This window comes from Dermacentor silvarum, chromosome 10 (assembly GCF_013339745.2).
Source record: "Dermacentor silvarum isolate Dsil-2018 chromosome 10, BIME_Dsil_1.4, whole genome shotgun sequence".
In the NCBI taxonomy this organism is placed as follows: Eukaryota; Metazoa; Arthropoda; class Arachnida; order Ixodida; family Ixodidae; genus Dermacentor; species Dermacentor silvarum.
Window position 1 is genome coordinate 58,780,927 of NC_051163.1, and position 72,089 is coordinate 58,853,015.

Here is a 72,089-nt window from a genome sequence, read left to right on the forward strand (position 1 = left end):
ACAAATATTGGTTAGTACATAATTAGTCTGTTTTATTATTTCGACGATTTAAATATCGCGTTCACTTGGCCTTTTTTTTACCTTTTACCTCTCGAACCACTCGCGCCGGCCTTCTGGCCCCTCCTCGGTACACCGTCAATCACACAAAATCGGCTGCCGCATTCATCGACGGCTCCACTGCAATGTGTTTATTCACACGACCCAGCAATTTCAGTCACACAACCTAATAATTGTGCCGTTTAAATCCAAATTTGTGGCACTCCTCTTCCACTTAAATGCGAGAGAGAGATAAATAAAAGGCAATGCAAGCTGGTTAAGCAGGTTGCAGCTGGTTTGCTACACTGGGGTAGGCGGAAGCGCAGAGTAAAGGAAAAAGAGAGAAGGAAAGGAAGAACGAGCGATACTGGCGTACCCAAATAACAGCATTCATCGCGCAATCAAAGGCAGTCGCAGTGATCAATCGTCCTTAAAAAATGACATCGAGCTTCGAACGACATTAACCCCACCTCAACGCCTCACACACACCCATAAAAATTATCTCCGGCGTGTGTCTGCTCCCTCCCCCGTCACCTAACTATGGTGGAACAAGTTGTGCTTGGAAGGCTTCGGACTTGGGTGGCCTTAAACCGGCTGCCACAGCTGTATGGAACGGACCGCACATTTCATTGAGTACAACATGTCAATACTGTCGGTTTCCAGTGACGGAAGCAGATGCCTACCACCTGGAATGGACTTCTCCCGATTTGCAAACGGCACTCTCATTGCTGCTGATAAAGCAGTCAATTGCTGATTTATCAATGATATTCGAGGGGTGAGCTAGGTACGTGAGAACTCATTTTGTAGAAAGGGTAATTTTCAGATGTGCTGTGTTTAGAGCATATAACAGTGATGTAACTCTGCAGTCACTCTTACAAAGCCGTTACAGCCTGTGGGCGCGCGAGACATAGCTATCTCTGATGTTCGGATTTATCGCAGTAATAATTTCCTCATCGCAAACTCTCTCCTCAAGTAACGAAGACAATTTGATGAACGTGATGCCGCATTTTCAATTTCTACGTGATCGCATAATCTTTATAAAACACATTGTGGCAGCTTATGTTTTTCCGTAAAGTTTGTTTATATTTATTGGAATGAAAACTAAACGAAAAGATAAAGCTACTTTATAATAATGGTGGCTTTTCTTTTCACTATTAGTAAAAATACACAATATAATGAGATTTGAACCAACGTCATAGATTCCGTGACCTTTACATTTACCGAGGTATTGACGTGACGGTGAACGTACATATAATTGACGTGAAGGTGAACGTACATAGAATTGACATGGCGGTGAACGCCGGTGAAAACAATCTTCACAGAGGAATTTTTCAGACCTTTGAATTGAGACCTTAGGCACAGCATTTTGCTCTCGTACCGTTCTATTGTCAAGTCTCATTGGAAATATGCGTGCACAGAAAGACCTCCGCCAAGACGCATCCAGTGATGAATATAATCACCTTCAGAGGATGGCAGCGTGCTCTCTGTTTCACCTCAGGTTCTCTTGGAGGCGGCGCTGATGTCATTTAGTGAAAATGCTGCAGTAGATCTACTGCATTCTTAGAGAAAAACTTATCTACGATATCCGATGAACTTTCACATGTCAGAACTCATAAAAGATGATGATGACTTCAGCAAATGTGGCAGGTCATCACTGAATAATTTTACGAGAATCCGGCGTGTCGAGATGCGTAAAAAAAAGGAAATAGGATCATCACGTAGGGCCGCAAGGGCAGACTTTTGTAATAAAAAATGATAATAAATGTTTTGAATTAGGTGTTGCGCACCTAAGTGCTGTATCGATGGAACGGGATTGTTTGTTGTCAGAGTAGCTCACTCCTTTGATTATGCACTAAGCAATTTACTGTTGAAGGCTCTGACATTTGATTAGGCGTCTGAAAATACGCACAAAAACGGTAGGTGAACCTCATCTAAGGTGTCTCTTAGTTTCAGTCGTACCTCGGCGTTGGTGTTCTTTAGTTTAATGTTGTGTGTGTATGTTTTGAAAGTACGACACAGAAAACCATCGTCTGTAGGTCTTCTTATGTGGGTAGGCTTCACTTGGCCCGGCTGCTCGCTCGTCGACCACCTCTATGACGAACGCAACGTACGAACGGAACTCGGAGGGGCAAGCGAGCGAACGTCTTTCCCCTGGCATGATATGCGGGCGAGGAGCAACGCAGGGCGAGGAGGAAGCGCAGCACGCGCCACCTGGGGGGCGGGGGCAAGCGGACGGCGCACGAAGCTCACCTTACGCGCCCTCTGCGGTGCTGACGTGGGACCATGTAACGAGCTGTTGCGCAGCTGCTGCGAGTAAGCGAGCGAGAGAGCGAGCAGGAGCGCGCCGGGAGAAGAGAAGCGAGAGAGGAGGGAGTGACGTCCCATTCACTCTGCTATGCCGATGTTCAGTGTATGCCAGGCAACTGTTCTCAAATAATAAGCCGGCTTAATATCATGCCACCTTCCTGTGCGTGACGTCATTATAGACGTCCTTACTGACCTCATTAAGGAAGGCAGACAAGGCACCATTCACATATTTAAGCCACTTAATGGACAGCGCAGTTTATGGCATGACAATGGCACGACACTGACTATAAATTGTACTTCAGTCGCGCGGTGATAATGGCACCACAACGACAATCACATGAGTACGACAATGTGTATATGATACTATGTTTACTGACACTTTCCTTACAAACTGAGAATTACTTCCTTCTTAGAAAGATCACTGCATACAACCGAGCCTCAATTGCAGTTGATTTAGCCGATGTTTGTCAATCAGATAGTGCCAATTCATGAACCTCAATTTTGCATGTCTCATCAGGAGTTCATTGAATCTTTCTACAGGAAGCACTCATGCCCGCATCGCTGAAGCCCGTCCCGTACAATCATTTAAAATGTGTACTGGGAGCGTAACTCTACAATATCGTGTTACACACAATTAATTTTAGCAATATTAGTGTGATGGTAACTACACGGACACTATATAAGCCTTAGCGGTGTGTGCGTCACGTTCTGAATGTATATATGCGGCCGTCACGGCCATGTGCAGCCCGCCTGGTGCGGCGAAGGAGAACGCAGAACTGGCGTTCCACGTTTGCCTACCGCAGCGTTCGTCTGTCGAACACAATGCACTGTGCTTGAGCATTGTCACGTGAACGTATGATAAAAAAAAAACTTTGCAGTTCAGGCAACGCTTAGCAAGGGACTCGCCGGAGCATACGCAGTGAAAATGAATACAAGAGTGCACTGAGTGCACTCTTGCACAGAGTGCACAGAGTGCTCTGATCTCGCCGCCTGGTAAGTCGAAAGGCTACATTCCGAGTGCACTCGGAAATATGCATTCGCGACAGAACCTACAGTGCTCATAGCATGAACCAGTGAAGAAAACCAATAAATGTCTCAGCAGCACATCACTGCACTTTGACGATCATGCTCCAATCGTTTCTGCTGAATTTTACGACAGCTCCATTCCTACACATTGAATTTTTTTTTAAATCCCATGTTCACTTTCTGACCATATTTTATGTCACCTCTTACGTGCGCACTTCTTTAATATGTTTGAGGCTCGCATTGAACTTTACACTAGAGCATGAAGCTACGGATATGCTATGTTCTCGAGGACGTTACTCCTCGCAGCCATACGCAGTTTTCTATGGAACATGAGCCAAAATCCAGAACTTTTTGCTGTGTCGTTGTCAACGTGTAATATACAATCTGGCGACTTTTTCCTACGCGAAGCGGAGGAACAAGTACGATTGTTTTGACTGCAGCTCAGTTTCAGACATACTCGTCTGTTTATCTAGACAAAGAGGCCTAAACAATTTAAGAGCAAAGCAAGTAGACATTTCAAGTTATTTCACAGTCGTCTCCTATCAAACACTCTTAATAAATGTCGCGTAAGTTGTTGATGTCCTTCACCACTGCCGTACGTCAACTCGTCAGACATCAGCCATCACAAGGAAAAAAGAAAACATACAGAGACGTCTCTTCATGCGTCACCTGCTTCAAATATTTTTGCCTTAAACACTTTCAAGGTTACACGTGGAGCCGATGTGTTTTTCTGCTAGGGCACTCCTCCTCACAAGCCGGGTAATGCGTAGGGCGTGCGATTTTTCAAAGGTCTCAAGTATTTTTAACTTTGTGAGCAACATGTGTGGCATGTCTTGTTTCTACCTGGGCCTTCCGAGGCTTTTGCCTCAGACTTGTGCAGGAAAGCTGTGGCAGGTTTATTTTCTCTCTTTTTCTTCTTGTAAAGGGTCGAAACGGAGCAGAAATTCAAATAGCAAGCTCACAATGACTAATGTGGTGATCGCGAAAATATTTGTATATTATCACGCTTTTCTCCATGCTTTGAACATGAGAGGAATCTTCCAGGTGCTGTGCGTTTTTATTTCTGATGAAGACGACCCATCGTTGTGCTAGCGGTTAAACCATTCTCTAGCAGGAATTAAATTCGTAATTAAAGAAGAACTATAGAGCTGCATAGCAAGAAAGTCACAGTTCGCACGAAAGGCAAAGCATCGATTACGATAACAAATTAGTGGGCACCTATACGAAGTAAGGATAGCAGTTTTCTCGGTCGTATAAAAGTTGTAAACATAGGCATACTGAATAAATGACAAGCATGGTGTCACGCGTGTACAAGCAAACATGAACACATCTTCCTCGATGACCGCGGAAAGTCGCTGTCAAAGCGCTGGAGTGAGGAAGCGTGGTAGGCAGCAGCGAGCGAATTGACCTTCGTGCTGTTTCTCGCATCAACGTGAACTAAGCCGCGAAAACGCAGCCCATGGAGGACTGTGTCCCCCTCGAAGATGGCCTTTCAAGCGGGCCGGGCGGGCGGGCGCAGCTGCTCAGGCCACCCGGAGTAGAACGCCCTCCCCCCAGCCTCCCTACCGAACCCACGAAGCATTGTGCGCGACGGAAGACGGCGCGCTTCCTTCCCGCTTTCCTCCCTTGCGGCGGCTAGACTGAGCCGCGATCGCCGGCTTACCCTCGCACGCTTTCCCTCACACATACAGCATACGGCACGTGGTGACGATCTTATCGCCGCTGGATTTTGTACGCAACCTCATGGTGGCGCCGACAGAAGAAATGCGCCTTGAGTGTCCATACAATTACTATGGCTACAAAATGTTACAGGTAAAACTGGCGCTGGTGCCTCGCCAGGAGCCAGTAGAGTGCTTCACACAGCATAAAAATGGCTGATATTATATGAAATTATTTGATTAAGCGTTGTCTTATTGTATTGTAAAAGGTCTTCTGATTTTTTTCTGACGGAACATTGTAAGCTAAACCTTGCTGCGTGGTAATGAGTAGCCTCCTTTACTCCAATATCTTCCACAGTGCTCTTTTGAGAATATTGCAACGCTGTTTTAAATTTTATATTATATTCACCCACGGTAAGCGTCATTACTCAAAAGCCATCGACATTTATTCGCAGGCATAATCAGAACTGGCAATACTTATCCATGTATGGTATATGGCACAACGGAATGAAGCAGTTGTCAATGCAAAACACTCCAATGGCTCTGAGAACTACGCAACTGGCAGGAAACGCAACTGAACCACTAAGAACCGTCAAATAAGCTGCAAGTTTGCGTCCCAACGAAGCCATTCAAAGTACTGAAGAGCCCATGTACTGGCCATCATTCCCTGGCGATTGTTATACTGGAAAGCCAGATTTGCCACCAAGACTTCATGCAGGAAACTCTGAGAAGAGGAGATTTGCTTCCTTATTGTGATACATATAATACTGAACGCTGTCATGAAAGCTTGCGCAAACAATATTCTACATATCCACTCTTTAATCTTGGCGAAAGATGTTGCAAAGATGCTCGCAAAAGCATGATTTGGCTCTGTGAAAGTGTATATCGGGTATCGAAGTACATCGTGGCACTGGCAGAATTTTAGCATCGAGTGTAAATCACATTACGCTGCAAGATTGTGAATTTCAACGTATTTGAGATGCTTCCTATGCGTTTCGGAATATTTTGTGCCGTATTTGTTTGAATATAACTGCGAATTAGATGGCCGCGCGACCGCAAAAGAACATTGCGGCAGAACCCATCTCACGGCAGCTCTCGACGGTAATGCGTTAGCATTGAGTCAATAAAGCAACGCAACCTATTTCCACTGCCGAAACGAGGTATCTAATGAGGCGTGTACTGTAGCGGGTTCTGCTCTTTCGTGCTTCCATAATGAAGCCCCTGATTCCATAAGAGCACTCGGCGCCGTCTATCGGCACCGCCACGAAGCCTGCGCGTGGCATCCGAAATGTATCGCACGCAGGTGCGTGGGAATGCTGAGACACGCGCCATGCAGCCACCGGGATTCTCTCTCGTGCTTCTTTCTCGACATGTTGCGCCGTCTAGTGGCACTGTCATGAAGTCCGCGCATGGCATTTCCCGAGGAGAAGCGTGGCGTGCCTGTGCCTGCGAACGCAGTGAATTGTTGCCTCGTTTGCCGCCCACTCAGTGGCGCATAAGTTGGCGAGAGGTTCATTGACAGCGGCACATACCTAATGCATTCATGGCGCAGCTCGCTAAACCGTTGGCGTGAGAGCCGTTCTTTGAAAAATCTGGCACATACCCAGTGCATTTGTGGCACAGCCTGCAAATGCGCCGGGTTTCTGTCCATGACGATCTGTTGTGACGTGGGTTCTATTCCGCTCAGCATCGGTGCAATTTAAGACATTCTTTTCGTTATTCTAGAACGGCACATTCCCAGTGTGACTTAACTAGTTACTTAAGTTGGCGTCAAATACGTTCGTTGAGAAGAGGCACGCCTACTGGCATATACCAAGTAACCCAAGCTTGCATAAAAGAGCGTCATTGTACACTAGCACAGACAGAGTGGCACCTACCCAGTACTCCATGTCGGCGTCTAAGAGTTTTTTCGAAAAGCGGTACCTACCCACTCCCTCGTCTACAGTGACACATGTCGGCGTGAAAGAGGAGGAGGAGGAGGAATAAACATTTTATTAAAATAGCAGACTGAGGTTCTTGTGGGTGAAGCCCCTACTCCAGGGCCCCACTGGCTCTAGCGGCTCGTTCGGCTTGGTCCAAGGTTGCCTGCTGGCTTCCCAGGTCCTGCCGGGTGAGTCGCGCCTCCCACGACCTTTCAAGTTCGTTGCGTGTAACGAGGGGCGAGTTTGCTGGTCTTTGTTTGCAATGCCAAGTGATATGTATGAGGGTTGGTGCATCGCTGCACCAAGGACAGCAGTCATCGTATTGGGACGGGTGTATTTTGCTGAGTGTGTGTATATTGGGATATGTATTCGTTTGTAGGCGTCGCCAGTCCTGGGATTGCCAGCGTGTGAGTTTAGGGTGGGGTGGCGCCATTGTCTGCCTTGCGCGTCTTTGGCTGTCGAGGATATCTCGCGGCTGCGTAGGTGTGAGGTATTCCTCCCGGGTCGATGTGTCCGCGGCTCGGAAAATTAGTCCTCGAGCCAGGCGGTCCGCGCGTTCGTTTCCTTGTACACCTTCGTGAGCGGGGCACCATGTGATGATGTGATATTCTCGAAGGTTGTTTCCCAGAATGCCTAGGACACTCCGAGGGAGGACGCCCCTGAGAAACAGTCGGCAAGCTTCTTGCGAATCCGTGAGAACGTGTGCAGATTGCCTTTTGCCCTCTACCGCTCGTATGGCTAGTGCTATGGCCGCCGCTTCGGCCACGGCCGTGCTCTTGGTACGGATCGTAGCCGACGTGATTGCTTCGTTACCTCTAGTGACGACCGCAGCAAATGCTCTCAGCCTCGAGGGGTAGGGAGTTGCGTCTGTGTAGTGAGTGTTTGGGTCGTTGCGTAACCGTTCGAGTGCCACCGCTCTCGCTCGTCTGCGGCCGGCGTTAAACATGGGGTGCATGTTCTTGGGTATTGGGTGCACGTGTATGCGTTCCCTGTCTTGTCTGGGTATTTGGTGCGTCTCCTCCCCGCAGAATTGGGGTGCCAAGGGGTAGTGAAGTCTCTGTAGTAAAGCTCTACCTTGGGTTGTCGAGTTGAGTCTCTCTCTCTCTGCGCGATCAAGACTGCCGCGGCGTGTTCATCGTACGTATTGTAAATACCCAGACTCTCCAGACGTTCTGTGCCAGTGCAGTCAGGGAGGCCCAGTGCAGCTTTGTAGGCAGTGCGTATGAGTACGTTGGCCTGCTCTGCTTCACATCTGCGTGAAAGCTGGTATGGCAGAGCGTACGTAATGCGGCTGATGACGAAGGCTTCTACCAGTCTCCTGGTGTCGTCCTCCCCCATGCCGTCCTTACTGCTGGCGATTCTTCTTATGAGTCTCGATACGCTCCTGGATGTGTGTTTGAGTTTGTTTAGCGTTGAGGATACGCTGCCTGTCTCCTGAATTAGCATGCCTAGCACCCGGAGCTCCTGCACTTGTTTGACCTGCCTTCCGTTGATCTCCAGATTGAGGATGGGGGAGCGTGTCTGCTGGGTGTTTTTAGGTCTTATTTGTATAAATTCTGATTTTTCTGGTGCACATCTCATGCCTGCCCTTCTCGCGTGTTCGTCAATTGTGTTGATTGCTCTTTGTAGAGTGTCTTGTCTGTGCCGGTAGGACCCCTTAGTTGCCCAAAGGGTGACGTCATCCGCGTAGATAGCTACTCCAAGTTCCTGCTTGCCTTGGACCTGCAGAAGGCCTTTGACAACATATCACATGACGCGATACTCACCGGCCTACAAGAAGTAGGCTGTGGGGAGAGGATCTACAGTTACGTGCACGGTTTTCTCAAAGACAGAACGGCGACCATAGGGCTGGGCCACCTACGATCCGACACGATTAACCTGGCCAACAAGGGCACTCCACAAGGCTCTATACTCTCCCCACTACTTTTCAACATAGGGATGAGGAAATTGGCTCTAGCGTTGGAGGAAGACTCGGCGTGAAAGAGGTTCGTTGGAAAGAAGCACGTGTGTACAGATTGCCACATACTCAATGACCCAAGTTGGCTCGATGGTTTATTTCGAACCTTGTTACGCATATTATGGAATATATATGCATTATATATATATATATATATATATATTCTGTCGTCTCAGAATAGCACATACATATGGTACTCCCAACTTTCTATTGAGTGGTAATGATCCTCCAACCTGTGGTAGATGTGGCGAGAGGCTCACCGACCTCCACGTCCTCTTGGAGTGTCGGGAAGCCGAAAGAGAAAGAAAGATTTTCCGCTCGCATATCGCTATTGTATCCCTCTCCATCCTGCTATGTTTCTCGGTAAACAACCGCTTTTTAACACCAACGCAGTCCTCGCATTCTTGAAAGATGTTGTGCTACATGTTATTAGCCCAATAAGTTCATAGCGCATCCTCTCTCGAGAGGATGTTGCTGTGATAGTTTTTATAGCACATGCCTCCAGGCCCTTGTGTTTCAAGAGCTCTGTTTAGGCACTTGTGCTTCTGGCTAATTTTCGCATCTTTAATATTTTGTAAGTCGTATCATTCCTTCGCAATGCATTCTTCATGTCCATAGTACACATAATTAGTCATTGCCATAATCTTATTACGCATAGATTTTACGCACTTTACAGCGACTGTTTTAGGCCCATTTACAGCCATGTCACATCTAATGTTCATATAGTCCACTATTCATGTACCACTAACAAGTCATTACCATCGTCTTGGCGCTCTTTGGCCACATCTGGCCCTTGCGCCAATAAACCACAATAATCATCATCATCAAGTTTCTGACTCTGACTACTCTGACAATCAAACGACTATATAAAGGAAAGAGATAGTGCAGACAGTTACAGACGCGTATCTATACTAACGATCATATCACATAGCCTAGAAAAAAATTATATTTGAACGTATGACCTCATTTCAATAAAACTCTTCAATAATTTACTGCTGTCACCAGTTTGGCTTTGTTTCTGGTCGGGACACCATTGCCCTCCTTGAAGCGTTCTCAGGCGAGCTATGTGATGCGTGGGAGCATGATATCTTCGCATGTGCTCTGTTGCTTGATATAGCCAAAACGTAAGACACAGTTAACCACAACACCCGTCTTCAGAAGTTATATCGACTCTGCTTCAGATGTGCTTTTTATGAAATTTCAAGGGACTATACCTAGATGGCTGCTCGAAAGTGATATCCTCAGACAAAGAGTTGCCTTTAAGACACAAGGTATGCTGAAAAGCTCCGCAAGGTTATTTTCTGAACACTTTACTAGTCAACCTATTCGTAAATGATTCCTCTTCACGTTCACCACATGGCCTTGCTTATCAATATGCATATGATACTATAATCTTAACTAAACACCTTTGTTAACATCAAGCTGTAGCTACAATTAAGATAATGTGGACGTTTCAATGAATAGGTTGAACAATGGATTGGAAGTTATCAAACATAAAACCGACATCATCTGCTTTAGAAATTCGCTAAAAACAACTCTTCTAGAAGCACCCCTGCACTTGAATTCTCGTGACTGTCGCTCGTGTCAGAGCGCCGCCCGTGAAGCATGCAAACTCTATAACATATCTTGGTGCGGTTTTTGATAGTGATATTGCCTGGAACAATCATTTAACTTACGTTTGCGGTGAGCTTACCGTAGTTGCGTGGTTGCTCTTTAATATTAAAGCTTTTGCTAATCTACCATTAAAAAAACAATCTTGCAAGCGTCCATCGTTTTAAGATAAAGCATTATGGTATTTGCGTTTTGTTCCGCTCATTCGCAGAGCCGCGCTAATTATCCCAAAGATTATGTTGAGTGTTGCTAACCATACCACTGCATCCAGGAGTATGGACGTGTTTCTGTATTTAGGCCTTCCGAATTTTAATGCTTTGGTTTTAGAAACTGTTGGTACATGTCATTTATGGAACAGTGTTGTCAAACATAATTATGTAGCTCCGCGGTCAATGCGCAAGGTAGACCCCGCTTCGTAGCACCTCTTACGATTAGATTCGGCATCGCTACAAGATGCAGCCTTGCCGTTGAAAACCTCCAAAAGAGGCTTTTAATGCAACGTGCAAGGGCAGCTTGAAACACAATATGAAGTTACTGTAAATACAGGTATTGTCACTCTATTGCTTATACTCTACGTCATATTTATTACAGCGTAAACTGTTATGGGCTCATCCCAATAGCCGTTTCGGGTCGCTATCATGCCGCCGCCGCCGCCGACCTCGCCGCGTCACCACTATCGCCGGAAATCAGAAAAAAGTTGTCGCAGTTTCACCTGAAAAGCGAAGCATCAATTGCGATAGCAAATTTGTAGAGAGCTATACGGAGTAATGATATTAGCTTTATCAGCTGTATAAACTTGGACATGCAGCAGCACCGGCAACACGCAGAACTGTTGTCGACGCCGTCGGCGTTTTGCCCGCGTTCGCTCAAAATGCGTGCGGCGTTGGTGACTGTTGCCGGAGCCTCTGATATAAATAGGCACTTGGTGCCGCAGCTAAACGTCGCCTCCCCCCCCCCCCCCCCCCCCACGGCCTTTCGTGCGTCAGAAGAAGGCGCGTGTGCTGTACATATATGGTGATTGTAAAGGAGAAAAGAGACGCCTACTTCTGCAGCCCTTAAGGGAGCACGGCACAGAACGCGCGTTTGTTCTCCGCCGTGCGTTCACTCCCCGTGAAAGCGCGCGTCCCTCGCGCCCTTTCACTCGCACATACAGCGTTCGGCGGCGCGCGGCGACGATTTCATCTCCATTGACGTCATACGGAACCTCACGGCGACGGCGACGGCGACGGCGACGGCAACGGCGACGGCGACGCCGACGGCAGAAATCTGCTTTGGAGTGTCCATATAATTGCTATCGCAATAAAAGAAACCTATAAACGCAGACGCAGACGATCCGAGCCTCCGCCAGTATGGTGGCGTCATCTAGTTAAGGTGCAGACGACGAGATGCCATTCAAACGAGGCGCGCAAAAAAAAGAACGCGATCCCCAGTCTCCGCAAGTATGGTCGCGCAATCTAGTTAACGTGCCTACAAACGCATCTTGCGCAGCTCGCCATCGACGCCCGGCGGACCGTTCAGATCATTCTCGTCAAAACGAGGCGAAGAGACTTTTATGCGAAGACCCTGGTGTGCGTGGTGCCGAAATTGCAGCTATACTCTTGAGCCGCTCCACCAGCTTGCGCTGTGACTGTGCTGCGTGTGCCACGCATTCCTGTGACCTTTTGTACAGTGCAATCTTCTTTAACACAATGTTGTACTGATTACAAACAATATTTCCCTTTGTATTCCTGACATTTTTTTTTTATTTCCTCGCCGCTGCTGCCAGGCCGTGTCACGCAAGCCTCCTAATTAGCTTTGACCGGCCACCTGAATTGATATGTATTGCCGTTAAAGATGGCAATAAATATTATTATTATTATTATTATTATTATTATTATTATTATTATTATTATTATTATTATTATAACTGTTATTAAAGCGATAGCCGTAAGTGGCTCGTTGCAATGGCTCATGTCCGAAAAAGGTGGCGTGGTTTTCAGTGATTCAAGAAAAGACGCCGAGTGATTGAACAAATATGATGATCAGGAATGGCTCATATCCGCCTTATCAAGCGAAGATGCAATGGCTGAATGCGAATGAAGAAACGAAAGTAAGAACGAAGGGAAGAACGAAAGGAGGAACGAAAGAACGAACAAAATGGCAAATAAAAATGGAATAACAAAAGAAATAAACCGAAGAGTTGCAGAATACGGCTCCTCAAGTTGTCTTCTATAGAATTTTATTTAAACAAAGTTGCTCTTATGAGTGTGTAATTGTTACTCAATTCTATGCAAATGTAAACGCACCTGTTGTACTTCTATTGATACACCTCTTCATAATGTGTTCCTGGTGAATGGTAGAGGACACGCGTTAGCTAACTTCGTTTAGAATTTATGGAAGCACAGAAAAATTGAACACAATACATCTGAGATTGTGTACTCAGGAAGGACAGCAGCAACATTTTATTGAAGCACACAAATTACTTATGCTGTTTGATGTCCAGAAACTATTACAGCGCTCTGTCCTTTGATTACTTTGATGTGCCCTCCATCACGCCGTTTGAAGCTGGCGCTGGAGCAGTCGGACCTTTCGTTGAATTAGCAATAAATTCAGTTATCAGGTAGTATGCCTCGTCAGGTTTCTCGGCGGCCCCATAGTGACTCATCCCTAATATCACAGCTTCCGTGAATTCATGCGCTGTCTTGATATAGCCAGCAAAACCGTAGTAATAGTCGTGCGGCTTCCAAGGGCAACGTGTGGCATTTCTGTAGTCATCTGCGTAAGTCCAGTTCAAGCTTCGAAAATAATTTCTCTGGTTTACAGATGGGAAAAGTGCGTCCATTTGTCCAGTGTAGAAAAGGACTCTAGATTCATTCAGCACACGTTCGTTGAACGCGCTAATATCTCTCAACCAATCGGTAGCAAAGCTGAGTAGCAGAAAGGGATTGTTGATCTGAAAATTGGTGTTCATTCCAGCATGTAGGGCTACCTTGGTGGTGCTGTCATTTAAAAATCCAAAGCAGTATAACATTTGAAGTGGCCTCCGAGTGAACATGGGGCTTGCGTGATCATTGTAAAGCGTGAGATTCTGAAATAGTGTAGGCGTTTCATCGTTCGTAAATATTGTCTCGAAGAGCAGCTTCAGCGCGTACATCTTTAATGTAGTATTTTGAGACGCTTGCAGCTGTCTCATCATTTCAAACTGTCCTCCAAATCTTGTGCGCCCACTTGCATTGAGCATCGACATGGAGTAGAGGAATTCGGTGGAGTCGGCTACATCAAGTACCGGGCCGAGAAATCCATTGCCTCCGATCACACCCTTGAGGTTTAGCTTCAAGTTCTGCATACCGGTGAGATTCCAGTAGTAGGCGATAGCAACAGAATACCTTGCTGTAAAAATAAAAAAATACAATATACTTGCATATGCATTTTGAATATACATCCACTCACTCTTATCGTTTACTAATATAATTGCGCAGGAATGCCTCCATCGTCCACTCGTCTTTAAGACTGAAACTTTAAAACAACGCTTGTTCGCTCAAATGTATAATAGTATTCCGCTATGTGGGATACCGCTTCTTCACTCACTCCCCATCGAAGCCATTCAAGTTCGCACAGCCAGAGTTATTTTATGTTATCATTCTCACCACGTCAGTGCTACATTTATGAAGTATACATTTAATAGATCTTTGATCAGGTCGCAAGCGGAATGGTCTCTGCCTATTTGACAATATCTATCACTACAACCATGTACTAAAATGACACTTCCTCGCGCCTCATTCCTACATTTCAAGACAGACAAGTCACACACACAAATAGTATTACACAAATTGTATTATAGGGAACATGACGAATGGTGGTCAATCATTATCACCAGCGCACGCACGTAATTTCCTCTCGTGATCGGGTTAAATGTTATGTTTCTGATCATCGCGTTAACTGTTTAGAATTTTCAGTAAATAATCCTCTTTAGAACTGGTAGAGGTGCGTGGTACCGAAAACCTCCAAACTGGAAATGCGAGCCCACATGCAAACGTCAACTGCGCCCAGCGTTGCAACCCCGGAGGTCTTTCTTCTTCTGTCCGTCGTCTGCTCTAGTGTGCTCCGCTTCAAGCCAACATTGTTGTTTTCAGCGACATGGATGAAAATAGCGTAGAGGACTGGCTCCCGCTGTACCAGAGGCTAAGCGTGCACAACCGAGGGGACAATGCCACTAAACTAAAACAACGTGATTTGATATATCGCGCGTGTGGCAAGCCTCTGGTGCAATATTACAACACGGATTTCCCAACATGGTCGGCGTTCAAGACCTCTTTCGCATACGTGTATGACCACCGCTTTGCGTGCAGCTAGCTTTAGCAAGCTGCAGGCACAGCTCGTGGGAGGCGCGACTCGCCCGGCAGGACCTGGGAAGCCAGCTGGCAACGTTCGACCAAGCCGAACGAGCCACTAGAGCCAGTGGGGCCTTGGAATAGGGGCTTCACCCGCAAGAACCTCAGTCTGCTATTTCAATAAAATGTTTATTCCTCCTCCAGATATAGCTGCGTTTACGACAACGAGTACAGCAATCATTCACGACCTACTCCACAGACATTCTCGACCTAAACAACAGAGTTAACGCGCCCATGTCGGACAAAACCAGAACGTTGTGAAGGGAATAGAAGACGTGGTTCACATACTGCTCGTCAAGAGCCCGCGCACAGTGACAGAAATTACCCTGCGTCACAGTTACTAAGAGTTGTGGAAGCAGTGGTCTTTAACGCGCCGCCCCCCTTCACATGAACACCTTGCTGGATTCGCTGTCGTTTGCGATCAGTCAACGCTGCTAGCGAAAGTAGTGTTTATGCGTGAGGAAATTGCGCGCTAGTTCTCCTTAGTGCGCCATTCGCTCAGTCGCAGCATATAGCGTACAATAGCATTCTCCGAATATTTTGCTCACGCAACGTCACGCAACTGAGCATGAAATCACTGAGGTCCTGCCTTAGCACCGCCAACAGCTCTTTGCAGCGCCTCTCCGTTATGCTGACGTCATCATCAACACTCGACTGCTTCCGGCGACTGCAGTTTCGTCTGTATTTGTGGGGTCACCAATTTGCTGTCGTTACTAACAACACCATGTTTGCTCTCATCATTGAAACATCCCTCAGGCCACCTTGCCAGGTGGCCACTTCGCCTACAGAATTGCGACATCTACATCGTGTGCCGAAACCTATGTCACCAACCTGACAGCGACGCCCTGTCATGCTGCCCCTTGCCCGGTCAAACTGCCGGCTCCTCCTTCCATCGATATTGATCCAATCGCTTCCCAGCAACGCGAAGACTGCTGGATCTGTTCCCTTATGTACTTTCGCTACGATTCGCCAACACAACTTACAGCTCGTACTTTGTGTCGTCAAGCCTCTCATTTCGCGATTTGGCGTGAGCTTCTGCACCAACGCAATTATTCATCAGACGGCTATCAGTGGTTACTCGCAATACATAGCAGTCTTCGTTCTAAAATATGCGCGTTCTTTCACGCTGATAGACACTGTGGCAACTCAGGAATGTTCAAAACTTCCCAACGTCTTCGACAGTGGTACTAATGGCGAGGGACCCGCTATATTCAAGAATTTCTTCGTTACTGCCCGAACTGCCAACGCCAAAAAATCTTCTCCTCCCTAGTAGCCGGGAGGTCAGCAGCCTTTACGTTGCCTTGCGTGGCCAGTTGGGCATGTGGGCATTGGTTTGTAGAGGCAAAATCCGTTGACATCTGCTGGTGACTGCTGGGGCCTAGTCCTAGTTGACCATCTCACGCATACGCCGAAACCGCCGCCCTCCCGGCAGCTAAAGCGCACCACGTGGCGTCCTTCATATACTTTGCCGTTTTATCCTCTGTAACAGTCCACCTCGGGAACTGCTGAGTGACCACGGTCATCGACGCCATCCTCGATCAGTGCCCAATTGTTCACTAGAAAAGCACTGTTTACCATCCTTACGCCAACGAACCAACGACCACACAAATTAGGACTTCATTCTCCCTTTGGTTACCTGCGCATATAACAGTGCTACTAAAATTCCCACTGGTTTTGTGGGGATTACATATAATGACCGCACTCGTCCGAGACTCCTCACAAAATTCTCCTTTATCCCCCGACTGCATGCGAGTTTATGTGCACCCCTTTCTGTCACCGCAAGCCTGCCGAGGAGTGCCGCCAGCTCACACGAGCTGACCAGGACACTTCAACTGACCAGGAGGGCCAGAAAAGCAACCGTCCCAACACCTGCGTGCCCACTTTCATTCCTGGCGCGCTTGTGTGGCTATCAGAATACGCCTGGTCTTTCAAAACTGCCCCCAAGTATGAAGTCCCCTACCGCATCGTCGAGCGCACATCTGCCGTGAGCTACGTCATTGAACCCGTTGCGCTGTATTGGGAACTGCGTCGTCGGGGACGAGCATTGTCCATATGCAGCACCTTATGACCTACTATGATGTGCTCATTGTGGCCAGCTTTTAGGTCGCCAGGACGGCTTCATTTTTGTTCCCGGGGCTTAATTGGAGCCACGACGCTGAACGCTGGCCAATCATCACCAGCGTTGGGCACGGGATATGCCTCTGATGTTCGGACTCGGGGTTCGTTTCCTGACCATCCCGTTAGTCATTCCGAACGCCCAGTAAATAAACCTATTTAGCCATGAATTTTTCTTGCACCGCACGTGTATTGACTGGAACTACATTCCTGCAACCCCCGGCCATTCATGACCCACGAAGTTTGAAGACCACTATTCACCACGCCAACATTTAATCTAATGTGTCATTGTTCCGCGTAAATTTTGGTGTCTGGTTCAGCCATTCTTTTCTGTAGTACCTACAAACCTTGAAGATATTAGCAATAAATCAACAAAATAAATACATGGCACCATTCAACTATACACACTGCCAATTCTGGCTCACCCTACTCCCCGCCAAGAGAAAACAAACAAAAAACACGACACATAAATAGAACGCCTAATATATGCAAACGAAATATTTTGGAACAAGCATACTAGTCAGAACTCGTAAACTGAGATAAACGAAATCTCTTGATGCGCTTAAATTTATTTTACCTTGCGTTTATTTGCAATTATTTGCAGTTATTTGCAATGAATTAAACGAAGATGCAACTCTTTACTGATGCCGACACCGTCCGAAAACCCAACAAGCAACGACATGTCTGTTACACCGGTGACCGATTAGTGTTGCCCATACAGCTTAACAAACACGGCTATAACAGCTTTCCTATAGTAAGCCCCTTGCAGGGGTGAACTTCCGCTTCTATTACATCGTGATACTCAAGCTTTCTTTGCCTAGCTCACCATCGTTCCGTGTCCATCGGTCCCTTATCTCGAAGAATGCGGAACAGATATATATATATATATATATATATATATATATATATATATATATATATATAATGTGTGTGTGTGTGTGTGTGTGTTTTGCGATTACCTTTGCGGAGAAATACATTGATTGGCATTCCAGTTGTTTTTGTGCTTAAATAAATAAAACGACGTTTTCTTCAGACACTAACTGGAACGCATATGCATTTCTTCGCAAAGTTCCCGAATTAATATATCGAAACTGGTGTCATCCTGAGAATTCATTCCAACTTGATCCACCTTGTGAACTCCATGGTTACAATTTGTAAATTGCAAAATGAGCCATACGGTAATTAGTTAAAAGCTTAATTAGGGATTTTTTAAATTAGTCTTTTATGCATCTCATGTTTTTGTGCAAGTAATGTCCGCGTTTTCTGGTAGACCAGCTCATGAAATAGAATTCTGCTATCTGCCTCAGACAACCTTTAAAATTTTTTAAAGTTCTCTGAAACACCCTGTATACATGTTTGCCAGTAATACAGCTTCGAGTTATATTTAACGCTTTCTGTAGCACAGCCGTAGCACTCAAAAACGACGAGCCGATTTAGCTACTAGAATGTGCGATGCTGGCAGATATATTCATTATTCCACCTTGACCATTCTTCGAAGCAAGTTCACAAGATTACGGTTGTCAGACTTGATTTTTGATCAAACGTACAGATTCCGAATTTGCTGCAACATGTTTGAATGCAGGGCTTCTGCAGCGTGCAAGTGGGTGGCCAGACCGCTTTCACTATTTTTTCACATGAAACGAGCTGTCTCTTAGATGTGTTCCAAAAAAGACTGTCTATACTTAATTGACAGCAGGTATAGCAGGAATTTAGGAAGTTAGGAAATTTGCAGGCGCAAGTTGGAATACGCTAGCGCAAGACAGGGGTAATTGGAGATCGCAGGGAGAGGCCTTCGTCCTGCAGTGGACATAAAATATAGGCTGATGATGATGATGATGATGATGATGATGATGATGATAGCTGTAAAAATGGACCGTACATACAAATTACTTCATTTCAGGGAGACAAAAATTGCGCTATCGATGCTTTCGACGTTGTTTTCCGCCAAACAGGTTATTCTCGATGCATCCTCTGCTGTTGAAATGTGTCATGCTTCCGGCTTATCATAATTGTCATGTATGGCCCTTTTGTGCTGCCGACGCCTTTTTCACGAGTATGAAAAGGCAGAATTAGACGCAAAGACACCGCAAACTTCAATCGCAATTTCAATGTGATGCAATTTGTCTAATCCTTGTCTACTACTGTATTTGTCGTTTTTGAAGTTGTCTTCAAATTATTACAATTTATTGCGATAGTAAATATATGGACACTCCAAGCACATTTCTGCCGTTGCCTTCGCCGTGAGATTCCGTATAAAGTCCAAATACGGTAACACCGTCGCCGCGTGCCGTACGCTGCATGTGCGAGTGAAAGCTTGCGAGGGTCAGCCGACGATCAGGGCTCAGTCTTGCGCGCGCGATGGAAGAAGGCGGGGCGGGAGGAAGGGCGGGGGGAGGGGGCATTCTACTCCGACGGCTGCTGCTTACGGCGCAGCCGCGCGGGCGTCGTATCTTGAACGTGGTCTGAGATATTCACAAAGTACGCACCCGCGTGGGTATCATCTTCAGAGTGATCTGCGATGCGAACAAAATGCAACTAGTGCCGGTAGCTTCGTAAGCGCTGTGCTTTCGATGTTTAGTTGGCGTTGAAGCCAGAGACAACACGAAGGTCAATTCGCTCGCTGCTGGTGCCGGGCCTCCTCACTCGAACGTTTTGACAGCGAGTTTCCGTGGTCATCGAGCGAGATGTGTTCATGTTTAGCTGCGCGCGCATAACACCGAGCAGTATAAAAGCGTGCGCTGTCGGCGCAGAGCATTCCGACGTTCGGCGATCAGTATGGCGAGGACGAAGAAGCAACTGTCTCCGGAAGAAGAAGCAGCGCGGCAAGAAAGACGACGGGAAGCTCCTCGAGCATGGGCCCAACACCCACGTTCCGACCCAGAGTTCCGAGCAGAGGAAGCCGACGCTAAGTGACGGTGAAGATCCGAGGGTCTTGAGCTACGAGTGAGGGAGGCGGCGTCGCGGCAACGGTCAGAAGAGACTCATCGGGAAGTGAATAAGTTGAAGCCACCAGCTCCGCTGTTTCATCAGTCTTCGCGCGCCATTAAGTCAGTGAAGCTGCGCTGATTATTTTTTTTTGTGTGTGTCTCAACGTAACGCAGTAAATGCTCGTTCTACATTACTAACAGTATATCCATGCAATAACAAAAATAAGTGTAGCGATAGCTGAGTGGTTAAGACGCTCGGCTCGCAAATGCACACTGCTTCACTGACATGCGCTCAACTGCCGGTGGAGGCTGCTTTGTAAAACCTTTTTTTTTTTGCTTCGTGGTTGGGCAATGGCGCAACTAGGAACGACGAGGTGGCCTGATAACAAAAATAAATCATTGTTATGTGTTATCGACAGTGAGAAAGGTCGTCGTCAGTGTAACGGGTTAGACGGATGGATGGTCAGTTAAACCAAACCCAATTTCGAGCACTTATCGGCTGTCACCGTAAAAAAAAAAAATGTCACAGTTTCGCCCTGAGGGCGAAGCAATGAATGCGATAGCAACACAGCAATGTCATACGAAGTAAGATGAGCGGCTTTGGTAGCAATATGAATTGTAGTAAACATGAGCTGATTGAGTAAGCAGGTGTGCTGCGGCGGAAGTAGACCGACATGATGAGAGACTCGATGACCACGAGAAGGCGAGTGTGAAATGGTGGTGCTCATGAGAAGCGCTTCCCGAGGGCAGCGCGTGCGAAGGGACACACCTGTAGCGCTGCACTGCCGATCTGGGCAGCATCGCATGTGTAGCGTGCGTTGGAAAATGTGGCCCGACTATTACTAACTGAATGAACAAGCGGGGTGTGAGCGCGCACAAACAAACATGAATAGGTCACACTGAATGACTGCAGACAACGACTGTCAAAACGCTGGCAGCAAGCGCATACGCCGCAGCGGGTGAGGTACGTGCGGTCTATCGCTTCAACGGAAACTGAGCGGCGAATGCACAGCGCATACCGTGTGGAGATAAGAGACGGTGCAGGCGAGCGACGAGCGCGGTTGTTGGCAGAGTAGAAGTGCGCCCCCCCCCCCCCCCGCTCCCTCCGGCGCTGGCTTCCCGCTTCCTTCCTTGCCCCTGGGAGATTGAGTGTGTTCGCTCACCGTGATAGCGCGCGTCCCCGCACGCTTCCGCTCGGGCATACGGCGCGCGGCGAAGATTTTATCTATACGGAACCTCACGGCGACGGCGACGGCAGAAATTCGGTTGAAGTGTCCATACAATTGCTATCGCAATAAAAGGAAAAGGAATGCTGACCTCCATATGACTCTCCGGCCAGGTAGATCTCCCGGTTTTCATATTCACTGAATACCTTCAAGAATTGTGTCAAGAATTCCTGGACGTGTCCCACTATGTCCTCAAGTTTCGTTGGGTACCCGTGTGTTTCATTTGTGAAGCTGAAGCCAGCCCCCACAGGAAGATCCACGTAGAGGACGCTCATGTTCTTCTGTAAGGTCTTCTCCCTGGGATATATATTTGGCGAGCCATTTGTGTATATATCAAAGACGAAAGGGCCGTTCTCGAGAAATAGACCAAATAGTGCTGACAGGCCAGGGCCACCTTGTGTCCACAGGAGTAGTGGTGCAGAAGACGAATTGCCCTGGAAAAATTTGGGGGCGTTGTAGTCACTAATTATGTCTTCTTTTTAAAAATAAAAATCGCATTTTACTTTTTTAGCATACACCAGACATTCACATGAGCGATGCCTATACCACCTGCTTTTATTTTAGATCGAACAGATGTTGCAAAAAATACCTGTGACATATCGTCTTTTCTCCAGTTAAGGTGCATTTATATGAGGCAGAAACTACTTGTATGAGAAATGACAGCAAATAAGGTTAGTAAATAAAATCTTTGGCTAGTTAATGTCCTAATTATTCAACAGAATGCTAAATTGGGTTGCTCGGTACATAATGAAGTTAAAGCAAATAACAGTGCGAAAGAGAGCACGAACAGCAGGTAACGACAGCAGTCCGTACGTTTCCTTTTCTGTGTCCTGTGTCTCCCGGGATTACTCCTTTTACCTAATTATTAACTTATGCGACACAGCTTCCTGTTGTGAAGCTGTAGCGAAGCAATAGTGAAGCCACGTCTTTTTGGTAGAAATTATCACCCTAACATTACTTTTTAGATGTTTTAAGAAATATATTGACGTTCCAGCTAACAGTTTCCCAAAAGCGTCAGTTAAAAACAGCTCGGGATAAACTTCACTACAATGTCAATGCATACGGTCTTTAATAACGTTCAGTAAATCATCATTAGTACTTCTGACCGCAGTGAAAGCTTTTAAGAAATACCTCATGTCGATCCATGTACTGTGGGAATCGGTGTACGCGAAGATTTCATCAGCCAGCTAGGAAATATGGCGTATTACGACAGTACCAGCGTGGCACACTTCAGTGAGTAACGCGTTCGTCAACCACCATAATGGACCTCGTAGAGAAAGCGGAAATTTTATATACCATTAAAATGTGTCGAATCACAACATATGGTGTGCTTGACCTTGTAGAAATGCACCGCAGTACAGTGAGACACGCATGGCGAATGTCGCGGCGAATGTGTCCCGTAATTTGCTAACTTTATCGTCACCTATAGAAGGTGCCTACGCTCACTCCTGATAATTAACTTATTTTTGTAAGACTCCCCTAACGCGCAAGAGCCACAAAGCGCTGGCTTGCATTAGATAAATTCGTAAAAGTGTCTTATCCCACCTTTCTGGCATGCGTCCTTGGTCAGTGGTTAAATCATCGTTGAAAGCAACCATCGGAAATGTAATTATATATATTGTGAGCATTTATATTATGCACGTCATCTCCCTCATCTGTACATAACCATCACCATCGCTTAGCACCTTCTTCGGCGCGCTAGCTCGTGCTTCGGGAATAAAAGCGTCCGTTGAACCGTTGCGTCTCAAGTGGTGGAGGTGCGGAGTACGTATTCCAGTGTGGCGCATAACAGCTTCTGCACACGTCTACTTCTTCGTCGTCATGGCTTGTCCCGACCTCTAGGACAGCGACACGTCTCTGTGGGTCCACTCTCAACCCTTCCCACTGCAGCATCAGTGAAGAGCGCGCGCTAGGAGTGCTGTTCTTTCCTTGGAGTGCTATAAATAGACATATTCGCTTGTCAAAGTCACCCTCAAGGTTACATATTTGACCACAAGATGCCGTACACCATCAAATTGGGTGACTAAGCAAAAAAAAAAGCCATCACATTCATACCGAGTGCGCGTATCTCCTATCTTTCCATGTAACATGTTACGGGACCCGTTTGGCACCGAGATTCGCTGCGCGTCTTTCATCGTTTTGTGGTGCTTTGGCGTGTTTATACAAGGTGAAACACGTCATGGATTGTCAGTCAATGTGTTTCAATGTCGTAGAAAACTTCCGATTGCTCTGTAATTTCCATCATGATGCTTGAGAGACGCGTCCGACAGCGAAATTTGCATCTCGTCTATTGTCGCAATGCGCCATTTTACCTTGCTGGTTAAAAAAAAAAAGCTCCAGTTACACCAATTTCAACAGCACGTGTGATCTGCATAACCTCTTTCCTAATAGTTCTCACCATAGCAAGAACTATTAAATATTTACATCATTTTATTGCAGGCCGCGTGCTGGTATAAAGCTGTGAAATGCCCGAACAATTCACTTACCTCTACTTCAGTCAGAAGGAAGAAGAGATTGCTTTGTGTAGTTTTGTTCACAGTTATGTAACCAGAGTGAGCAGTGACTCCTATCTTTTGAAAGTAGGGTACTTTGCTCTTGTTTCTTGCTTCGTAGTAAGTGCAGTTGTCAATGTATGGTGTGAGGAACAGAGGTCCAGTATCTGTTGAACTATACAGCAAAATAAAAGCGTATTTGTTAATTTCTGGCCGAGACTGCTTTGAGGAATGTAGAGCAGTTTCTTGTAATTTAAATGATACTCTACAATTCAGTGTGTTTCATTATTAGCCCTAAGATCTTTGAGTGGTGCCCATTCTTGCTTGACGTCTGCACGGGTTTCCGCTGCCGCACCTAGCCGCACGTGGGTTCGTTACGTGAAGACAATTTGACGCTGTTTGTGAAATGGGAGACTGCAGTTTTGTAGGACACAAAGAAACAAATGTTCCAGCACATTATTCTCGGCAAAATGGAGCATAGTTGCCGTCGTTACCGCAATTATTCTGGTTTGCACATAGAGTCATCTGCTAGTCATCATCAAGTGTAGAAGTGCGTATATGGCCTCGGTTCTCGTCCTTGCTGTTGCATTGCGGTGGCTCACAATAAATCGTCGACCTTTCTTTTTAACAGCGGAGCTGTTTTTATTCGAGCCTTCGCCGTAAGTCCGATGTCACACAGGTCACGTGACCAGGAGAGGATGAGAGCCGCGCCGGGGAGGGCGGGTCACGTGAGCAGCAGAGGAGGAGAGGCGCGCTGGGGGATTAGGTGACCAATGAGAGGGCGCGCGCCGGGGGAAGTAAACGACTAATGAGAGGCCGCGCTTGGCGCGAGGAGGAAAGGTGGTGGGTAAAAGAGAAGGTGTTTCTGTGCGGTGCGCCCTTTCGGATAACGAACGCGCAGCGCAGCAGGGCGGCGATGCGACTATGGGAAGACCACGAGTAGTGCGTATTCCTCAGAAAGAGGCTGCCTACCACGAGCGTCAGCGAGAGTTTGCTCGTGAACGGGCTCATCGCTTGCTCTCGTTATTGACGCGCAAAAACAAGGGGCTGCGCAACTTGCACGCCGGAAAAAGTATGCCAAAACACACACAAAAACCTCACGCGAAAAAAAAAAAAACACACTGAGAGAACCGCAAATATGTAGCAGCACCAACGAAGCAACACACAGAGCTGCTGCCGACGCCGTCCGCGATTCCCCGCGTTCGCGCTAACGCGCGCGGTGTCCATGACTACATCTGATGCCTCTGGCAGCGGATCGGCGAGTTTCAACCAGAGAACTGGACACTCGTCGAGTATATAGCCTCGGAAGTCTTCTCACCTCGCAACGTTTCAATATAACATAACTTCTGTTGTACATCTGTGTTTACTTCTGTTTACGCAATTGCATCATGTGCAACACAGCTCATGTAACACCCATAACACTGAGCGTAACTAAGGCAGCTTTGCTATTCGACCATATTTACGGAGTGGAAGGGGCGGTAATTTTTTTTTTAATGAACTGCAGCATTTGGCCTTCGGCTACCATTTCTGCGCTGTAGTACTGCACCGTGTGCGTCTCCATCAGTCATCGTTTCTCGCACTCTTCAAAAAACAAGATGCAAAACCAACTAGCCCAGTGTCGCAGTATTGTATGTGTTTCGATCAGTCGTCGTGTCGCACCCTGCCCCCGCTGCAATATGTAACACCATGTTAGACTATTGCCGATGTGTAGTGTGTACCTCCGTCAGTCCTCCTTCTCGCGCTGTGCTCACTACGAGATGCAAAATCAACTAGCCCAGTGTCGCCATGTTGTGGTGTCTCGATCACTCCTCGTTCTTCGAGCTCTTCCCACTCCAAGATGCAATGCTAACTAGCGCAGTGCGGCCGTGTTACGTGTGTCTCGATAAATCCTTGTTTCTCGGGCTGTTTCCTCTACAAGACGCAATACCAACTAGACCACTGTCACCGTTTTGTGTGTGTCTCGATCAGTCCTCCTTACTCGCGCGGCCCTCACTACTATATGCAAAACCATCTAACCCAGTGTCGCCGTGTTTTGTGGGCCTCGAAAAGTCCTTTCTCGCGCTGTGCCACTAATAGATGCAATGCCAACTCGCCCAGTGTCGCCGTGTTGAGGGTGTCTCGATAAGTCCTCGTATCACACGCTGTTCCTCTACAAGATGTAGTACAATCTAGCTCAGTGTCAGTTGTATCGTGCGTGTCTAGATCATCCCTAGTTTCTCGCGCTGTTCGCACTACAAGATGCAATACCAACTAGAGCATTGCCATCGTGTAGTGTATTTCTCGACAGTCCACCTTCTCGCGCAGTGCTCACTTGTAGATGCAAAACCTAACTAGCCCAGTGTAGCCGTGTTGTGCGTATCTCAATCATTCCTAGCTCTAGCGCTCTTCCCACTACAAGATGCAATGCCAACTATCCCAGTGCCATCATGTTGCGTGTGAGAAGATTTTAGCAATCGATGCTCGTTTCTCGCGCTGTTTCCACTACAAGATGTGATAAGAGGCTTATTGGTGGTGTTCTTCAAGGATGCTACGAGTTCAAGGAACGGCGAAGCAGCGTGGGGCACCGCCTCGAAGGACACCAGTAGCTAGCAGCGCGAGCAGAGCTAGCCGAGGGTTGATGATGCTGCTGGACGGAGGCGCGTCTTCTTTAGAATCGCCCCCGCAGAATAATAGCCACCCTGGTGACCTAAGGGGTTAGAGGCAGAGTGTCATGGTAGTTGAGATGTGCCACGTAGACGAGGTCACGCCCAGGAGTTTGGAAAGTAACAGCCAGCCATACAAGAGACCCTGGTGCATACGTGAGATTTGGAAGTGAGTCGGCCAGGCTTTCCTTCTGGCGCTGTTGTACTTGTGATGTAAACGTATGAGCGATCTGGCGGCACTCTTGGGCTTGTCGGGAGGCTTCGAGCACAGGTTTCTTAGAAAGTGTCAGGATGGTTAGGAAGGCGAGTGCCGCTGGTATGCAAAGGCTCCTATCTATGCAGGAGGAAGAAAGGTGAAAACCCCTTGTATCACGGTGTTCTATGCGAATGTTACAAAAGGCAGTACGTGGTCCTAGTTACCATGATCAGATGTCGCGCTCATCGGGAGCATATCACCGAGAGTGTGGTTAAACCGTTCTGTGAGCCCGTTTGTCTGCGGGTGGTATGCCGTGCTCGTTTGATGAATAATGTACGTGGCATTCCAAAAGCAGAGATTCGACAAATTCGCAGAGAAAGGCGAGGCCTCCATCACTAAGAAGTTCTCGAGGTGCACTATGTCTGAGGATGAAGTGATGTAGGACGAAAAAGGCTACATCCCACGCTGTATTATTCGGTAAAGCAGCAGTTTCGGTGTAGCATGTCAAATGGTCCACAGCAACTATGATCCACTGATTGCCATCCGGTGTCACTGGAAGCGAGCCATAGAGGTCAATATCCGACGCGATTGCAGGGTTTGGCAAGACGCAGAAGTGGCTGCAAGGCGCCATACGCGTGTAAAGGTGGTAATGTGCGACGTTGACAGTCACGGCAGCCCTGAACAAACTTTTGTACAAAAGTTTACATTCCCCACCAGCAGTAGCGATGGTGAATATGTCTTATGTTCGTCCTAAATGCTCCGCCGTGGCCACATTGTGCATCGTCGTGAAGGGAGGCACAGATATGTGAGCTTAAGCTGCGGTGAATGACCAGTAGCCATTTATGGCTGTCAGGAGTGTAGTTGCGTCAGTGGAGCAGCCGATCACGAATGGCGAAATGAACAGCTTGCCGTCGGATGGATCGGGATACAGGGACGGTCGATGATCCAGAAAGATAGGCGAAAAAAGAAGCGATCCACTGGTGACCACGTTGTTCGGTGCCAATTGACTCAAGGTCAAGAGATGGCATGGATTGTGTGCAAGTGGTTCCGCAGGCTGAGTCAGGAGGTAGGGGTGAACGGGATAGGGCGTATGCGTCAGTGTGCTTGCGGCCGCAGCGCTAAACGGCGCGAATATCGTGCTCCTGGATTCGATGTGCCCAGCGTGCTAGGCGGCCAGATGGATCTTTCAACGCGGCGAACCAACAAAGCGTGTGGTGATCCGTTACTAGGTCAACTGGGCGGCCGCATAAGTATGGGCAGAGCTTACCAAGTGGCCAAACTAGAGCAAAGCACTCTTTTTCAGTCAGGCTGTAATTGGCTTCGGCTTTTATCAGCGTACGACCCACAAAGGTTATGATGTATTCGGAGTAGCCAGGCCAAATGGCGAAGAATAGGTGGAGAGGTAAGGAGACGACGCAGCATAGTAAACGCGATGTCGCATGCAGGAGAACGGGAGGAGAGGTCGGCGCCATCGCAGAGGAGCTGGGTCAAGGGCGACATACCGATGTGAAATTGCTGACAAAGCGCAAGAAATATGAGCATAAGCCCACAAAGCTAAGAAGTTCTTTGATGTTGTAGGCTTCGGAAACTCAGCGACTGCACGAAGTTTCGCAGGGTCAGGTAGAACGCCGTGCTTGGATATGGTGTGACCTAAGATGGTAAGCTCCCGTGCGGTGAAGCGGCAGTTTTTCAGGTTGAGTTGCAGGCAAGTGTTCATTAGATACGTCAAAACATGTCTAAGGCGAAGTAGGAGAGTCGGAAAATCAGGGGAGAAAACCACGACGTAATCCAGGTAACATAGACACATATACCACTTCAGGCGACGCAGGGTATTGTCCATGAGTCGTTCAGACGTGGCAGGCGCGTTGCAAAATCCAAAGGGCATCAGGTGCAGTTCATATAGGCCGTCAGGTGTAACGAATGCAATTTTCTGGCGATCGGCTTCATCCATCGGAACCTGTCAGTAGCCAGGATGCAAGTCTAGGGACGAAAAGAATTCTGCTCTTTGAAGGCTGCCAAGGGCGTCGTCGATGCGCGGAAAAGGATAGACGTCTTTGCGCATTACCTTATTTAATCGACGGTAGTCTACGCAAAAGCAAATAGACCCGTCCTTCTTGGAAACGAGAATCACAGGTGATGCCCAGAGACTGTGGGATGGTTGAATAACGCGATTTATCAAGAGATTTCTTGGCAGTATCCTGCAAGGACGCTACGAGTTCAAGGAACGGCGAGGTCGTGTGGGGCATCGTCTCAAAAAACACCAGCGACCAGCAGCGCGAGCCGAGCGAGCAGAGCGTTTGCGATGCTGCTGGACGGAGGCGCGTCTTTTATTTTATTTTTTGACAGATGCAATACCAACTAAACCATTGTGGCCATGGAGGGTGTCTCGATCAGTCCTCTTCCTTGTACTGTGCTCACTACTAGTTGCAAAACCAACTAGCCCATTGTTGCCGTGTTGTGCACTCTTAAAAAAAGGTCGTCGTAGTTGCTAAATAGTGTCACACCATTTGCTACCTTAGTATAAATGTAGTTGGTAACCAAATAATTTGTAACATACCTGTCTGAACAGGTAGTCACTGGTACTAATGGGTCTCAGATACCAATTCTGAACGCAAAAAGCACCACTGGATTCAAATTTTATATTCTATAACACATACATCGGACCCACTGTGAAATACGCCACAGCTGCTCCGATATCTGAATTAAGAAGAGGTTTGAATCCTTGTATCAGTTGGTGGTAATTGCGTTTGTAATTGGTAGCTGAAACCCATTAATAACAGTGACTACCTTCTTTAGACAGTTATCTTCCTAACTCCATCGTTACCAACTGCCGTTACACAAAGATAGCAAATGGTGTGACTCTAGGTAGTACTTCTACGACTTTTTTTAGGACTGTGTCTGTCTCAAATAGTTCTCTTTCTCGCGACGTTCCCCACTATAAGATGCAATACAAAACAGCGCAGTGCCGTCATGTTACGTGTACCTTGATAAGTCCTTGTTTCTCGCGCTGATCCCAATACAAGACGCAATGCCAACTAGACCATGTCACCGTATAGCGTGTGTATCGATCAGTCCTTTCTCACGCTGTGCTCACTGCTAGATGCAAAACCCACTAGCCCATTGATGCCGTGTGGCTTGTGTCTCGGGCACTCCTCGTTCCTTGCGCTCTTCCCACTACAAGATGCAATGCCAAATAGTGCATTGTCGCCGTGTTCCGTGCGTCTCGTTATCTGGTCAAAATTAATCCGGAGTCTTCAATGGAGGCGTATCTAATAGCCTCAGCGTTGCTTTGGGGTGTTAAACCCTGTTAATTCATCGGTGTTGCAAAGAACAGTAATACATCAACACGAAGGTGATAGACAAGCGAATTCAAGCGAAACAATTTAACAGCAGGTATAAGACAAGACAGAAAAACTGAGGTAACAGGTGCCTCTTCAAATATTTTCTGCGACGTATATTAATCGAGAAAGTGAGTCTTGGTGCACGTAATAGTGCTCTTTCTCTCACTCTTACTGACATGTTTGCGTTGCGAAATGTGACCGGTTCGCATTCTATGCAGCCGCAGGTGTCGGAAATATAGTAATTCACTATGCTCCAAAAGCCATAAAATGGCTCCTTAAGCTTACTATACTGCTCACCTTTCCTCTGGTTGACTAGCCGAAACCTGCGACTCACTTCCAGCAGTATTTTCTTCGGGCTGCGTTCTGAAAAGCAAAGGAAGAATACTTATATGCGAAGTAATCAGGACACTAACGGAGCCGACACAAGAATGTTCCTTCTTTGAGGTCGTCCTTTTCTCGTTTACTACAAAGTTTTACTTTTCGTGTTCTCTTGTAAAAGATGTCTGATGATGATGACGATGATGATGAGCCTTTAGGATATGGCACGTGCCCACAGCGAGCGAAGGGTAAGGAAGTAGGTGTTTTCAATAGGCTGATATTTATAGGAACAGTTAAATAACCAGTAAACTTTAAAATGTTATAAGAAATTACTATTTATTAGAGGTCAAAGCAGCTGAATACATGATTTCATTATAAATAATTAAGTAAGGTTTACTTAAGAATTTAGGCTGTCCACTCATGTTTTTCTACTGTTTTCTTACTATGCGTTTCTTCGTTAGTTGAATTTATTTTTCGCTTGCGTCTTTTTATCACTCCTTTTTCGGCTTATGCCCAACACTGAGGTCTGCCTTTTTATATGAGGCCAGATGGACCTAAGTGCTGTCTTTGAAATGATCCTTTTGGCATCGAAGGGTTAGTACAGGTCGAATTTGTGACGTTTTATGGAAAACAATACATTTAGCCTGAAAGAGACGACTGTTATGTCGTGGAACAGTCATCTTCCGTAGTGAAGAAATCCCTGATATGATTTGGAGAAATTTTGGAGATGCGTAGGGTGTAGCTACAGTAAATCATTCGCGCCACAATTTAACTGAGGTGTACCATATTATGAGAGCTACTGCCTGGACATGTCTTTTCTCCTGAACTCGTTTGCCGAGTGATCGGGGCTATGTTCCACCTTCACTGGCTCTTCGTCATGATGTGACGTCATGCCGTCTGCTTCCGGTGTCTTGCAGCTAGCGCACGAATCCTCTCGAACCTCTCCGCTAGCTGCCTGGCCGTCGATCCCCAAAGAGAGATATCCAAGCAGCGTACATTGTGAGCGTTCTGCCGCAGCACCGAGCGTGTCTTGTTTTCCGCTAAATGCAGGCCAGCTGCGCGTTTCGATGGATGGGCAAAGGCACAAACTAAAGCCCCTAAATACTTCTACCACTGTGATGAAGGGGCTTTAGGATGAATGTTGGTGTGCCGCAGCGCTCAAGTAGCCAAACACAGCTAATATTGCTGTAACCAACCGTAAAACATTTTGTCATTTATAGACAATGTGTTCACAATTACGCTGCCGCCGAACTCTTTGGACCAGCAGCAATGTAGAATAGAGTTGGTTACTGCTATATTAGCTCTCTGTTTGTCTGGTTGAGCTTTGTTCCGCCATTTAGCTGGGCACCCTGCAGCCTGTTCATGTTTGTGCCTCCGCCCATCTGGCAAAACGCCCAGTCAGCCTGCGTCCACCGGTATACCGGACACGCCAAAGCTCTCTATTGTGGTATTAATCTTACGCTGTGAAGTGATGGCCACGTACGCGAAGATCATTTCGCCGATGAGATACTGGCAACCCGATTTGCTGCAGCCACTCCACTCACCTGTTACCTTGCAGAAGGACGCGATGTCGCAGCTTGACATGTCACCAATCGCTAGGTTTACAGGCCACAACGAAACAAGAGCGATTCATGGTCCTCGTGAAAGGAAACTTCGAAACCAAGCAGTTGTAACACAAGAAGACGAAACTTGCTGTGTGCGGGAAGTGCTTGAGTGTAGTGATAAATTGTCGCTGTGTATTCTTTCTGTTAATTTTCTTTATACAATCAAATTAGCCACCGGCCGTGGTTGCTTAACGGCTTTGCGTGGTGCTGCTAAGCATGAGGTCGTGGAAACAAATCCCAGTGGTGGTTGCCGCATTTCGATGGGGGCGAAATGCAAAAGCGCCCGTGTGCTGTGCAATGGCTGCACGTTAACTAACCCCAGGTGCTCAAAATTAATCCGGAGTCCCTTACTACGGCATGTCTGATCATGATATCGCGGTTTTGGCACGTAAAACCGTATAATTAAATAAATATTCAAAGCTACGAACGTCTTTTCACCATAACGTTGAAAAAATAATTGCTGCCGAATGATTGCAATGCTTTGGCTGAAAACTGCTATTGATAAGAATACACATTTTTTAAGCGTTATAATAAATTACGCGCTTTACGGGGAGCCCTCAGATGTGTTACTTAATGATCAAAAAGACCTACCCTACCGACAAAGTAACTTTGTACAAAATTGTCAAAGTTGTGTCAGGGTCCTTTTAAGGACTGTTTGCCGTGTCATGGTAGTGTAGCAAAGACTGGGATATGATATGAATAAACTTTATTTGTCCACTGGTTATTTCTGTTGGTGCCCGTGGCTAGGCTGCCAGTGGTCCATCGCTGGAGGAAAATCTTCCGAGATCCCCGGCAATGGCCCTGGCCCGCTGGATGGCCCGCTCCTCATCTTCGGGTGCCTCCCTGAGGAGGGCGGCTTGCCATCTCTCAGCGTGGCGTTCGGGTTGTTACTGCTTCAGAGGGTCCTGCTGTTGTCTTCCCCCCTTCCTCTTGGTATTTGTTCGTTATGGCATTGGCATTCCCACAGCACATGGGCTATATCGGCCCGTTCGTGCTCGCACCACAGGCAGCTGGGCGATGGGTGCAGCGCAGGCCACAAGCTGTGCAGGGGCTAGGGGTTGGTGAAAGTGCCTGTCTGCAACCGCCTCAGGTCGACCGCCTGGGATCTGTCCAGCCGCCCGATGGGATATGGATATTTCTTTCGTTCCTTCCTGCAGTGGCCAAGCACATCTCGTTATGTGGCCGGAAACTCCTCGAAATCGCGGTTGGCGTCCCCGTAGTCCCCAGATCCGTCCGCCGCGATTTCGGTTGCATTGGTAGCGACAGCGGCGGCACCGGACGCGGTCGCCACCGCCGCCACTCCTCCGCTGGAGTCCCGCACAACAACGGCGGCGCCTGCCCTCTGGGTGACCGCGTCGCGGCGGGTAAGCTGTCTCACGACGAGGTGGGCGCGCTCGTTGTGGTTGTGCGGGGTATCGGTGTGTCTTCGGCCGTTGGCATTGTTGTCGTTGTTGTCGCGGCTGTTGTTGGTGTTGTTATGCCAAGTTCCCCGACGTGCGCGGGGAACTTGAGGGGCTTGTTTGCAATCGTGCCACACCCGAGGTCCCCGGCCCTGGCGTTGAGCATGCGCGCCACATCCGCGGACACCCAACCTTTGGTGTAGTTCCGAATCGCTGATTTGGAGTCGCTAATGATAAGTGTATCCTCCGCACCTCCATCGAGTACCGCGAAGGCTATGGCCATCTCCTCCGCTGCTTCGGCAGACGGCAGCCTCGCTGATTCCGTGGCTCCGACCCTTTCCTTCATATCTACGACTGTCATGGAGAAGGCGGGCGCCGCCGCCGTCGGCCGGCCTTGTCGTTGATGTTGCCGCTGTCGCTGCTGCCGTTTTTGTCGTAGTAGTAGTGGCAGTGCTGGTGGTGTTGGTAACTCCGGTTCGTGTCGCACATTCCGTTATGACGTTGGTGGTCATGGTCATCCCCCGTTGCCATCACCCTTGCCGGCGGGCCGCGGCTACCTGTCTGCATCAACGAAGAGGACGCCTTCTCGTCTTCCGTGCTCCTCGAGGATCGCTACCCCCCTGCGTTTACGTCCTTGCATGTCATACACCGGGTGCATGTTCTTGGGCATGTTTTCCGTCTGTATGGCGACCCTGACTTCTGGTAGCAGTGTTTCCTTCAGTCACCGTGCCTCGTGATATCGAATCCCGAGCAGGCCGAGGATCCGTATTCCCGTTCTGGTGCCCGACAGCCTCTCCAGCTGCGCTATTCTCTGCGCCTCGAGCGTGTTGTGCACGCCCAGCTCGACATTCTGGGCAGTAGCGCACCCAGGATCTCTGCCAGGGGGGGGGGGGGGGGTGACAGTTTGCCAATACCATCGAAACAGCACTAATTTCGATTTCCTCACAGGAAATTGTCAAAAAATGCGCTTTTTGAGAGTGTGCAGACGATTGCGCGTCTTACATCTTAGTTGCAGCACTCAAATGCGTAAGGAAAGAAAAGGGGTTAAACAAAAGGGGGGGGGGTTAAGTTGGCCTCAGGGGGGGGGGTTACAACCCCCGAATGCCCCCCCCCCCCCCCCCCCCGTCGGTGCGCCATTGATTCTGGGGTTTGTCGGTTTCGCTCCTGTTCCAGTCGGCGTACGCGGCGGCGTACGCTATGTGGCTCAGCGCGTACGCCTGTATCAGCCTCGTCACGTTGTGTTCCTTCATTCGTTCCCTCTTGTTCGCGACCCGTCGCGCGAGGTGCGTGGTGGCAGCCACTTTCTTCGGTAGTCCGGTAACCAGCTCGCGGTTGGCACCGTTCTCTTCCAGCCACAGGCCGCGCACTCGCAACTTGGACACCATCAGTGTTCGGGTCCCCTCCCTCGTCGTGACGCGGACGCCCAAGGGACGGGCGTCTAGCACGCCCTGCGGGAGGGGTCCTTTCTTGCATGGTCTGTGGAGCAGGATATCCGACTTGTCGGTTGAGCAGACGAGTCCCGTGTCTTCGAGGTGCCGCTTCACCTCCCGGACGGCCTGCTGCAGTCGGTCTTGCATTTCGCCAACGCTTGTGTTCTCTGTGGTCCACACCGTCACGTCATCTGCGTAGGTCGTGTGATTGATGCCCTCTATCGTGTCGAGACGCTCCGGCAGGCCGATCATGACGAGGTTGAAAAGCATGGGGGAGAGTAAGAAGCCCAGCGGTGTACCCGCACCCCCCATTCGGACCGTTCGCGGCGTGGCTCCGTTGATCTTGACCGTTGCCTCGCGCCTATTCAGGAAGCGGCTGATTATACCAGTGGAACCTCACCCTGAGATCGAGTTGGCTGATGTTCTCCAGTATGGCCATGTGCTTCACAGTGTCGAAGGCGCTCTTGAGGTCTAAGCCGAGCAGGGCGCGCACGTGCGTGCTCGGAGCGTTCATGACCTGTTCCTTGATCTGCAGCATGGCGTCCTGCGCGGACAGTCCCTTCCGGAAAGCAATGATGTGGGTGCCGAAGGCGTCCTGCTTCTCGAGGAGCGTGGTCACCCTGTTGAGGCAGGCATGCTCCATAATTTTCGCGACGCAGGACGTGAGAGAGTTCGGCCTCATGTTTCGGACCTCTAGTGGTTTGCCCGGCTTGGTATGAGTATAACGTCCGTGGTCTTGCATTCTCGTGGAATTCGGCCCTCCTTCCAGCACGCGTTCATGTACTCGCAGAGCGTCTCGATGGCGTCGTCGTTCAGGTTCCTGAGGATTTTGTTGTTGATCTTGTCAGGACCGGGTGCCGATTTTGTCTTCAATAGCTGGAGGACCGTTCTAATTTTCTGGACGGAAAATTCCATGTCCAGCTCCCCGTTGGGAGCCCCGCGGTACTCGGGGTGACTCTGCCCTTCCGGACGAGCGAGGTGCGTCTGCACCATCTCCTCCGCGAAGGCCTCCGGGTCATCCTTGTACTTGTGTCGCAGCTTGGTCATCTCTGTACGGTCGCCGTTCTGGTGCTGGCCGGGTCGAGAATCGGTCGAGCAGGTCGGGTCGAGTGCCTGAGAATCTTCCAGGTGCGTCCCGCGCTCATGTTCCCGTTCATCATGTCGCACAGCTCCTGCCATTCTTGCTCGCACAGGCGGGCGCAGTGCCTCTCGATCACTTGGTTGATTTCGTCGATCTTCTTGCGTATCTTCCTGCTGTCGAGTTTCTGCTTGCTCGCTCTGCGTTGCATGGATTTCCTGAGCGCAACTAGATGTGCCAGCCAGCTGTCCACTCTGGACGGTTGGGGAGCGCCGTCGTCCCCGCCTCCATGGGATCTCTCTCCTCCTTCTCTGGGAGGTTCTTGTCACCAGTCCATCCATTCGATCTCATCGGTGACATTCTCTACGTCCGCGAGTAGTTCACTGCACCATTCGCTGATGTCTTTGATCGGGCCCTCCTTGTCTCGTTCTCTGTTTTTCCGGAATCTGTCCCAGTCCACTATTCTGGCATTTCGGCAGGTGTCCTCCTCGTTTTCATCATCTCCCTCTGTCACGCACAGTACCCTGTGGTCGCTCGCCAGGTTCTCGAAGGAGTTCAACCAAGTGACCACACCCGCACCTGACCACAGGAGAGGTCAGGGGACGTGTCGCTGCACACTCCCTGTCCGATCCTGGTGTGCAATGCCGGATCGTTGAATACAGTCAGACCGAGCGCGAACATGAGTCCGACTAGCCTCTTCCCTTTCGGCGAGTCGGCTCCGTATCCCCATTACGTGTGCGGCGCCTTGAAGTCTCCACAGATCAGCAAGGGATTTGAGACGGCCTTGGCCATCACTTCGCGAAAGAGGGCGTCGAAAGTGTGAGTGCGGTTTCTTTGCGAGGGAGAGCTATATACGTTGAGCACGAAGAGGCCGGTCTTCCTTCTTCCACTACTCGGCATAACTTCTATCAGGACGTGGTCTATGTTCGACTTTTTGCGGTGCATGAGTTCGTGCTCGATGAAGGCCGTTCCTCGCTTAACGTCCCTCCACGTAAATTGGTCGGGGGGACCGCACGCACAGAGCCTGGGAGCTGGGACCGGTCGAAAGGTTCTTGCAAGGCAAGCATGACAAGAACTTTGTTATTCGAAAACGTTTTCACGTATTGGACCATCGTTGCTTTCTCGTTTTTCAAGCCCCTGCAGTTTCATTGCCAGACTATGCGACTTTTGTCGCACTTGCGGGACACAGCCATGATTGTTATGCACAGGTGTTGGAGGGACAAAAGTGTCCGTGCGTCGCTCCTGCCCCGGTGCGGGTGTTGTTGGCGTTGTTGCCGCTGGTGAGGATGGCCGGTACGTTAAGCGCTCGTGGTGACAGTATGCCGGCCCTTCCAGGCAGATGGTGGTGATGTTGTTGCTGCAGCTGCACCGTCCCACGTTCCAGATCTTCGATTCGCTTATTCATGGCCGCGAGTTGGGTGTTGACCGCTGCGTGCTGCGCATCCCGTCCCGCGTTAGATTCGTTCAGCCTTGTCAGGAGCATGTCGGACATTCGCTCTGTCTTGTCCGTCAGTTTGTTCACCATCTCTTCAATCAGGTGTTCATCTCCGCTTCATCTTTTTTCCGCGCCACGTCAGCAATAACGCGTCGCATGGTGAATAACGAAACCACGCTTCACGTACCTGTTGCATGAAATATTGTGCTTCATATAGACTGTTTCTGTGGCCTTGCCTATCTGCCCCTCAAAATCGTGAAAAATAATTCACGTGAAGAAAAAGCCTGCAGATCCCACGCCCTGTGGGAATCGATGTTAAGCGAAGCAGTGTGCCTACCAAGTTAACGAAACGACCATGAGAGCACCAAGACGTAGGCATCTCTTCCATTACCCACATGACACGCACGTCATGACATTCATGTCATGAGTCCTCAGGAGTCCCTTTAGCTACGCGCAAGAGACCTTTCACGACTATGACTTCGATGAGTGCCGACGTCTGAGCCCATTCATTCCAGCGGTTTTTTAGCTTTAATCTTTCTTCGCTGAGTCATTGTCCTTTTTTTTATCAGTCACTTTCATGCCTGTGACTTCTACCATCATCCTTTAGTGTTTCTTTCACTTAGTACCCACGTCCGATCCCAATCCAGTGGGTTTGGAGTGTTAACCTTTTTTTTCGCTGAGTCATTGTCATTTTTTCTTAGTCATGCTCATGACTATGACTTCTACCAGCATCCTTTAGTGTTTCCTTCACATAGCACCCACGTCCGAACCCAATAGAGTGGTTTTTGAGTGTTAATGTTTTTTCGCCGAGTCAGTCATTTTTGCTGAGTGATGCTCATGACTATGACTTCTACTAGCATCCTTCAGTGTTTGCTTCACTTAGTACCCACGTCCGAACCCATTCCAGTGGTTTTTGAGTGTTCGTGTTTTTTTGCTGAGTCGATGTCATTTTTGCCGAGTCACGCTCATGACTATGACTTCTACCAGCATCCTTTACTGTTTCCTTCACCTAGTGCCCACATCCGAACCCATTCCAGTGGTTTTTGAGTGTTAATCTTTTTCGGTGGGTCATTGTCATTACCTACATGACACGCATATTATGACTTATCAATTATGTTCGTCATACACTCCTGTCATACTATGCCAATTTTTTAACTACCAAGTTAACAAAACGACCATGAGAGCACCAAGACGTGGGCAGCTGTTTCATGACCTACATGACACGCTTGTCATGACAATCATGTCACGACATATCATTTAGGTTCGTCATATACTCTTGTCATAGTATGCCAATTTTGGTACATACCACGTTAACGAAATGACAAATACGTAGGTGGCTAGATAGACAGACAGACAGATAGATAGATAGATAGATAGATAGATAGATAGATAGATAGATAGATAGATAGATAGATAGATAGATAGATAGATAGATAGATAGATTAGATAGATAGATAGATACTGTCAAAGTAGCAAATTTTCACCAAGAAATGCTTCACATTTAAAATCACAACATAACGAATTAATTGGTCATACTTATTGCAATGGCGTAACTGTATAGAATGAATCAGCCAATAAAACATTTCATACATTTCTGAGGTTTCCTGAAAAAAATGTCGCAGTTTCGCCCGAAAGGCGAAGCATCAATTGCAATAGCAAATTAGTAGAGAGCTATACGGAGTAGGGATAGTAGTATTATCGGCTGCATAAACATGGACACATTCGCTTACTAACTGAAACACCAACCATAGTGTCAGTGCGTACAAGCAAACATGAATAGGTCTCGTACAAAGTTAAGAGCCGTTTGGAGATCACTTTCAAGATATGAATGAATGAATGAAAGACTTTATTTCATGAGCTTTTCAGCGAATGCGCCGGATGGAAGTGGTTCCCACTTCACGGGAATCCATATGCTGTTCTCGCCGCCTGGCCCCTGGATACGAGCCAAAGCTGGTCTTCCAGGGCGGGGCTGGACAGCAAGATCTTCCATCGCTCTCTAAGGGGTTGGATGGGTAGAGGGATCATGTTGGGGTTAGGATTGGGGAGGAGTGGTGGGTGTTGTTGGCTAAATTTATATTCTGCTGTCATGTGTTGGAGTGTACCTGGCTCGTGACACACGGGGCCTTCTTGCGAGTACTGGCTCGGGTACATGCGGTTTAGTAATCGGGGGTGGGGAAACGACTCTGTCTGGATCTGCCTATATGTTTTCTGATGCTCCCTCGTTAACTTGAGGTGTGGCTCGGAGAAGCTCTGTCTCCCGTTTCTGTAATATTCTACTATGTCTTTGTACGTGACCAGTGGTTGGCTCCTTGCGTTCTCCTCTTCCCTCTCCGCGGCTGCGGCTCGGTGTGATAGCGCTCGGGCCTGCTGGTGGGCAAACTCATTGCCCTCCACTGCGGACTGGGCCGGAACCCAGATTAATTCTATCTCCTCCCCTTTTGGTTCCTTGCTTTTGAGCGGCCCGAAGCACCAACCGGGGCACCCAGCCCGACTGGAAGCTCCTATACGCTTGTTGCGAGTCTGTGACCACTCTGGTGCTGCCTTGTATAGTGAGGGCCAGGGCAATTGCCAACTCTTCTGCTTCGTCCACATCGTTTGTTTTTACCGTCGCGCACGTTAGCAGCTTTTCTGTGGTTGTCACTTTCAAGATACTATGCGTGCGACAGCCCGCAGCGGCGCAAAGTACAAGTGCGCAGTTGCTGGCAGCGTAGACGCCGCACCCTCTCCCTCGCACGCGGCCTTCCCGCTTTCCTCCTTTCACGTGGAAGATTAAGTCGCCAGTTCCGCTTGCGCCCGGTCGCAAGATGCGACCGGTGCCTCAGCATAGCGTCGCACCCCCGCTCTCCCTCCCGCCCATCTCCCCATGGCCTTTCGCGTGACGGAAGAAGTCGCGTTTGCTCTCCCTGAAAGCGCGCGTCCCCCGCACGCTTCACTCGCACATACAGCATACGGCGCGCGGCGACGATTTTATCGCCCTTGGGGTTTATACGGAACCTCACGGCGACGGCGATGACGACAGTGACAGTGAAGGTGACGGCGACGCCGCCGGCAGTAAATCCGCTTGGAGTGTCTATATAATTGCTTTTGCAATAAACAATGTCGCCACTGAAAGGGTCACACAACGCCATGTTACAATAGGTCCTCCTTGAAAACGTTGAGAGAATTTCATTGTATTCTAACGAACATCTGCAAACTGTTGTACAACGCTGAAAAGCTTCTGGCAACCTGAAAGCCATGCAACTTGCATGCAGCGAAGGGCACCCGCTGCAGGCAGTGGCATCCATTGGCTAGTACAATATTTAAGGCACGCCCGGCTAGCAAAGTCCTCACACTACTGATCAATTTACTGATTTAGCCATTACTCTTAGCCAATCTTTCGGTGCGTTAGCGTTGTACAGATCACATGAAGAGTCCAGAATTGAACGCGTGAACACGTTAAAGGTGTTCTATGCACTGTGCTAATAATTACTGCGCTGTCCAAAAACGTGAGCTATCCAAAAGGCAGTGTAAAGGCATGGGTAGATAAATTATTAACCAATGCATGACGGTCTGTGGCCTTGTATGAGCCTTCCAGCGGTTCGAATATGAACAAAAGAGAAATTTAAATGAAGATGGGAGCTAGCACCGATTGGCTGTGGTCAAGCAAATAATGTCGTTGGAGCCAAGGTTCGACCAGGTTCTATCGGTGTCAGACACGCATGAGTATTCACGATTGAATATATTCGACAAATATTAAGATAAGTTTTCTGTGCTTGTTTTAGCAACACTATCAGAAGACGCGTGAAATAAACTAGAAGAACTGTTTGTGATCGGCGACAGGAATCTTGTACTCACCCAAATACGCATTGGAAGCCACCCGAAAGAAGGAAGAGTATCCACACAGATGATGACAGCATGCTGTTTTCTTTTTAATTGCGAGGGCTCATTCGTCGTAATGCACACATTCGTTAGACACTGGCTTACAGCGACCTATGTTATGTGGTCTTAGACTACAACACCCTGATGACCTGTAAAGTAAGAAAGCAATAAGTACCCCACTCCCAATTTCTGCTTGCCTCTAGTAGTTGGAATATGAAGCTGAATTCGAGTCATATATTGGTAATATTTCTTGAGCACAATAGCACGTTGTTATTGGAACAAATATTTTACAATTGTAATGTCGACCAAAAACGTTTACGGACCAAGGGATCTGACAAAAAGCTAAATATCTCCGCCGCCTCAAAACGCAGCCTGGTATTCCCATTTCCAGCCTCTACTGGTATATGCGAACGACATCGAGATCTACGGTTTTGCTGGCTACTTTTAAGGGCTGCACGGATATTTAGCGTTTTCTGAGATCCCGTGGTCCGTAAATGTTTTTGATCGATAGTACATCGGAAACACCACGCACTTGTTCCTGATGCCTATTCAATCAAATCGGTAATAAAGATTTCACTGTGGATCAATCAATACCACTCCACTAAAGTTGAGAAATTTTCACGAAACATTCACCACAGGGGCGGGAATAGCCCAGCGTTTGGCAAAGGGTGTAGACAACTTACGCGAGGTGTCTCCTCGGGTGCAGACTGTGGTATGCACTGTGCCGGAGGTACCTGTACGTGACATTAACGTACAAAGAGCAGTTGCGGCCACTAATGAGGCGATTTAGCAAATGAGCCAAGAGAAAGGTTTGGAGATTGCGAAAGTCAACAGGGAAGTGAGAAGGTATGGTGGCTTTCAAAGAAACGGAATCCACTTCGACCACAGGCTTGGACGTGAAGTGCGCTGGCGCCTCGCTGGTCGTGCAATTGCTTTTTTGGGGGGCCCACGGGCGCTAAGGAGGCCAGGGTAAGTAGTAATGAAGAAGGTCTTTTAGGGGATCCTCTGACTAACAGCACTGGTAGCAAGAGAAAAACGAGAAAGAAAAGAGCTCGATGTGCAATAGGTTATATAAATATGCAGGGCGGTAGGAGAAAAGAAAAGTGGTTAGAGATTGAGGAGCAGTTAAATAGAGAACAAATAGGTGTGTACGCGTTTACGGAAACGCACCTCAGAGACTTAGAAGAGCCACCAATGATTGAGAATTACGTTTGGGAAGGGTGCAACCGAACCAAATTGGAAAGAAATGGAGGGGGAGTTGGAATGCTCATACATCAGGGGGCCAAGTGGGAAAGAGATGGTTATATCGACAACAACGGGAGGTTAATGCTAGATCTCTGTGAGCAACGTGCCCTCGTTATTGTGAACACGGGGCCAAAAATGGCCAGAAATAGACAATCGGCCATCGATTACTGTCTGATGTCAGAAGGAATTTATGATAAGTTGAAAGAAATGGTGATTGACGAGGAAGGGGATAGCAGCATAGGGAGTGACCATAAACGCATCATTTTGAAAATGGTATATGCAGTTGGGAAAGAGAGCAAGCAACGAAGAATGACCAGTCCAAATTGGAACGATGAACAAATAGCAAATATAGCCACAAGAGTCGAGAAAGAACTTGACAAATGGCCAAACAAGGAGTGGGATTGTGGTGAGCTTGTAAGTGTACTGACGAAAGAAATGAGGAAAGAGAAGCAACATGCTTGTTGGAAAGGAAAAATGAAGCCGAAAAGCTGGTGGAATAGGTAGATGCGAGAGGCGATCGACGAACGAAAGAAAGCATCACGAGAACACAGGCTGGCAAAAAAATCACAGTTGCCGCAGGATGAAATAGACATAAATGGGAAATATACCGCGGGAAAAAAACATGCTTCAAATATTAGTTCAAGCAAAGATTAAAGGTGAAAGTCAACGTTGGTTGTCAGAAATACGTGCGAAAAAAAGGCGGCACCTAGAATATTTTGGAACCACATTAACGTATTAGGCAGGAAGTTGGGAACAGTACAGCAACATTTCCTTGACGAAGATGGAAATAAACTGGAAGGGGACGCGGCATTAAAGTATGTTCGAAAAATAACAGATCGGCAATCATTTCAGGGCAATGGCGAGGTGGTTTCTCAGGAAACAAATAGAATGAACGAAAACCAGACGGAAAAGGAGTTGGTGTAATTTCAACTGGAAGAAGAAAGCTGAAGAGAAAATTCCTAAGCGCACAGCCACAGGTTTAGACGAGGTTCCCGTTAGACTGATTAATTAGCTAGGACCAAAAAGTGAGGAAGCTCTTTTGAAAGCAGTAGCAAAATGCTTACAGCATAGGCGAATACCAGACAGTTGGAGACAAAATAGGATGAAATTAATTTATAAAGGTAAGGGGGAAAAGATAAAATTCACTCTTATCGACCACTGACCATTACATCTGTAATATACAGGTTAGCAATGCAGGCGATTAAATTGAAGCTTGCAAGCATGGGCAGAGAATAATGGCACATATGGAGAACTTCAGAATGGTTTCAGAATCGGTAGGCGGCTTGATGATAACTTATTTGTCCCTTACTCAGTGTATTGAAATATCCAGAAAAGAAGGGAGACCACTATATGTGACTTTTCTAGACATTACCGAAGCGTACTGACAACGTAGATTCGCAGCATTTTAGTGGAATACTCTAGAAGGGAAGGCATAGGCAACTACTGTATACAGCTATTGAGGGGGATTTACCTGAGAAAATACAGTTTGCGTTGAATGGGAAGGGATGACGAGCGAGGATAAAGTTGATATCAACAAGGGACTGAGATAGGGCTGCCCTTTATCCCCGCTGCTGTTTATAATGTACGTGGTAAGGATGGAAAGAGCGCTAGAAGGAATCAATATCGGGTTTAACCTCTCATACAAACAAGCCGGCACAAAAGTTGAGCAGCAGCTTCCAGGTTTATTTTATGCGGATGACATTTTGTTGCTTGCTAACAAGCAAAGTGATATGCAACGTCTGGCTGATATTTGTGGAGAAGAATGTAACAAGTTAGGATTAAAATTTACGGTTAAAAAATGAGGTTTTATGGTATTCAATGAAAACAGTGAGCAGACAGTGCTGATTCAGGGCCAGGAAATACCTCGGGTAAAAGAATATAAATAGCTTGGTATATAGATAAATGAAGGCGATAGATATCTCGAGACACAGGAGAAAACTACAACAGCAAAAGGGAAGAGAAATGCGGCTATAATGAAACACAGGGCGCTATGGGGACACAATAGGTACGAGGTGCTCCGGGGTATGTGGAAAGGTGTAATGGTTCCAGTGCTTACATTTGCAAATGCGGTTGTTTGCTTGAAGTCAGGAGTACAATCAGGACTCGATGGCAACCAAAGGTCAGTGGGACGCCTCGCGTTGGGCGCCCACGGGAAGACTACTAATGAAGCTGTGCCGGGTGATATGGGCTGGACAAATTTTGAAGCAAGGGAGGCTCAGAGTAAAATTGATTTGGAAGAATGACTGAGGAAAATGGAAGAAAGTAGATGGGGTGCAAGAGTATTCAGGTATCTGTACAGGCAAAACATTGACTCACAGCGGAGGAAAAAGAACTAGGAATCTTACCAGCAAATATGCGACCGGTATGGCGACCAACATGGCAACAAAGAACGTCAAACGCAAAGTGAGAGAGGCTGAGACAAGGTTATGGGTGGCGGCCATGGAAAAGAACTGCTATGACTAACTACCTCAAAGGAAAAAGGGAAATCAGGAAAGAAACAATTTATGATAACTCAAAGGGAAGCTCCGTGCTTTTCGAAGCGAGATCAGGATGCCTTAGAACGCGCGGTTATAAAGCGAAGTACACCAAGGACGGAGCCGCCTATGCTTGCTGTGGTAAAGCTAGAGAAACGGTGGAACATGCTTTATTGGAATGTGAAGAAATCTACCCAGCTGCAAGTCTAGGCTCCTCTGACCTCCTTGAAGTCCTTGGGCTCAGGGGTAGCACGGGAAAAGTAAACATTTCAGCTGTAGAAATTAGTAAGAGGTGGTTGGAGGTTTGGTGGCAGAAAAGTAGGGAGACCACAAACAACGGAGACGTACAGAAACAGAGTTCCCAGTAATTGTTCAAGAAGGTTGATGCCTGGAATTCTTTGTATTTGTGTGTTTCTCAGAAATAAAGGTAGGGCATTAGGCAAAATAATAACAAGAGCTTGGTGGCGCTACCCACCACCCCGTTTCAAAGGGGACGCTCCATCCATCCATCCATCCCGAGCGGTGCTGCCGCTGCAGCATTTCACAGTTAGTGCGTATGGCACGTGCTGTGCTTGTTTTCCTATGTGACAAAAATGCACGTGCTGGGCTGTGAAACATTACAGTCGCCCATGTCCTGAAGGGAGCGCTTGCAGCTGGCATCTCAACAGCGTGCTCGCCACGTATGCAGATAAAGCACGTAAACACACGACAACAAAATGGCTCCAAAGCTTGCACCCGGCGTAGAGTACACTCATGCCCGAAGGAAGCGTCGCGCGAAAAGCGGGAGTCTTCGCTACGCAGCAAAACGTGCCTCAGACCGCGAATGTATGCTGGCTCGAAGACGGGAGCCCAGGCAACGACACGTGGCGGCCATGAAAGAGGGCGAGCACCACGGCCAGAAGCGACAATCAGAGGAATGATTATCGTAATTCAATGCAAACAGCATGCAAAGCTTCGATTACATCGATTCCCACAGTGTGTGGGATCCGCATAATATGTTTTCTCAGAAGCATGATTGACGAGGCAACAGGCGATAAACTGCCGCTATAAGGGCCATTATCATTTACGTGGGGTTATACCAGCTGATATAGCCGTGCCTTTAGCTCCGAGCAGCAGCAGCCGTGAGCGGATTGCCGCAGAGCAAAGCGCTCGCTTGTTTGGAAAGAGTCACTTTATCGCAGCAGGTTGGTTGCTCCGGAGGTTTCCTGCAACAGTGCAAAATCACCTTCGTATGTTCTGCTGACTATTAGTCGTTCGCTGGCGGCTTTCGCGGCTGACGGACAATTTCTGAAATCAATTTATATAATAAAGGCGCTGTTTAATCTCTACAAGAGCGTATGCTGCTCTACAGCATACGTAATTACGACAAATGATTGAAGACCTTAACCGAGGAAGTGTAAGAGTGAGGTTGAAGATTAATATGCAGAAGCAAAGATAATGCTCAACAGCCTCGTAAGGGAACAATAATTTACGACCGCCCGTCAGCCTCTAGAGTATGTAAAGGAGTACGTTTATCTAGGTCAATTACTCACAGGGGACCCTGATCATGAGAAGGCAATTTGACAAACCACACGCCGCTCTGACAAACCACACGCCGCTCCGAGGGCGGTGGCATACACATTAAAAGTAATAGTGGTCGCGCATCCCGTTGGCGCCGCGCAATTCAAACTGCCCGTTTCGAGACCTGAACCACGCATACTGCAAGGCCACACGCCAGAGCACCGTTGCGGAAGTCAGACACGAGACGGGTTCGTTTGTCGCCCTTTAGGGGAGGCCGCCCATTCAACAAATCGGTGTAACGTCAAATTGTGAATCTGCTCTCACCCACCCTCTTACCGCGCGCGAGGAGGATGCCTGCGGCGGTTCCAAGAAAGCGCATCGCAGAAGGGGGTTGGAGGCCCCTCGTCACTGTCAAGTGCGATTGCTACAGTGGCGCCGGTGGTCTTCTCCGCTCCCCGAGCTCTGCGATATTTAGGAGTGCCACTCGCGTGTTTATACTACTTGCGTGCAAGGTAACGCCCTGTGTCAGGCGTCGACAGCCATTACTCAAGTGGCGTCGTTGCGCAAGGAGCTCGTCGCGACGAAAGCCCCCTGGCCAGATGGCCCGCGCCGCGCTTTTCGATTTGTTTTACTGCCATACGTGGTGGTGGGCTTACACTAGCTTTAATTTAAAAAAAAAGCAAATTCGGTGCTGAAAAGAAAACATGTTTAAATTTTGGTGGTTATTTTGTTTTACTCCTGCTCGGTTCCAAGAGGTGTGTGAAACACATCCAGCAGGACAAACATCTTCAGAGAAAAAAAAAATAATGCTTGAGAAATGCATTGCTCCGTTGCGCCATTATTACAGATATCAGGCGATGTTTTACTGTCTGGTGAACAACAAACTAAATATGTTTCCACAGAGAAGATTATCCTTTACAGCCACCAGACTTTTACGTACATCTCTTGCGCTGGATACGGCACCGCTGCCTTTGCTGCTTGCTGCGTATGTTGCGAAGAAAATGCTTCTGTGCAATTCATATTACGCATTTCAATAGAAAGACCCAATCTTTGGAGTAGTTTGTAAAACCTTTTACTTTTGTATTGTTTTCTATTCCTAGTCTTCGAATTATAATCCCTCTCCTTTAAACTTTACATAACATTTACATACATGCAGCAACGTCATGGAATACGCCTGCATCGATTTATCATTGTTAGAATTATTGAGAACGTTGGTTTGTTTTCAATAAAAGACCCTTAAGTACCCGGTCATAGCTATGCCTTGAACTACTAGAAATAAGGTAGCAGCAGAAATAAGGTCATTGACTTGTTCATCAGCATGAGATATCGTGAGCGCTGCAATTGTTGTAGGCTTAGCTGATACTTTGCTAACGTACTTCGCGACCTAAGTATGAATTTAATAATGATGATAATATAGTATTTCAAGGGGACAGTTTATTAAGGTATAGATGCACCTTTTAGTAGAAAGTCTGTTGTGAGCCTTAGCAACATATCAATGTTATATTTTCCAGAAATAGAGTATTCGATTATATCCTCCCTCAAATCGCCATCAAGTCGACATTACACAGTTTTTCCATCAAAAAGAAAGTGAGCGTTGCGTTATATGCTGGTGGCTTGGTGACGAGAACCATCCAACTTGAACTCCTGATCCTTGCGAGATTAAAATAACAGCACGGGATGAGCTTCAACAAAAAGTGCTAAGACGTAATCATAATCGTATTGTGACACGATGTCTGTAGCACGGGTTCCGGAGAGCAAAATTGAATTGAATTGAATTGAATTTATTATCCTTGAACAAAATGTGCAAGAAGAAGTAGCCACAAAAAGCTACTGAGATCAGTAGTTTGACGGGGTGGCTGCTCCTTTACACAGCAGCGGCAGTTTAGAAACACTTTTCATACAAATGACTGATTAATTACACACATGTACAGACAATTATTTCACAAGGCAACATGAGCATTTTGCAAAATACAAGGAAAGCTTAACATTAATGAGTAAAAACAAGAAAATAAATGAATAAATACAACACAATTCACAGAAACTAATAACGCTCTGTAAGTCCATTGGATTAGGGATGGTAGGGCGTCGAATTTCGGAAGGTAGAAGCGCACAAGCGTAGTAGTTCTTCCACAACATCTCGGTGAACTGGCGCCCGAGATCACTGACTATCACTCAAGGTGGCCCATGCGAAAGGATGATGGAGTGAAGCAAGGAAAGAGGGACCGCAGTAGCAGTGGTGGAGGGGATAGCTGCCGTCTCACAGTAACGTGTAGTCGACGAACACATACTCCTGAGGGTACCCGCGGAGGATCGCGAAAAAGGGCCGAGAAGATCGATGCCAACTTGCTCAAATGGGGAGCGTGGAGGTAGCACAGGCTGAAGTTTGCGGGCGGGAGCTTTGTTCGGATGTTTATGAAGTTGACACGTCGTACAGCTGGCAATGTATTGCCAGCCCGGTACAGAGTTCGTACTGGTTCCAAGTGGCATGAGATGGGGTCACCGTGCATGATACTGATGACAGAAGAGCGAAGGCTCCCCGGAACCACTACTAGTAGAGGTGCACCAGCTGTAGTGTAGTTCTTTATTTATAGTAAGCCATCGGCGTACACAAAAACCACGTGCTGGTGTAGAACATTGCGCGGCGGAAAAGCACGGCTGCAAACTCGTGTCCTTTAGTTACTCAGCCTTGAGCGCACCGCTATCGGTAAAAACAGCTGTCAGGGAAGCGAGGTAGTGGTCAAAGTTGTCAGCGTCTCACTCCGTCGAACCAAGTAGTATCCTTGAAAGGCAGACAGAGTCAGCATGGGCCGGCCGGTCTTGTTCGATACAGTGAAATCATACTCTTGAAGTCTAAGGGCCCAGCCCGCAGGTCAACCTGATGGATCACGCAACTTCACAAGCCAATAGAGTGAGTGGTGGTCCGTCACAATTATTTCAATGTAGTGTAATACGTTACAATGTAAAGTATCGGCCGTACAAGTATGAACAAAACCTCTGAACTGGAAAGATTACAGCAGCACATTCCTGTTCGGTCACGGTGTAATTACACTCTGGCTGGCTTAGTGCCTTGGTCGATTTCCTATCAAGGCACCTGCCTGTGTTCGACTAGCGGCTGGCGTAAGAAACAACATGTTCTTTGCCACAGTAGCGTTGGGCCAGTACATCACCATTGCCCACTCCACTAGCATCTGTGTGAATTTCTGTTGGTGCCAAAGGGTCAAAGTGCCGGATAATAGGTTGTGACTTCACAAGAAACTTAAGCTGTCAAAAAGAGGCGTCACACTCGGTAGTCCAATTGAAGGGTACATCCTTTCTCAGAAGACATGTCAACGGGTAAGCAATGCCAGCAAACCAATGAATAAAGCGGTGAAAGTAAGAACACAGTCCCAAAAAAGTGTACAGCTCCTTCACAAACTGTGGTGCTTGAAACGCTTCGACGACTTCAGTCTTGCGGCGATCAGCCTGTATGCCACGTTTATCCACAAGATGACCTAATACCAATGTTTGCGCTCACTGAAGTGACACTTCTTTGAGTTCAGGATTAGTCCAGGTTCTCCATACAGGTGAGGACAACATCGAGGTGCTTATTGTGTTCATTAAGTGTGCGACAGAAAATCACAACATCATCCAAGTAGCACATGCAAATCTCGCACTTTAGGCTACGCAGAATTGTCCATAAAGCGCTCAAAGGTTGCGGTAGCGTTGTACAGCTCGAACGGCATTACACTGAACTCATAGACGTCATCTGGAGTCACGAATGCCGTTATCTCTTCGTCCAGCTGGTTCATCGGTATCTGCCAATAATCTGAGAGCAATTCAACTGAACAAAAGTACGAGGCCGAATGGAGGCAGTCAATGGCATCGTCAATCCATGGACAGGGATAGACGTCCTTTTTACTGACAGCGCTTAGGGGTCGTAATGCACGCAAAATCTCCATGTTCAATCTTTCTTTTTGACGAGTATCACTGGAGCCGCCCAAGGACTGCACGACTCTTGAATTACTCCCTTTTGAAGCATTGCGCGAACTTGTTCATCAGTTATCTTGCGTTCTGCTGGGAATACTCGGTATGGCTTTTGTCTTATCGGATGCGCCATACCTGTGTTGATCCTGTGTTGTGTGAGTGACGCAGGGATCGAAAGCGTTTGACATTCTGCGAAAAGTCGAGCACAGGCAGGTGTCTTGATAGAAAATCGACCAAGGCACGGTGCTCACTGGTACTAAGTGACTTGTTGACCCTGCAAAGAACACGGGAGTCCGCAGATCCACGATTTGTCGCCTAGTCTGGTGCATCTGCATCTGCCAGTGAAACCACTGTCAAATGCACGTCTTCGCGAAAGGTGGCGAGTTACAAGCCCTCAGGGAGTAACACGGACTCCATGCAGTAATTCACAATCTACAAACCAGCACGGCCTTGCTCCACTGGCACTAGGCAGTGCGGGTTTACGATGTTCCTTTTTGCACAGGCCAAACGAATAGGCTCCACAGTGGCATCAAACATAGAGTGTGTAGGGCTGGCGCAGGCAACGGGAACGCAGATAACTGACAATGTCGATGTCCGCGGCTTTTACCGATTCCCAGGTAGATTCCTAGGCAGGGTAGGAGAATGCGGCGCCATGCGACGAGCAGGTACCCGCGAAACATGGTGTGGATGAAGGAACTTCGCGTTGGAGCAGCTCTTCACGAACAATTTTGCGAATCGTTGAGGCCAGCTCCGACAACGAACTCACATCAACGCTTACCACTGTTGTTACCGTTGGCCAACCGACCGAATTTGGTTGGTATATGGTGCATCTTCAATGTTTCGAAGGTGCGGCAAAGTGCATGACGTCAGAAACCAAGTCCAAATTATCCTTGCCGATGAGGAAATACACACGTCCTTAGCGACCGCCTTGAGTAGATGGCCAAATTTGTCTTCTCCTGACATACGTGCATGGGTTCACCTGCTTACACAACCTCAGAATCTCCTCAGTGTGTGCAGTGCAAGTCTCACCAACAAGTTGAGCCCTTTAGGCGAGGGTAAGCTCGGCGCGCTTTTTCTTGGCAGTGGTGTCATCGAAACAGTTTAAGTTCCTCAACGAAAGTGTTCTAGATTGCCAGGGTGTTCTCATGATTCTCGTACCAGACGAGCGCGGTATCAGTTAACGAGAACACTACATTGGTAAGCTGCGCCTTCCAGACCCATTTGTTGCTCTTTCAATGATCGCTCTTTCGTAGTGTGTCAGCCATTCGTCGAACTCTTCCCCAGCTCCTACCTCGGCAGGAGCATGGCTCCCTATGCGGCTAGTAAGGACCAGGATGCGATGACGTCGAAGCGCCAGCATCGGTAGACATGTCGGGGGGTGATGGCGGACAACTGACAAGGCGACGACTGCGGCGTAGTCTTGGAGAGAGGGGTTCCGTGGTCGGCCGTCGTACCCAGCACCTCCACCAGAAATGTTACAAGGCGGGAGGCGTTTATTTAAAAGGCTGGATGGAGAAAGCACCGGATGGGGCGAGACCGCCAGACCAAAAGCAATGTTCTCGTCTTCCTTCTCTTCCACCGCTCATTCCCCTCACATCGGTGTGTACAAATGTGCCGTTACAATATATTTTTTATCTTTTCAAGAGTCGCTAGTGCGCATTATAAATAATCTGTAACAAGTTAAACCTTACCTCGGCTTAAACGTTTATACACTTGTTTCAAGCTTGGTTCCGCCTCTCAAACATTAAATTAGGGTCTTACAGCAGTAGATAACTGAGTTTCTACTTTTTTTTAAAGTGCCCGGAAAAAAATTTAGATTATTCAGTTATTCGATGAAAAACGCTGCACCGCTAGCGATTAATCGAATACTGGCTAAAATGATGAATGAATAATCATTATAACAACACAAAAAATCAATCAACAATCCATAGATAAAGGAGTTCGTCTCTCGATCCTTATTATGGACTTCAATATTTAAGTAGCCAGCCTGGAGGTCCATCGACGAAAGATATTCTGCATTACCGAGCCGGTTTAATGCATCAAGTTAAGATTTTGCAGGGTAACTGAATATGATGAACAGCACAGCCACCTTCCAAAGCTAACTGCTGGGCTCATCTGATAATAAAAAACATTTTTGCTTATACTAAACATATCTCATTGTCGAGGAAGGAACTCCAACAGCTCTGAAGGGGTTAAATTTTGGAGGCATATATTGCACTTTCTAATGCAAAAGAAATGGCGCGAATATTTTACTGACGTTAAAGGCAATCGATGAAACCATTTTACTGTTCAAGGGTAATAATTTCGCCAAAATTTTTGTTAGAAATTAAATATACTGGATATCAACTATAAGCACACGTTTCAGAAGCGTTATGGCAATATGCAATGAATATCCATAAATTCAGACATGCATATAATGAAGTTCTGTAGTGTCTGCCTACCTCCGTGCACCGAGACGTTCCTGAAAGCACCGGCGGCGCTACAGAGCACCTTGCAGAATGCGCGAATATCGCTGCTCTTTGGTTCTTATATCGGTTTAGTCACTATATTGGGAAATGAAAAGCGAGGAATCAAAGGGTACCGTCGTTGGCCTTTCGCATGTGTTAAGGTTCATGAGTTAGACCGTACAAGGGATCTAGCTCAGTTGTTTGTTTTCAAAGTTGCATTTCAAGTTGAATTGTCGGCCGCTTGGCTGGGCCGAACGGCGCTAGCCATCGGCGATGGAACGCGTCAGCTTGCACGCCCGACGATGCTCCAAGCACGTTCCTGACGCATTTGCTATGCCGATGCCACACATCAGCCCCCGACGTGTGGCGCCGCGGAGAGGATCACACCGTTTTCGATGCACGCGGCAAGCGGCACCTATTTTTTTTTTTTTTTTGTCCAGCGGCCCTGGTTGAGGTGTCCACCGAGAAGTGAGACAGCTACTTCACCTTTAATTTCCTAAAAACAGTGGCGGCGAACATTAAGCATTATTTTCAAGTTTCTGTTTTTGCTTCGCACTTTTAACATAATATTTCTGTCTGGGAAGATTGAACATAAATGTGCGGAGGCGAGCGTCATCCGGATGGTGTTTTTCCAATTAATCGTGCGGCCTGCACCGCTCTATGAATGATAGAAACGCTGGAAAAGGGGTTTGTGTTTGAGTTTCTGCGTAACAGAAATAAGGTCAAACTACACGTACGCGTGCGGGCGCGCGAAAGCTCGCATCCACGCGTACGTGTAGTTTGACCTTTAGTGTTGCCCGTATATTCAAAAACAATCCGACGCTATCATGTCTGTAGGTTGTGTTTTGAGTTGTACTTTACGAATTTTCAGACGCATATTACGTTGAGACAGGAAATTATATATATATATATAGTTCAGATCACCTCTGCGCCATGCGAAGGGCCTGCGTGGTTGTGATGTGGAATGACTTTTGGACAAACGATGGTAGGCGCCGACACCGGATTTTTTGCGACACGGGGCCTTTAAGGCTATTGCGTTCAAATTCACCAAAGAAAATCAACAGCTGAGAAAAGGTTATCTCACTCTTCAACTGTCTGAAACCCGTCAGAGCCCAGACAACTACGACATCTGTCTTACAAACACTGGCGCTGCCACATACTGCTCTCTAAGCACATTAAATATGAGCTGTCTGGATTTGGCAGTGTGCTCCCGCTCTCTGCTTGCCAATTTTAAATGGGATTTAATACACAACCTTTATGGTAGCGACTATCTGCCAGCCATCGTAAAACCATGAACCACACATCCAATCATATCCTCTAGACCTCTTCGTTGGAAACTCCATTTAGCTCACTGGCCATTATTTGCACAGAAAGCTATCCTCGAAAACGAACCACTAAGAGAGTCGAGCATTGACGAAATAAATTTGAGATTTATAGCTTGCATGATGACGGCTCTCGACTACACACACACTGCCATACAGAATCCCCTATTCAATGTACTAACGAATGAACGCGAGGTAATCAACATGTTTAGACACCTTAAGCAGCTGAGGAAGAGTCAGGCCATAGATGGTTTAGAACTACAGCCCATTATTTGCGCTTTAATTGCCACAATTTCTGATGTTGTTGCGAACTGCTTCTGTTTACGTAGGAGAAAAGAAAACTAGCCCCTCCGAAAAGTCGAGGAATGCCTTCGACGGAAGCACCTGTTATTGATGGAGATTCTGACGTCTGCTCCCTGCAAGTGCAATGATGCCGTACATAGCAGGATTTGTGGCCCGCAAAGTGTGCGCTTCCATCAATTCTGAGTAGTGTTGTCCTGCGCTGCAGTTTAATGAGTTGCCAGACCTTATCGCAGCAAAGAACCGAGAAGGCCTTGTGGCACTATCGAAGGATGTTATATAGATGAGTAGTATTGTGGAGAAGGGACTTAGAGTACTGCAACATCAATGCAAGAACCTGAACTCCCTAAATGCAAGATCAGAAAGCCTTTTGGTGAATGTCATGACCGTAGTTTTTGAAAAAGCATTGTTTTCTCAACTGGAGCCTCACCTGTTGGACTGTGACTCACTAGACAATCATATTAGAATCTAACAAATCAAGTTGCTAGCCTGTACGTAAGAACAAGGGTTCATCACATTTCAAAGGGAATGAACCAGGCAGAGTGTTAGAAAAACGTGTTCACATTGTTCACAAGAGAGATACTCTTCAAAAATCTGTGAAGTGGAGTTAGATGTCGAACAATTTGGTTCACATGCATTTCAGTTTGTTTAACTCCCTATCAGTGTTTGGCTCATTTGTGCACTGATTTTTGATTTTATTGCATGATTTCACTTTTTTATTGCGGAGCTGGAGCACTCCCTGGTGAGTGTAACGTGTGTCCTTAGCATGTTTAAGTAAATTATTTCCATAATGCGTCACCAATAATTGTTCTATGCATTTTTAGTTAGCGCTGCTGAAGTTGTAAACGTCCTCTTTACTTCCTTCATGGCGTTATTATTGACTTTTCTATCGTCGTTATCCGCTAGCATTGTATAATTTCATCTCACACCTTATTTTAAATTTCATTTTCCCTTTTGACCATCCCTCATGTAGTACTCCTTTAGAAGCATGCAGTGAGTCAACTGTGTAAAACAAAAAAAAAAAATGACGCGAACTGACATTCCGCTGTCTACTTGCATGTCGTAGATTTTCACCCCTCTTAAAGGATAAGGGTCAAGCAAAAAATAAATTCGATGTATATTCAAGCCACTCCACCATTCCCTCACCACCTCAGAAATAAAAGGGTCCTTCCATCGCTTGTAATATAACGCGCGGCTGCACGCGCTCACGACGCGGCGGCCGTTCCAGGCGGTTGCCGCCTCCTTCTGACCTGAGCAAGATGGCCGCCGACCGGTTCTCGAGGCTTCACCTTGAAGCATAGGTGGGTATTTGCGACCGCCGCTTCAGAAGTTTCAGTATAACCTCCTTGTTCTATACTAGTCTTATCATCTACCGCTCACGGCCGGCTGATCCCGTTGATAACGTCTACGTCTACAGCCACATATAGACAAGTATATAGACGTATACTGCACTAGAAAAGTTACTACAGTAGATAACTAGTACGCTTGGAGACAGGGAGTGTTGTATTGTCCTCTAGCGGGCGGCATGAAGCAGCGAAGCTCCGCCGCTTTTAGGCTGGAGTGGCCACTCTGGTAATCCATATGTTACTCCATGAACTGACTGCGAGCACCTGTGCTCGTTGGTCTTTATTTGGTGTGGTGAACCAATGTTCCCCACCGAGCTTGGCGGGCCACTGAGCCTAACGGATCAACGAAGAATATGGCCGGGGTGACGTCACATGATCTTCACGACTTCATGTACTGGCGTTCTCTGAACGCGGTAAGTAAACGTGAATGGTCGTTTTAAATGCGAAGCATTTCTTGGCGAACCTTTCCTACTTTGACAGTATCTATCTATCTATCTATCTATCTATCTATCTATCTATCTATCTATCTATCTATCTATCTATCTATCTATCTATATCTATCTATCTATCTATCTATCTACATATCTATCTATCTATCTATCTATCTATCTATCTATCTATCTATCTATCTATCTATCTATATAGCCGCCTACGTCTTTGTGCTCTCATGGTCGTTTCGTTAACTTGGTATGTACCAAAATTGGCACACTATGACAAGAGTATATGAGGAACAAATTATATCCATGATGAAACAGCCGCCTACGTCTTGGTGCTCTCATTGTCATTTCGTTAACATGACAGGAGTGTATGGTGAACATAAGTGATAGGACATAAATGTAATGACATGCGTGGCATGTAGGTCATGACAATGTCGCCGCGAAAAAAATGTCGCAGTTTCACCCGAAAGGCGAAGCATCAATTGCGATAGTAAATTAGTAGAGAGTTATATGAAGTAGGTATAGTAGCTTTATCGGCTGCATAAACTTGGCCACATTCGCTGACTAACTGAATTAACAAGCGTGGTGTCAGCGCGCACAAGCAAACATGAATAGATCACACTCGATGAGCGCAGACAACCACTGTCAAAACGCTGGCATGGACAAGCGCGTCTCCCCCTTTTCGCTAAGATCAAAGTGTATAACAAGCGCGGCCGCCGCAACGAGCGAAGGTTCGTGCGGTCTATCGCTTCAACGAAAACTGAGCGGCGAAAGCACAGCGCATATAAAGGCCAGAGCCGTCTGGAGATCACTTTCAAGATACAGTGCGCGTGACAGCCCGTACCGGCGCAAAGTGCGCCGTTGTTAGAAGAGTAGAAGTCGCCCCCCCCCTCCGTCCCTCCCATACCGCCACGGCCTTTCGCGCGACCGACGAAGTCGCGTTAGCTCTCCGCCGTGCGTTCGCTCTCCATGAAAGCGCGCAGCCCCCGCGCATTTTCACTCGCACATACGCCGCGCGGCGACGATTTTATCGCCCTTGGACTTTATACGGAACCTCACGGCAGCGAGAGTGCCAGAAATCCGCTTGAAGTGTCCATATAATTGCTGTCGCAATAAAAGATTAACACTAAAAAGCCACTGAAATGGGTTCGGCCGTGGGTACTAAGTGAAGGAAACACTAAAGGATGCTGGTAGAAGTCATAGTCATGAGCGTGACTCAACAAAAATGACAATGACTCAGCGAAAAAAGATTAAAACTCAAAAACCATTGAAATGGGTTCTGACGTGGGTACTAAGTGAAGGAAACACTAAAGGCTGGTGGTAGAAGCCATAGTCCTGAGCATGACTCATCAGAAAGGACAATGACTCCGCGAAAAAATATTAACACTCAAAAACCAATGGAATGGGTTCGGTTGTGGTAGTAAGCAAAAGAAACACTAAAGGATGGTTGTAGAAGTCATAGTCATGACCATGACTCAGCAAAATTGAGAATGACTTAGCGAAAAAAGATCAACACTAAAAAACTAATGGAATGGGTTCGGATGTGGTACTAAGTGAAAAAAAAGGCTAAAGGTTGATGGTAGTAGTCATAGTCATGAGCATGACTAAGGCTTTCGCTTTAAGGTCCGTTAGGTGTAGCTAAAGGGACTCGTGAGGACTCATGACATGAATGTCATGACATGCGTGTCATGTAGGTCATGAAACAGTCGCTTACGTCTTGCTGCTCTGACGGTCGTTTCGTTAACTTGGTAGGCTCCCCGCACACCCTTCGCATAACATTGATTCCCACAGAGCGTGGGATCTGCCGGCTTTTATTTTTCTTCGTCACGCCTAGGACAGCTTTATCGGGGTTTATTTCCACTGACGACCGGGTACACCATTCAATAACTTTTATTAGGGTGAAATCCAAGTAAACCTTATCTTGTAAACATGTTACTTTCTTATATAGAACGCAGTCGTCAGCGAGCAATCGCATAATAATATTATAATCAACCATATCTTCTAAGTCGGTAATATATTAGGAAAATAATCGACCCTAGTACACTGCCCTATAGTATTCCCGAAGATACTGGTAATATCCTAGACGCGTGTCCTCCTCACATCAAACTACTGAGCACGATTTAAACGATACGCATCTATCCAATTTATGGTAAAAGATGGAAGATTAAGGTTTCAGCGCTTCAGAAGAAGTTTTACATGACGAACAGGATCAAATTCCTTCTTAAAGTCCAAAAAAATTAAATCTGCCTGACCAGAAGAATCAAGCGGCAATGCGATTTCGTGGACTGTTGTTACGAGCTGCGTGCACGTTGATAATTTTTTTCGAAAGCTATGTTGAGCTGAAGACAACAGGTTATTACTTTCATGGAAATCAGTACTGAAATGAACAATAATGTGTTCGAGTACCTTGCAGCACGCTGACGTAAGAGAAATTTGGCCGTAGTTTTCTTTCAGCAGGTGATCACCTTTCTTGTGCACAGCTACAATTCTGGCAAGGCAATAGTAATCAGGTAAGGTTGCCATTTTGACTGATTCACAGAAAATGGTAGTTAAGATATGCGATACTGGTTCGGCGTATTGACGCAAGAAAGAGTTCGGAATTATGTCAGAGCCCCCCGAAGATTTTTCTTTTATATCCAGTAGCATTGAAAACACACCTTCAAAACTATGAGATCTGGATCTACCGAGGATGGAACAAGATCACGATTTGTGTCATCTTTTGTAGAAAACACAAAATGAAAGCAGTTTTTCATTGTGTTAGAAATTTCTGTTCGCTCTGAGCTACCCCGCGAGGCGGCGAAGAAGCAAGACCTCGATGTCCCCATGTGGGAGGCCTAGGCCCAGCCAACTAAACTGCTGGTTTAAATAAGAGTTTGTTCCTCCTCCTCCTCTGTAACGGCATTGGGTTTTAATTTTAACAGCGAAGCTCTTTAAGCTAGCCGTAATTTGTGGTGCGTAGCAAGAAGTTACGCAGAAAGGAAATTAACCTTTTGCCGAGGCGGGATTCGAGCCCGCGTACCCCCGGTCCCAAAGCGAGCGTCGTAACCACTAGTCTATACAGCCACTTTTTTAGGGGCGAAGCTCCTTATAGCGGCACCCGTTGGTCCCCGTCGCAGTAGGTAGCCACGTCTAGTTAGGGGCGAAGCTCCTTATAGCGGCACCCGTTCGTCCCCGTCGTAGTAGGTAGCCACGTCTAGTTTTAGGGGCGAAGCTCCTTATAGCGGCACCCGTTCGTCCCCGTCGTGGTAGGTAGCCACGTCTAGTTAGGGGCGAAGCTCCTTATAGCGGCACCCGTTCGTCCCCGTCGTAGTAGGTAGCCACGTCTAGTTTTAGGGGCGAAGCTCCTTATAGCGGCACCCGTTGGTCCCCGTCGCAGTAGGTAGCCACGTCTAGTTAGGGGCGAAGCTCCTTATAGCGGCACCCGTTCGTCCCCGTCGTAGTAGGTAGCCACGTCTAGTTTTAGGGGCGAAGCTCCTTATAGCGGCACCCGTTCGTCCCCGTCGTGGTAGGTAGCCACGTCTAGTTTTATGAATTGCTCAATAGATGGCGTTGTGTGTCCGTATATGTATGTATACCCATATATACATATATATGTATACGTATAGTATAACCGGAAGCCGGTTCCACTTCCGGTTCCGCTTCTGGTTCCGCTTCCGGAGAACGCTTCCGGCGTTTTATGAAAAAAAAAATTCCGAAAGTTGTGTCCGTAGCGCGGAATCGAACCAGGGACCCCTCGCTTCCGAACGCGCAGCACTAACCACTACCCCACGAAGCGCACATAGACACACGCACCACGATGGCAATAAATACTCAACATTAACGAAAGGCCGCGTTTCTAGCGCGTTTCTAACGCGTTTGTGCTAGCGCGTTACGGCCCGTGTAAGAAGCTGGTGTAAGACGCTGTGGCCTCTCCGCCTTACCTTCAACGCGTTTCGAACGCGCTGCCCAAGGCGGTGGCAAGTCAAGTTCAAGTCGAGGAGCGTTTATGAATACGGGGGGTATACTCTCTCAGCAGTCATGTGATGGCGTTGGCAAACGCGGTGCACGTTCCGGCATGTGTAAATGGCTGCGTAAGACGCTGTGGCCGCTCCCCCTTACTAGAGACTCTAGTACTGCACGTTTCTAACGCGTTTGTGCTAGCGTCCCCTTAAGCGGGAGATCCGATGATTCCCTCCGGAGCTTCGCACACTCATCATCATTCACCCCGCGGATATGCTGTGATTTTTTTTTTATTCCATGGGAGCAGAATCGTCAGCAACACCAGAAACACGCCACGCCTGCAGAGCATGCATTTATGCGAACCATATGATTGCGTTCGAGCGTCGTCGTCTTCGTCCACAGCTGGCGCGTTCGTACGCTCGTGCTCTGCGAGGTGAAGAGGTTTTGCGCGCTATGAGAGCGAGAGAGATACGCATTCACAGACCGGGTCTCCTGGATTCGGAACCGTGCACCGCGTATGTCAGGCATAGTGTCGGCATTGGATTGGAACGTGGTGTCGGTGCTGCAAGCTGCGCTATGCAACGCGCAGTGACAGCCGTAAGTCTGAGACGCGCGAAAAGAAATTATCATCATCAGCAGCAATAAGATGAAAAGTTCGCGCGCAATTACGGAAAATGCTGGGCTACGATCGCCCAGCTTCGCTGTTTCAAGTGTTGCGCGGCCGAGTGCAATCAGAAGCTTTATTTGCCAGATAGCGCCAAACGTTCTTTAAGTAACTTGGCAAGGTTGAAGAAAAATACTTATTTCAAGATGCAGATAGCGCGCAAGAAAGTCGAAGTTGTTGTATCAGGTCAGCGTTATTGCTGAATTTCTTTGTGGCTCGCTTTAGCCTTCACTTAAAGTGTAGAAGGTCACGGTAATATAAGGGTTTGTTCGCTTCGTTTTAGTGCAGCGATCAGGAACGAAGGTATGTAAACACTGCTGTACAGGGCTATTAAATGAAAGCCACAAAGAAAGGACATCTGGACATGTTTTGGGTAGCTGGTCAACTAGCTGCCATAATACATCAAGAATGGATTGATCATCAGCTTTTGCCATGTCCTTCATCATTTTCAGAAATATTTTTGCATGTTGCGTACAATCCACAAGTTTACAAGTGACCAGTATCAACTTGTGGTCTGATACACCCTCCTCAATAGCCATATCACACGAAGAAATATCTCGGCTGAGAAATACAAGACCTAATATCGAGCCATGATTTGCAATTACCCGAGTGTTCTCAAGTTCAACTTGCTCCAAGTTGCAGGAAAGCATAATGTCAAAGAGAGGGCTATCAATAAGATGTGAAGCAGACTTTTTCGACCACTTGATGGAAGGTAGGTTAAAATCACCAGCCATTATGATGGGACAACACTTTAACGATGACATGTAATCATAGAGTAGCGATAGGAACTCGGGTGGAGAAGACAGGGGCCGATAGACAGCGCAAAAGACAAACATATGGTCCCAACTGTTTACATTAAAAAAAAAGGCTTTCGTGCCCGTCTATCTGTGCGATTACGGTGGCGACAAAACTATCTTAGAGTATGATCGCCACGCATCCACTTCAACTGGTGCGATCGCGTCAAAATATTTCACATAAAGGGGGGATTACATTCGCATCACTGATATCACCATATAGCCACGCTTCAGACACTATGGTTATGTGTGGATCGTATTTAAAAATAAGTTGTTCAAGCTGTTCAGTCATATTTACTACGCTGCGGGCGTTAAAACTTAGTAATCTGAGTTCTTTTGAACTACTGCGCGTGTCCAATCAGTGTCGCGCGGTTTACAAGCTTCTCAGAAAAGGACGCGCTGATTACTGGTGTCATCTCATACGGAGAGGTTGCCATCACTTCTGATTTTTTCTCTAACAAGGAAAACACGTTTGGACTGAGCAGATTCCCATAGAAAGCACCTTTTACGCAGGGTATACTGGCTGTAATCATTTTGCAAATATAATTGTTGGTGCCTTTTGAGCTTTCTTGCATTGCACATGGCACCTTCTTTTTCTAGGAAATCTTGAGAGTAAACAATCACCGGCCTGTTCCTAGAATTTTGCCCAATATGTTATTTATAACGGTAAATGTTTTATTGAAATCTGATTTTTTTATGGCGCGATCTTTTCTATGGACAAAATCGACATGTTTGAGAGCACACCGTCGCTCGAGGTGAGCCACAGAGATGTTTTGGTTAGTTTTAGCTCGGAAAAGTTCCTTTTACGTGAGTCAACTGAAACACACAACACAAGGAAAAAACAATATATCACAGTAATTCTGGCAATGGTTTCGAAGTTTCATTGGGAAATGAATTCTAAAAACAGCTGTGCCATCCGTGTCTTCATTTAACCAGGATACTTCTCTGCAGTTTTAGGGGCCTTCGCAATCGAAAGGTTTTCACAATATTTTCGTGGCCAGAAATCCGATAAACATCAGTGACGCTTTGAGTCAACGTCAGAATTTTTTTCATAATTCTCAAATTCAACAAAAACACGTTCAGTGACGCAGAAAGCCGACGTCATTTTGTCCAGCTCATCATGAAAACACCTGAAAACGCTTGAAAAAGTGAAAGTTCAGCATTCAAAGATTGATCCTTTCGTTTACTCGGTAAATGTTAGGTGAGCATCGGCTGCTCTTTCTCGAGGAATCTTTCTACGATAGCTGGATATTTGATTCTTCCTAATATCGCCATTGCCTCGTCCTTCTTTGTAAATTCGGTGATTGTCCTTTATACTACCCCAACGTGCCTCCTGCACCTGCCATGGAAGCGCAGTCGCTTTGGCATAGCTAGAGTGTACTAGATTGGGGAAGTGGGTCCAGCGGACGCCTTGGCAAGCGCCGAGGGTGAAGCAAAAAACATTGAAATCGCCTTGAAAAACGCCTTATCCTGAATCACCGGCCAATAAACGTTGACTCCTGCTGTTCCGGCAGCGCTCATTGGCTGAGGCGAGCTCACGGGCTGAGTAGCTCAGTCTTCTGCTCGACGCACCGTCGTTGTTGCGTCGTTTGCATTCTTTCCGCCGCTATTTTTCCATTTTATTTACAATAGATCTGTGCGGAATAATATCAGTGTTGCCACCACCGAGTATCCGCCCGTCAAAGCTCCACTCAGCTGCGGTAGGGTCTCCGACGCGACAAGCATCCGGCCGGCGCGCGGGGCCGCTCGTTCGGGAGAAGCGACGGTGGCGCCAGCAACTTTTCAATTAAAAATGTCTCAGCGGGGAGCCTGCACTGCACCCACTCCCCCAATCTAGTACACTCTAGCGTTGCGCTGCTAAGCCCGGGGTCGCGACATGAAATGCTGGCCGCGGCGTCCGCATTTCGATGGGGGCGAAATGACAAAAAAAAAAAAAAAACGCCGTGTACATTGGGATCATTTGAAAGAGGCCCACGTGGTAAAAATTATTCCGGAGCCCTCCACTATGGTGTGCCTCATAATAATATCGTCCTTTTGGCCACGTAACACACTTGGTTTTTTTTTTTTTGTGCAAGTTAGATTGCTTTTCTGGCGTGACATTTTTAAAGATATCAACTTCTCGGCGCAGTGCTCAAGACTAAACCCCACCGTCATGAGATATTTTTGTGGTTGAGGACTTCTGCAAGGCTATTTGTAAAAAATACAAAAAGAAATCGGATCCAGGAGCAACGAAATTCAGCGCCGCCCTCGTTGTTTCTACGTTCATTGAATCGTGCGATACCTACAACGTCAAGAGTGTTGCTCGTAGCGATTTTTATTGCTGCACGGACTGCGTCACAATTAGCGCTGCAATCTGTCTCGTTGGAAGATTTAACTATCACTCTGCAATAGCTGACTAGTTCCCGTCGCTGATCTGGTTCCCTTCACGCATCCCCATGTCACTAACTATTATCATTTTGCCACTTTCACCTTTACTTCGCTTACCATATTTGGTTGCCATCTTTACAAGATCTTTTCCTATGGTTGTTCATTTGTCCTTGAGTTTCAAATCATAGCTGTCATTTTATCAGCCCCATAAGGTAGTCCTTTAAGAGGAAGCTACTATATTGGGGGGGAGCCTATTCTCAGCGCTCCGTACCCAAAGACAAGACTTATCAGTCGTGATTATTTGCTTCTCACCGATATTAATTGGATCATCCAATGACAATGTTTCAATGCCGATGTCTTGTACCGACTGCCAAAGGTAAAATTATGGGGTTTTACGTACCAGAGCCACGATCTGATTATGAGGCAAGCCGTAGTGGGGGACTCCGGAAATGCGGACCACCTGGTGTTCTTTAACGTGCACCTAAATATAAGTACACAGGTGTCTTCGCATTTTGCCCCCATAAGTGTCCGCGAAGGTAAGAGGAGGCGAATAGAACATTTATTAACAAAAATGAAAAGACCCGAGGGACCAAAACTTCTGCTAGCTTCCGTGTCGCGCCAGTGAGAGTAATCCTCATTCCAGGAGTAGTACGACTGCCGCCACCTTATGGCCATCAGCTGCTGCTGGCCACGCAGGTTTGAACTGGACCGAATAACTTCTCACTGTTTGGGGACGGCGTTTAGAGTTGGGGAAAGGTTGCGAGTATTGGGGAAAGCTCGGGTGGTCTAGTACAGCAAGACATACTCCGCACAGCGCGGGCACTTGTGGGAGTTAAGTGTTGATTGTACAGTGTAATAGAGACTTAAGTGAGGGTAGGTGTTTGCATTTTATTGCGATAGCAATTATATGGACACTTCAAGCGGATTTCTGCCGTCGGCGTCGCCATCGCTGCCGTGAGGTTCTGTATAAAGTCCAAGGGCTATAATATCGTCGCCGCGCGCCGTATGTGTTCTTCAACACAGTTGCCTCTTCGCGAGTGAGGGTTTTAAGAGGGAGAGGGATAAGAAAAAGCAAGAGTGTGAATTCAGTGCCATGCTGTTTTCTCAAATTTGTCAGTGGAAAATAGCTGCAGAGGAAAGGGTAAAGCCAGCCGTTAGGTGCTGACAGTGGCGGAAATTGGCCGGCACAAAATGATGACGAGGTTTCTTTTTGTAAACAATATATATCTACAAGTCTATAAACCCCAAATTATGATGGAAGCATTGAATGTATGCGGTCAATATGCAGGGGTCCCGTTTAGCTCACTTGGGTGACACACGCCACCACCATGCTACCCTAGGACTCAGCCCGCAAGGGTCTCCTTTAGCTCGTTTGGCGACAAACGCCTTCTCTAGACTGCCTCTAACTGTCCTCCCTGTGTCATTGGCGTGCGCTCGCCCCACTTCTCTCCTTTCGTCAAGCCGTCCCTCCACTCGACAAACAAATTCGGAGACCTATCCCAAAGGCCGAGGCGCTTTGTACTCGCCCAGGTCGTGCCCACATTCCTCGTAGGGGTGACGCGGACATTTACAGCGTCCGTCCTTTTCAAGAGTTGTTGTTTAATTGTAATTGTTTTAAGTGTGCTTGGGGGTCAACGTCTTTCTTAAAAATTGAAGAAAAAAAGCCTGGACACGACATATCAACGTTGTCAGCGATAGCTGAGGTAACCACCTGCTATGCGTGCTAACCTAGTGAGTTCTCATGCATGCTAGGCCCTCTGGGGGACTTGATGCGATCCCGTAGAACGTCTCTGAGAAGTGCGCGAGAAGGACGGAACACGATGACGACGACGGCAACGCGGCAGCGAGCAGGATGACCTTTTGCGTGACGTGTCCAAGCATCTTAAGCGAAGCGACGTTGACGGAGCACGAAAGAAGCGCGGCGTCGGAATCCATTTTGGATGAGCTTGGCTACGACGCCTGTCGTCCGCAATATTTTCGAGTATTTGAAATCAATACATATCATATTAAATTTCATGTCCCATGAGTTCCAGATGTAATTTGTGGCGTGTTAGGGCACCCTCAGGGTTAGTATCACGTAGACAAATGATAAAAGTATACAAGCCCTGTAGCAGAAAATGAGTATGATTATAAAAATGTCTCTAAATATTCCACTGGGAAGAAGATGCCCATCATAATCTGGGTCGAGTGCTCACTTCTAACTGAAGTCTTACTACAGTTGATAAAGCGCGAAACTCACATCGCAAGCAATTTTACTGCTCGCAATCTTGCGGTAGCTATTGCTCTAACTTTTCCCATTTCGCTGAAATTGCTTAAAACATAGGTTTAGCTCAGGATTTTAGCTCGGAACGGAGTAATCGTTGTGCTCGGAAACCATAATATTTATTTCCGTCTAAAAGAAAAACGTTAAAATTTGATGACTTTAATAAGCTGTAGTCGATAACAAGTATTATTGTTTGTAAGTGCCCTTTGCCATTGGTCGGTCGCCTGTGCTAATATCTCAAGCATCAGGTTTGGGTAATATTTGCTCTTATGAATAATTCTAGCAAACGAGCTTTTTGTCAATACGGGCCCAGATTCTTTATTGAGGCAATCAAATTGTTTACGACATTTATTGAAGATAAAAAAACAAGTTTGGAACTCTGTAAATCAGTAACAAATATTATTACCTCAAGTCTACAAAGAGCACCTTATGAAGCATAAAAGCAGATAAAATTGGTGTATTATGCACAGCTCTGAATTATGCGACATAATTGTCAGTAGGACGTCTGCGAAACACTGATAAACACCGCAACAATGTCATGTCATCTGTAAACTCGGACGCAATTTCACAGGATAAGATGCTTTGTCAGAGGCAGTGTGCGGAACTTAGATATTGTCACGTAGTAGTGACGGTAGAGAAAACAGTCACAAAACTGTGTATGACTAAACTGGTTGTTTATTGGGCGAACCTGTGCCCACAAAAGCAAGCTACACTCAAAGCACAACGATAGCGGCGAACACAGTCGGCGATCGTCGAAAATCTGATCAGCTGCGAAACGCGTCGGCTTTTATACCTGAGTCATCGAAGGTTCCAGATTAATCCCTGATGCCCGCGTGTCTTCCAGAAAGTTCTAGACAATTCGCGTCGCTCATACAATCAGATTACATGGGCGTCGGTGACCACAGACGACGGATAGAAGCATCGATAACGTCCGAGAAGCTTCCAATGCAGGCGCGTCCTGCGCCGAGCGATAACGTTTAACATTTGTCAGCCAATGTTGAAAGCGGCCACCAGTGAAAGATAAACATGTGTACGTGTCAATATTTCTGTTTGGTGCAACGTTACACATTTACACGAATTCAAAATTTATACGCTTTCTGCAACTTTTATAAAAACTATGAGGTCCTAAATAAGAATTTTGCTTCTGCAGTCGCTATAATTACCCAAATTTTCCTTTAAAATGCCGCAAAAGTTCTTGAAGAAGAATATAGTCATCCCAGGGGCGCGTTTTCTTTTTCGTGTGTGTTTCTGTTCGTGTCAATTGCAACTGCTAGAAATGCATTGCAATACCCACAAGCTAATGTCACGATTATAACATAAAAAGATGTCATGCACCAAGATGATGAGCCCATTCTTCGAAGAGCTAGAGATAAAGAAGAAGCCAACTCCACAGCACGCGAGAGCGCGGACGCGAAGAAGACAAAAAAGTAGAAGAAGAGACAGCGTTCACCATGGACTTCATTCGATTTAATTCCGGTAAATAATGTAAATACAGTTGTGTTTCATCATAGGTCGTGACCATTTTTCTATAAGCTGGTGTCTAAACCCGCCGGTAGCACTCACTGGGACTCTACACGCCTGGCATCGGGAAGTTTGAAAGCGAAGACAGCACGTCGTAAGGACTGCGGAACCCTCCTCCGAAAGCCAGACGGTGCGACCTGACTGGACCATCCGCCGTTACTTCGCCGTGATAAGCGTCGCATTATGCAGGAGCATCTACGCCGTCTGCGCACACTGCCAGCCGTTGCTTCGCCAGAAGATGTATACAATCTTTGAAGGAATGGATTGTGTGCAGTGACATATCAGAGGGCCTGAAAGGTATAAACGTCAGTCCTGCCAGCTACGCAACTATGATGACGGACATTCTGTTGAAGACATTCTGTTGTCATTGGGTATTACCAAAAAGAACCGAATTCAGTCATCACCGCCTGCTATCGACAGTTCAGGCTCTGTAGTACAGCAGCCAGACTCGACAGCGGCAGCCGATGAGAAGTTGCAACAACTCGTGACTTATCTTCGCGTGGAAGTTGAGAGTCGAGAAAGAAGTGGAGTTCATGACTTTAAAGGAAAGAAACGCGCTAAACCACCGGAAGAGAGAAGAAACTTGCACTCCACCTCACCAACAGCGGCTGTCCTGAAGTCTTCCTCGAAAGTTAAAGATAAGGACTGTCTCTTCTGTGGGTCTGCAAAGCACTCAACTCCAGTTTGCGACAGCAGCATTAACCATGAAGAAAAGCTGAAGAAATTGGCTGCAGATAACCGATGTTATTGATGCACCTTGAGAGGACATCTTGCCATAGACCGTAATCAAAAAGTCAAGTGTGGAAAATGCGGAGCAAGACGCGTCTCCTCAATGTGCGATCCTCAATGTGCGAACAGTATTCATAACAGCTCTCGTTCGTACGTGGATGCTGAGGTTTTATAGAAGAATTTTAATTAGTCTAGGTATGGCTCTCTCATGTGAAAATACCGCTGTTATCCCTTGAGGAAGAAAATGCCTGAAAAGGTTTATAGCATGCTAAGATTGTGCAGACTACGTTGCACCATGGACTCAATCATGGATCTGGTCACGCATGTAGCACACGAATGATAATGTCGAAAAATTACTGTTGATATCTTTCTCCATATTAAGCGTACTTTTGATACAGACAGGGGTAATTGGAGATCGCAGATAGAGGCCTTCATCCTGCAGTGGACATAAATATAGGGTGCTGATGATGATTATGATCAAGATGATGATGGTGATACCGCAAGTTATTCATTTCCGACATTGCATCAATCAATAAAAAATATCTGACCAGTCCTTGCGTTGGGTGATAGATTTTCCAGAGAAAAGAACAGCATACATCAATGCACCTCACTGAAAAAGCAAAAAAAAGTGCCCCACGGTGTCCTGCAAAGAACTCCTTTTCTGCTTAATTGTAATATGCCTCCATTGCCCTGTTTATTACCGGTCTCGTTGGGCTACTCAGCTTATGCCGGTGAACTAATCATACGAATTTCAAGCTACCGCATGCATATCTCACATAAATCTGCAACAAGGTAGATGCCATCAACAAATTTTAATTAGTCGAGGTATGGCTCTCTCACGTAAAAATACCGCTGTTATTCCTTTCGCAAGGAAATGCCTGAAAACGTTTATTTCAGTTATGGATGGGAATTGTCTGAATCATGTACGGCAGCACAAGACCTTAGGTGTCATGAACAGCACAAGTAAAATACATGGTACAGGACATTAGCGCAATGATAAATGTTCTGTGGCACGTTGCACAAAAAAAATGGGACTCTTCAACGTCATCATTTCTTCACGTGCACTGTGCCGTCATAAGGCAAATAACAGCATGTTCTTCCTCGGTCCTTCAGACTTACCTGCTCCACCTCCTGGCCAGAGGTCAGCGCATATGTCTTTGGGTATCAAGTGCAATAGCAGGTGCATTAGTAGTAGGAGAGGAGCCATTCTATTGAAACAGTATTTCACGAATTATGTCTAGGCATTCGCACCCAAAGTGGTTTTCGCATAGAATAGGCTGAGCCAAAGGTGTGATGTGTGCTTGGTCAGCATCGGAAGAATATATTGACAACATTTGTCGCAATACAGAATCCATGCTCAGAATAAATATTATTAAGCATAAACTTCAGACTAAAGCCCTGCAGCGACTTTACAATTGCGAGTAGGTACAATGGGGGCGTGGCACTGTGGGTCACGGGACTTCAGCTTAACACGTGTTGTCATGGCAATGGTGGAGCTCCTAGGTGCCTAGGCACATCATCGCTTAGGGACTTTTGAGGCACTGGTCTGGTACTAAAGCCCCTCCATGCACGTTTCCGCTTTAGTCCGCAGGCGCGAGGTCAAACGGGTGCAAGAGAGAAAATTGCGTCCACTCTTGCGCAAGCGGATACTGCTCGCCTTTGTACCGAGGCGAAGCGGTGGTTGTTGGGGTTTTGCGGAGCGCAGCATAGCAACATCCCAAATAATAATAAAAAATAATATTGCTCTAGTCAGCTAAACTGCTCCCTCTCTGATAGTGAGATTATATTTGGATCATCAATACAGTGATGCGTTTATTTAGGAATACCATCGTTTCTCTCTCGCAGGCACGAGGACAAGCGGGCGCGAGAGAGAAACGATGATATTCCTAAATAAACGCATCACTGTATTGATGATCCAAATATAATCTCACTATCAGGGAGGGAGCAGTTTAGCTGACTAGAGCAATATTATTTTTATTATTATTTGGGGTGTTGCTATGCTGCGCTCCGCAAAACCCCAACAACCGCCGCTTCGCGTCGGTACAAAGGCGAGCAGTATCTGCTTGTTTACACCACCACATTTCACCGCGATCAAAAGCCGTCATGCCGCACCACCACCACTGCAAGGATTTCCGACACTAGAACAAACGCTACAATAATAAAGCGCGGCCGGTGTGGGCCAGACCCCACCAGACATTCAACGCGCCCTAAACGATTCGCTACCTACGCACGTAGGAGCTGCGCTCGGCAAGGTCGCTGCGCCCGGTCCCGGAGGCGTGTTTCTATTTGCGCCCAAGCCCAGCGCTCGACCGCTGGCGAGAGAGCAACGCTCAGTAACTAGCAGCCGACGCATGGCCGGGCACACCAGTGCCTCAAAAGTCCCTAAGTCCCTAGGCACATAGGAGCTCCACAATTGCCATGACAACACGTGTTAAGCGGAAGTCATGTGACCCACACTGCCACGCCCCCGCTGTACCTACTAACAATTGTAAAGTCGCAGCCCTGCACGGGCCGATGTTTTCAGCCCAGTCCCGGCCCGAGCCCGTTTTTACGTTGGGCTGCCCGTCTGAGTCCGACCAAAAGTTTTATGGCGACACCCGGCCCGGGTCCGTAAATATTCTACGTTACCCGCCTAGTCCAGCCTGCCACCCCTTTACCTTAGGCCCAAGCCCGGCCCGAGACAGAAAAAGATCACCGAGCGCCATTAAAAAATAAAATGAAGAAGAGAATGAAAGACATTTATTCTTAAGGCATAAGTACATGTTACATGCAATTATGAACATCATTTGAGTGGTCTGAACGCAAATACCAGCGCGCGAAGTAGTACGAATGACCCTGCCGAGCAGTATCGCCAGCAGTTTCCAACGGCGCGACCTTAATGCAGCCCAATCCCCTTCTATCACAGCACCGCCACAGTATTTTTCCACGTCGGGCGCCTCACTGCAAAGCATGTGCCACCCCAGCCGCTCGTTCCACTTAACTGTGCTCTAGTATACACTACAGCTGAAGCGCAGCCACTACCTTTCGTGATCGCAGCACATGGATGGAGTAAATGTAGAAAGAAAGCTTCTCGCGGCCGTCCATGGTGCAGCGCAATGCGCTGCTGCTAGGCGGCCGGTTGAGAACATGCGTGCAATCATGGATGGACGTAGTGCCATATTTAAGCCACGTTACGAATTATCTTACCTTACCAGTCATCGTTTGCCAATTCACCTTTGAAGAATCAGCAAGTCGCGAACGCACTTGCACCGCGCTGAAAGCATTATTTACACTGATTTAGGTAAGGAATAGAATGGCATCCTCTGGTTTGAGGTGACTTCTGCCTTTCTGGACTTTTACATTCTGTTCAAACAGCGCAAAATACGACGGAAGAAGAAAACGGAAGTACACAGGAGTAGCACTGCTAGCTTCCAGCTGTGCCGGTACAAGAAGTTTTTCAGAGTCGAGACGCGCGAGGATAACCCACTGCACGTTACATGCACCCCACCAGAAAGTCCGAGTCCGGCCCGGATCCGCGTCAAAATACCCGAGGCCGGCCCGGGCCCGGGTAAAAAAAAATTCACAGGCCTGCGCGGCACACGCAGCACAGTCACAGCGTATGCTGGTGGAGCGGCTCAAGAGTAGCTCGTTTCGCCTCGCTTTGACGAGAACGATCTGTACTGTTCGCCCGGTGTCGACGGCGATCTGCGAATTGTAATGCTCTCTGCACAGCAGTCTGCTGAGCCCGATCAGGCCTTAGAACTGCATCTTACATGTCGAGCGCGCCGCCTTTGCAGGCACCTTATCTAGATGGCACCATCATACTGGCGGACGTAAGGTCCCTCCTTAG

General features: G+C 47.3%; 1 protein-coding gene across 1 annotated transcript; it reads right to left on the reverse strand.

Moving 5' to 3' along the window:
• Nucleotides 1-12,939: 12,939 nt before the first annotated feature.
• On the reverse strand, nt 12,940-52,619 carry LOC119431566 (probable serine carboxypeptidase CPVL). Its single transcript, XM_049656937.1, has 6 exons — nt 52,573-52,619; nt 40,926-41,098; nt 30,124-30,189; nt 23,642-23,822; nt 21,247-21,589; nt 12,940-13,886 (listed from the first exon to the last, which is right to left on the reverse strand). The coding sequence occupies exons 2-6, from the start codon at nt 40,985-40,987 to the stop codon at nt 13,027-13,029; spliced, it is 1,512 nt and encodes a 503-aa protein (XP_049512894.1). The 5' UTR covers nt 40,988-41,098; nt 52,573-52,619; the 3' UTR covers nt 12,940-13,026.
• Between the last annotated feature and the right edge of the window lie 19,470 nt (nt 52,620-72,089).

What these genes read in the sequence shown, in the direction of transcription:
- LOC119431566 (XM_049656937.1), bottom strand. Translation starts at nt 40,987, where the DNA reads ATGCTGTCATCATCTGTGTGGATACTCTTCCTTCTTTCGGGTGGCTTC. An exon ending in TCCTTCTGACTGAAGTAGAG is followed by an intron (nt 21,590 to 23,641) that starts GTAAGTGAATTG and finishes AAATTTTTCCAG; the next exon opens with GGCAATTCGTCTTCTGCACC. An exon ending in GGCCGGAGAGTCATATGGAG is followed by an intron (nt 13,887 to 21,246) that starts GTCAGCATTCCT and finishes TTATTTTTACAG; the next exon opens with CAAGGTATTCTGTTGCTATC.